This window comes from Cannabis sativa, chromosome 6 (genome assembly GCF_029168945.1).
Source record: "Cannabis sativa cultivar Pink pepper isolate KNU-18-1 chromosome 6, ASM2916894v1, whole genome shotgun sequence".
Taxonomy (NCBI): Eukaryota; Viridiplantae; Streptophyta; class Magnoliopsida; order Rosales; family Cannabaceae; genus Cannabis; species Cannabis sativa.
Genome location: NC_083606.1, coordinates 71293409 through 71365497, shown reverse-complemented (window position 1 = coordinate 71365497; position 72089 = coordinate 71293409). Strand labels below are relative to the sequence as shown.

The window sequence follows — 72089 nt, the reverse complement described above, 5'->3', positions numbered from 1 at the left end:
TAAAGTATATACTTAAGTATTTAAAAAGAAATAATAATGCAATATGTTTAAAAATAAAATCAAAGTAATATAAATAATTATTAAATGGCATAAAATAATACCTATGAACGTTGAAAATTACAATTGATATGATTGAAGCTAGATTCTACATATCATTACTAGAACATAACATAACACACTTGACAATGTGATGAATGAAAATGGGGATTATTATTTAGTGCAAGTCTTTATTGAAAGCATTACATTATTGTCATATATTATTATAATAATTATAAGTATTATCACTACTAGCTAGTATTATTACCTAAATATTGTTATTATCCATGCAATAATTTCTAGAAAAATTCTTACGAGTATAACGATAACACTAATTATTTGTGTTATATATTATTATTAATATAGTTATACTACAAAATAATATTGAATAGATAAAGAGTAGGAAAAGAAAGAAAATAAAGAGAAGAATAAAATAAGAGACTCCATAGATTTTTTTTTCAGTAGTTTATTTCAATATAGGCTGGACCCTTATTTATACAAAAATATGATTAAAAGAATAGAAAAAAAAAATCAATATAATAAATAGGAGTGTTCATTGGACCACATCCAATATTTTTAGGCCTAATATTTTAGGTCCAGTATATATTGGATTGGATTGGATCCATTCATTCCAGGAAAAAAAGAGTAAAATTTTAATGTTAACTTTTATATATACATAAATATTTTACGTATAATAATATAAAATTTAATTACTCATCCAAACTAAATGAAAATGCTAATTAGTTTGATTGGATGTTGGATGTATTGAATTTTTGGACATCCCATCCAACATCTGATCCGATCCAATTGGATATTCAAAAATAACATCCAATCTGATCCGATCACAATTGGATAGGGGCTGTTCATCCGATCCAATCTGCACTTTTTTGGTCAAACAACATCCAATCCGCACTAAGTGCGGATTTTATTTTTTGGATCTAATCCAATCCGTACAATAGCTCAAATCCAATCAAATCTAATCCGCAAAAGTGCAGATTGGATCGGTTACTTTGGATTTGTTACTTTTTAATATTTATGAAAAAAAATATTTTTTTTCACATAACTAGCAACAAAATAAAACAAATTATAGTTATTTTATGTCTCCAACAACACATTTAAAAAATAAAATAACAAATTCAAAGGAAGAAAAAAAATTATATATATAAATAAAAATATTTAATTTTATTTTAAATTGTATGTAGAAAAAAATATATAAGAATAGAATATACATTTTATCTATTAAGTTTTGCAATATAATTGTATTATATGTATTAGACTTTTAAATTACTATTTTCTTTACATTAAAATATTATTTGTATGTATAATTTTTTAATTTTTTTATAAATATGTGTGGATTGGATTGGATCGGTTACTTTTACATGTCAATCAACATCCAATCCGCACAAGTGCGGATTTTGAATTTTCCAATCCAATCCAATCTGCACAAGTGCGGATATCCGCACTTTGCGGATTGGATTGGATTGGATCGTGCGGATTGGATTGGATCGGCTATTTTATGAACACCCTTACAATTGGATATCCAATGTTTGGCGGTCAGTTGTAATTTAATCGGCCGGTTGTCATTGGATTAGATGATTTATGCACGCCCCTATTAATAAAAGAAAATACAATCAAATATTAATGGTGATATATAATTAATTTGATAATTTAGACATATTCATATATAATATTTCATAATGTACTCCTCCTTGGATGTCTATAAAAACTTACTCATTAAAAATCCTGCTAAAAAAACTTGGTCAAAAACAAAGAGTGTAGTATGAATTAACTTCTCCTTGTTTAGGCATTCGTGGAGATCTTTAAATCAATAAATTCCAATCTTGTATGTCGTCTTCTCAATTATTGATGTTAGTAATAACTTTGTGAATAAATCTGCAAAATTGACACTTGATTGAATATGTTAGACACCAATATGTATTCACTTGAAATATATATATAAATATCTTATAGCAACAATAGTTTGAAATCATTGATTTTAAGAAATAATGAAATAACTTCTGGCATTACTAATATATGTAAAATCTATATTCTTTGAAATTAAATTTTATATCTATTCATTATCTTCAGGGGAAATGATATTTAAATATTCCAAATATACAATAAATTTACAATTAAAATATGTGTACAATTCATATTCTATTCAATAGTTAAATATAATTTTACCTTGATATAAGCGTGTTCGTTCTACAGGCCTACGTTACCACTATTATTCAATTCCATACATGATATATAGATTTCTTATATTTTGATTGTGTATCATATTTCATCTTCTTGTTGTTTTTAATTTCTTCTAGAAATATTTGAGTAGTAAATAATATATTTAATTATTTAAAATTATTGTATTTACTTCGAGAAATAAGGTTGAACAAGTAAAAATATACTTATCAACAACGTTTAATTCTCTTCCCACTTGTGCCAATTTCAGCATAAACATATACTTATTAGTAGAGCATGTCCAAGGTGCAATTTTTTTTTTTTTTTGATGAAACGACTTTTCATGCATTGATAGTTGCTAGAATCGCTCATCAGTTAGTATGAGTCACATTTTTATGATTGAGTTTGGAAACTGCCAAATGCCCCAATAGAGAAAACTCAACTCAAAAGGAGGCTAAGAAAGAACAATTCATTATATAATGAAGGATTACAATACAGAACAAAAGTAGGGAACAGATGACACAATGCCTACTAGATGGGACTGCAATACAACCAATTCAAGCAAAAAGGCTATAACATAATTTTCTTACATTCAGTAGTGTGTGCACCAGCACACTACCTTTAACAAAAAGAATTAGCAGCCTAATTACATTGTTTAATCAATTTTTAACACCACTTCTCAAGCGAAAGGGTGAAGAGATCACACCGAGCTTGTCAACTAAGAATTGAAACTGAGAGTGGGAAAGACCTTTTGTATCTAAGATTAATTTGCTTATGAATTACTTTATCTTGAACAAAATGAATATCCAGATCTATATGCTTAGTCCTTGCATGATAGACTGAATTTATAGCAAGTGAGCTTGCACTCATGTTATCACACCACACTATAGGAGTATTTATTAATTTCATTAAGCAGTGACTAAATCCAAGTGATTTCAGTAGTAACATGAGCATCGACCTTGTATTTTGACTCTGTGCTAGACTTGGAGACAACAGATTGCTTTTTGGAGGACCGTGAGATGAATGCTTCTCCAAAATACATACAATATCTGCCTATGGATTTTCTATCATCAGTGCAGCAGGCCCAATCCGCGTCTGAGTAACCTACAATCCCAAGTCGATCACTTTAATGAATGTGAATTCCATAATGTATTGTGCCTTTAAGAATCAAAATATTCTCTTGGCTGCACTCAAGTGAGTTGTAGTAGCGTCTTTGAGAAACTGGCTCAACTTTTTTACTGCAAAGGTTATATCTGGCCTCGTATGAGTAAGGTACTACATAGCTCCTATGATCCTCCTATAATTGGAGGGATTTTCAAGTACAGTCCCATCATGGAGAGATAGAGGTTTTCCTCCAACCATAGGTGTTGGACAGGGTTTGATGTTCTTCATGTTAAGCTTGTGGAGAAGGTCTATTATGTATTTCCTTAAGATAGGTACATTCCAGTTGAGTCTCTATAAACTTCTATTCCCAAGAAGTAGTTTAGTGCCCCCAAATCTTTAAGAGAAAAGGCCATATTCGACCTTTGAATGGAGTTGTTAAACTTTATAGAGTTATTTCCTCTAATGACAATGTCATTCACATAAATTAGAGCCATGATTATAAATTGTGCACTACTACAAATATCAAAATTCGTGACGGTCCTAAAAACGATTTTTTTCAGAGACCATCGCTAAAAAAATTAAGTAACTATTTAAAACTGTCGGGAAAAATTTAGTATTCCCGACGGTTTAAAATCGTAGTAAACAAAATAGGCAATGTATTTTAATAAAATACGAATTGTTAGGAAACCCTTATACCCTGATTATAGTATCGTAATTAATGATATTATAAGCAACTAAAAAATTACTTTTTCATTTAGAAAAATTAAAAAAAAAAAAAATCGTGAATCTTGAACTTGAACTTGCAGCAGGACATGAGTTATATGGCACGCCCTGTGCGCGTGATAGAAGAAGGAATAAAGGTCTTACGAAATAAGACTATACCCTTAGTCAAAATCCTGTGGAGTGATAGTTCTGATAGAGAGGCGACATGGGAGTTGGAAAAGGACATGCAGAATCAGTACCCCGAGTTATTCTCAAGTAAGTAAATTTCGAGGACGAAATTCCTTTAAGGAGGGTAGATTGTAATAACCAAAATATTTGATTATTTTTTTCTATTACGATAGTCTAGTTATCTCGATGTGGAAATAGTTATTGCATAGAATATAGTATTTTTTTTATTATTGTTATTAGAAAGTGGTATGTTTCTTTACTTCATAAATAAAATGGTATCAGAGCCTTGACCCAGCCGGAAGTGTGGTCGACGAGGACGTCGGACCCCGTAAGGGGGGGTGATTGTGACAGTCAACAGTCCCGTGATCTGTAAGGGGAAACACCAGGTAAGTTGTGCAATCCCACACCGCCTGGGGAAGGTCAAGTGGGATGATTTTGAGACTGTGTAGGTATGGGACTACACAGTTGAAGATGGCTTAAATGGATTGATTGGTACTACCTATAACAACAAGGTGCATCTTGTTTTTCAGTAGCCTATCTCGAAAGAACTCCACAGTTAAGCGTGCTTGACCTGGAGAAATTTCAGGATGGGTGACCTCCTGGGAAGTTTTCCCAAGAAGCGTGTGAGTGAGGACAAAGCACGCTGGAAACACTCGTGTTGGTCTGTAGGGTCAGTCATTAATCCAGGAAGTAGCCAGAGTGGCGTACTCGTGTATAAGAGCCATTTATTCTGTGGGTGTAAGGACCCAATGGAGGCTTGAAGCGGGGACGTTACAATCTGGTATTTCATGCTAACGTTACACTAATATTATTGTAAATAACACTACAAAAAGTAGCTACTTTTAGTGACAATTTTTTAGTTACAATATAAATTTTTTGTGGCTAAATGTAATTTTTAGTCATAACAAAAAGTTACTTGTGACTAAAACATTGTATTTAGCTACACGTTGTCATTAATTTAGTTTTAGTCACAACTAAAAACACATTTAGCCACAATAAATTGTAATTTTTGTGACTAATACTTTTAATCATAGACTTTTTAGTCACAACATAGGAATGATAATTTATTTGTGACTAAAAGTAAGATTTTTTGTAGTGTAAGTTGGTTGTAGGTATTTTTATAATTATTTTACATTATATCTATATAATTGTAAGATTCTTTATATTTTATAATTGAATATATATATATATATATATTTTGAATGGATAACTGAAAATATTTCATTTTAATTACTTTATGATTATTTGTTTATGAGAAATTATACTTTGACAATGTGAAAGAAAATTAAAATAAACAAAGTTGAGAAAGAAATAATAAAAAATGTGAAAATATGGCCCAAACCAAGGAAACTGATAGAGCTTTTTACATTATATATTGAAATTTCTAAATTTTTACTTTTTTTATTGTGGGCGGAATTTTTTTTAAAAATAGTGTGTAAGTTTATACTGTGTACTTTATTAAGTTTTCACGATTATTTTTTAGTTGTTTCAATGTGTTTAAATTATTCTCTGTTGTCGTTTTACGGTTGTTTTATAAAAAGACAGTATTTTGTAAAAAATTCCGTGTGACAGTAAAATTATAAATTTATACCTAAATTCTAATATTTTTGTAAAAACACCAAACTGATAATGTTGCAAGAGTAAAGAAGCCCAAAAAGTCCAAGCTCAGTTGGCCCACAAACCCAACAGATCTCGGTTATAATTTGCATAATGACATCTTTTAAATGCACAATGCCCTTCAAAGGAAATGGGTTAAGCAATGTTTATGGGCCATGGTGTTTTAAAAATACCATCATGCTTTCCCTTTTATTCAAGTCCCACCTCTTTGTAATTTATCAACTTCCTCATATTAATATAGGAAAATTGTATTCCAATATATTTTTCTTTTTAGGATTGTATTGCAATATTTAAAAAAAAACATTGTTATAGGGCGCCAAAATACCTAGCACCATATTATGAGGTTGTGTTCTATAACTGATTAGTAATTCTCTATAATCTTTATTAAATTAAAATAAATGAGATCTGATGTTGAATTGCACTAACAGCAATATTAAATTTTACAAGAATCCTAAGCACCAGTGACCTTTAGCATTTCTCTATTTAAAATTGTGAGATTTCACCTTTTCTTTTCTCATGTAAAAGTCTCAAGACTGAACCCAATCCACGAGAAATGTTAAAGGGTATAGATGGTGTCTAGTAGTCTTGTGATGTATAATATCATTATTGGTACAATTTAATATCAGGTCCTACATATTTTACTTTAAATAAAATTATAAAAAAAAACCTGTAATCAATTATAAAACGTCAATTTATAGTGATGCTACGTACCTTTATGGCCCATAACAATGCTCCCCAATCCATTGCAAATATTGGGGTAAGTTGAAAAATATCCTTTTTATTAATCAATTAATCAAATTTACCTCTAATTTTATATTTATTTGAAACATACCTCTTTTTATATGTATTGTACCCAAAATATCCTGACATAAGAGAGTCACATGGAGAGTATTTTGAACTGACAGAGGCAAAATTGATACAATGTTTAAAAAAAGAAGTAAAAATGATAGACCTTAAAAAAGAAGGTAAAAATAAAAGAGGACAATATAAAAAGGATATAGACTGTAATTTCCTCCAAATATTAACCAAAATGGACCTAAGACAATACAGAAATTTGCGCCAAAATGGTAGTGCGTCAAGTGTGAATCGTGATTTATCAAAATATAAACTTGACACTCTTTTTCTATAATAATATTCATTTAGTACCTTATATTTTATCAAAATACAAATTAATTTTGTACCATATTATACTAAAATTCAACAGATAAAATTTTATAAACATGATCAAATTGCACTCAATTAAATTTCAATTTCAAATTTAATTACTTAATTACATATAAATATAAATATATGAATGCATATTGGTCATGGTATTCATAAAAATTTGCTTACTAAATTTAGGACTCATACTTGTATCATATATATATATATATATAATTTTAAATTACATAAACAAATGGGTATTAGAAAATTTTACAATACACCCCCTTAAAATAAGTGTATTGATACACTTTTATTTATTTCGGTATATAAAAAAATACTTAGTTTCAATTTTTCTATGATCGTATATATTTTATTTAAGATATTTGGCAAAATTTTAAGAAATCCAAAAAAATTTAACACGTCAAAAATAGTGTTAAAAGAGTTTGTTGCACGCGTGACTTTTTTATTTTATACGTGTGTGAAATAGACGGTTTAAACAATGATTTCTATATTGTAAATTATTCCGAATTTCTTAAAATTTTACAAGATATGTTTTGAATAACTATAACGTATACGAAAAGAAATTAGACTTAAATTTTTTTATAGATACTAAAACATTTAGGGATTGTATCATTATACTCATTTAAATGAAGTGTATTATAGAAGCACCCAAAGGTATTTTAGGGTCAGTTTTGAAATGATATATAAGCCAATTAATTAATGTGACGGGAGACGCAAATGCTTGTTTGGGTAGGTTATGAAATGTCGCAATTGAGGCAATATTACATCTTAATTTCTATAATATTTGATTCAAATGCTACGTTAAGTGATATTCCCCATTTATGCATGTATACCAAATTGGTGTATGTACGTACATGAGTTTTGGACATATGGACAGTACTACGAACTACATACATATAGAGATCAGAAATGATTATATTGCTAAACTACTTGTTCCCACTTAATAATAATTTCATTTCGTTATACACAACTAATTAATTTAGCTAAATAAATATGAAGTAGGGTTTTTGTGCTGTGTGTGTAACACGCAAGCAAAGAACAAGAAAGTAGATCGTCATATAATAATAACAATATGTTGAATTAATAAGTAAGCAAGGCAAGAATTTAACAATAATATTGTAAGTGTTTTATTTGGAAAAAAAAAAGCTATAAATGAAGAAAAAGATTATTCTCATTGGAAACATTATTAAGTCGGTCATCTACCAATTAAAATTTAAAACATTTCTCTTCTAGAAAGAATAACGTAGAATTGTTTGAAAAACGCTTCTGACCTAGGTTCTCTCGTTCCTCATGGCGAGGAAGAAGAAGCCTGGTCGTCGGTCGGGATTGAAGGTGGTGAGTGATGCCATTTCGCCGGAGCTTCGTCGGGAACAGGAGGAGAGTGTAGCTGGTTCTCTCGATAGCCAGGAGCTTCAAGATTTGCAGCTAGAACAGATCTCAGTTCGGGAAGAAGAGGAATCCCTGCAATCAGCTAGGAAAAGCTGGGCTGATGAGGTTGATCACTTCCAATCAGCTTCACAGAGCCATTGGCAACAATTTTCAGGAGGTAAAGTTCTAAACTCAGATGCTAAATTGTCTTTTACTGAGCCATTGATTAAGGAGGGTAGGAAAATAGCTCACATAGACTTAGAAGAGTTGAAATTAGAAGAGGAAAGTTGGAAATCAGCAGTAATTTGTATGGTTTTAGGAGCTAATATCCCGGCTGTGGTCTTTGAAGGCTTTGTGCGTAGAATTTGGGGGCACTTAGGCATTGTTCAAGTTGCTAGAATGACTAAGGGGCTCACTATGGTTAAGTTCAATGATGAAGCAACAAGAGATGAGGTTCTTGAGAATGGAATGATTCAATTTGATAAGAAACCTGTTATTATTCGACCTTGGTCCGCGAATTTGAATTTGATTAGGTTGGTGAAATCGGTTCCGCTTTGGATTAGGTTGCCTAACCTTGGTCTCCAATATTGGGGGAAAAAATCTTTGAGTGCTATTGTTAGTACTTTGGGGAAGCCGATAATGGTGGACAAACATACCAAGGATCGAACACAAGTCCAATTTGCTCGCGTTCTTGTTGAAATAGACATATCCGATAACCCGGACCGTATTTGCTGGTTTGTTAATGAATATGGGCAGTTAGTTGAGCAAGAAATTGAATATGAATGGTTGTCGGTTAAGTGTAATCATTGCAAGGGGTATGGTCATTTAATAACTGATTGCAGGAAAAAAGATAAGCCATTGGATAAGGAAACAGGACAGAAGGCTGCAGTTATAACAACTGGGAATAAAAAGACTGAGGGCCAGGAAGAAGGGAACCAAGAACATGCTGCTGGTGTGGAGATTTCTGCTACTATTGCAGAAGAAATCGCAGCTACTGGTGTAGATAAAGCTGCTGCTATAGCAGCAGGAAATGGTGAAAAATCTGCTGCACTTGCAGCCGAGACTGTTGTGGCTGGAACTGCTGTTTTAGCAGCGAGTAATGCTGAAGAGGGAAGGAAAAAAAGAGCTATAAAGGCTCCTAATGTTGCTTGGCAGGCCCCTAAACACAAGGGATCGGGTTCTATTAAAAGAGCAGAAGTTGAAAAGCAACGAGTTCTAAGGAATTCTTTTGAATTGCTTGGGGAAAATCAGAGAGAGGAAATAGGTGAAGAGGGGCCCTTTTTTAGTTGTTGATGGATAGTTGCAATATTGGAAGTTGGAATGTCAGGGGTTTAAATAAAAAAGAAAAGCAAGAAGCAGTGTTGGATATTCTGAGAGTAAATAATGTTGGAGTTGGTGGTTTGGTAGAGACTAAAATAAAAGGTGATAGGTTGGTTGAGATGATGCAAAAGAGGTTTGTCAATTGGAATTATTATACTAGTAATGAGATTGAAGGGAGAATTTTACTAGTTTGGAGGAAAGGCTTTGTTCAAGTGGAGGTAGAAGAGGAGTCTAATCAACATGTCCATTGTCGTATCAAGATGATTGGGCAACAGAAAGAATTTTTTGCTACTTTCATTTATGGAGCCAATTCTATTGATGAAAGATTGGAGCTTTGGAGATGTCTCTCTGGGATAAATATTTCTAAAGCTTGGATCATTCTTGGTGATTTCAATGCGGTTTTCAATCATGAAGATAGAGTGGGAGGTAACCCGATTTCAGCTGCTGAGCTTGTGGATTCTAATAATTGGCTTTTGCAGGCTAAAGTTAGTCCCCTAAAGAGAATGGGCTCTAATTTTACCTGGTCGAATAAGCAGGAGTCTCGAATTTTTTCTCGCATAGATCATGTCTTCCATAATGAGGCTTGGGTGGATGATTTCCCTAATACTATAGCCAATTTCACTTGGGAAACTTGTTCTGACCATTGCTTATGTTTAATTCGTTTGATCACTACAGAGATTATAGGAAGTAAACCTTTCAAGTTCTATAATTTCTGGATTGATCATAAGGATTACAAGCAGTTGGTTATGGATAGTTGGAATAGGCCTATCAGGAGCCATGGATTGAAAGGAGTCTTCTATAAAACTATGAGACTCAAACACAAATTGAAGGCTTTCAACAAGTCTTCTATTGCTGATATTGGAAGCTCCTATGATAAAGCAAAGGTCGATTATAAGGATGCTCAATCTGATCTCCAAGCAGCCCCCTTAGACAGTTCTAAGATTGAAAGAGAGAAATTAGCAGCTAGTCAGTTTCGGTACCAGGAAAAGTTGTATCTGAGTTTTTTAAGCCAGAGGAGCAAGATTAAATGGATACAGCAAGGTGATTCTAACACTGCTTATTTCCACTCAATGCTCAAGAAAAGAAGAGAGGATAACAGGATTGTCTCTTTTACAGAGCAAGGGAGTTTGAATGATCACTTTCCTGAAGTGGTTCAGCACTTCCTTAATCACTTTCAAAACATTATGGGCAAAGAGAATCCAACATCAAGGCCGATTCAACAGGATTGCATTGACATGGGCTCAATTCTCACTTTGGACCAACAGGTACATCTATTGAAACCTTTTTCTCTTAAAGAAGTTAGATCTGCGATGTTTCGTATTCCAAGTACTAAATCTCCTGGGCCTGATGGATTTGGTTCAGGGTTCTTTAAATCTGTGTGGCCAGAAGTGGGGAAGGAGATACACAGGGCTATTATTCATTTCTTTGAAACAAATCAATTCGCTACTGACCTTCATAATACAGCCCTCTCTTTAGTTCCAAAAGTGGAAAACCCTTCAAGAGTTGTTGATTATAGACCTATAGCTTGTTGCACGACCCTTTACAAATGCATCTCCAAATTATTGTGTTCTCGATTAGCTAAAGTGCTTCCTAATTTAGTTAATCAGAACCAAGGTGCTTTTGTAAAAGGTCGTTCAATAGCTTACAACATCCTCATTCTCCAGGATCTTTTGAAGAACTATAAGAGGAAGAATTGCTCCCCTAGGTGCACGGTTAAGATTGATATAAGTAAGGCCTATGATACGGTTAACTGGGACTTTCTTGAGAAATTGCTGAATCTTTATTGTTTTCCTTCTAAATTCATAACTTGGATCATGCTTTGTGTGAGAAACACTTCCTATACTTTAGTTATGATTGGAAGGTTACAGAGTGCTTTTAAAGGAGAACAGGGTTTGGGACAAGGAGATCCAATATCTCCTTTACTCTTTGTTCTGATTATGGAGTACTTATCTCAAAGATTCCAACTTGCTGCTAAAGATAAGAGATTTAGGTATCATCCGTTGTGTAAAAAGCTGAAACTGACCAACTTATGTTTTGCTGATGATCTAGTTGTCTTTTGTAAGGGGAAAGAAGACTCTATCCAGGTGATTAGGGAAGTGTTGGAAGATTTTGGTAAAACTTCAGGTCTCTCTATTAATCTTGGGAAGTCTCACATATATTTTGGAGGAGTCTCTCAACCAGGTAAATTGGCTCAACTCATCAATTTACAGGTAGGGAGTTTTCCTTTCAAATATCTTGGTATTCCCCTTAGACCAACTAAATGGAAGCTTGAAGACTGTGGTACAATCTTGAAAAAAATGAAGGTCAACTTAATTTCTTGGGCAACAAAGCACCTTTCTTTTGCGGGGAAGGTTCAATTAATTCATTCAACCTTATTGAGCCTGAGGAATTATTGGATGAGAATATTTCTTCTCCCAAAAAGTTTGATAAAGGAGGTTGAGCGATTATGCCGTGGCTTTCTTTGGGGTTTAAAAGATAATCGGCCAAAGATTCATTTAGCTAGTTGGGAGAAAGTGTGTCTTCCAAAAGCGTTTGGGGGTTTGGGTTTCAAGGATGGAGTTCAATGGAATAAATCATCTCTTGCTAGGTTTGTTTGGGATCTTATGAACAAAGAGGACTTGCTTTGGGTGAAATGGGTTAATGGTATTTATCTCAAGGGGGCTGATTTTTGGAATTATGATCTAAAAGGAGACACAAGTTGGTATTGGAAGAAGTTGTGCCATTTGAGGAGATGTTTTTCGATTACATATATTACTTCTGCTGGAGCTAAGGTAAAATTTAGAGCTTCTAAGCTCTATAATTCTCTAATCTTGCAGCAGCCGGATCCTGCAGCTCGGGCCATTTGGTGTGGGTTGAATGTTCCAAAACAGAGCTTTATCTTGTGGCAGACAACTCATTCTGACCTGCTCACAAGAGATAAGCTTGCTTTATTCCACATAACAGCAGCTGATTTATTGTGGTTCTGACATTGAAAACCATCAGCATCTTTTCTTCACTTGCTGGTTCTCAAAGATGGTTCTTGAAGCAGTCTTTGCTTGGGTGGGATTTAGTTGTTGGGCTGCTGATTTTGGGAGCTGGAACAATTGGCTTCGGCTGGGCCATTCTAGCTTGATTGGGAGATTGTTGATTGTTATATTGGCAGCCACCATTTATCATATTTAGAGGAATAGGAACAATTGTCATTTTTCGAATTACTCAAATACTGTCAATTGTATAGTAAGCAAAATTAAAAAAAGATGTCAAATATAGATTGCTTCTTATCAAGGATGGGAATAGATTTACTTAAGCGGTTGATTATAATTAAGTGAGGGTGAGGTCTCCTTGTGAGAGACTTGAGGGTATTCCTTTATGTTGGTATGATTAATGAAGCTATCTTCTTCTTGATTAAAAAAAAAAAAAAAGAATAATGTAGAATATTAATTACACTAGTTCAATTTGCATATGAATTGTAATTATTAATTCACACAAAATAAACCTACAATTAATAATATCGAACTATATATATAATAATAAAAACTTGAATTTGTAGAGGATCTTTAATATTGTATTATTTTTGTTTAAACCACATCCAATGTGAAATTTTTGAAACGTACGTTCATATATCATATTTGGATATGAACTATATATTTCTTAAGCTTAATTGGTAATTAACCATTCTTCTCTCAATTAATTAGTCTCTTTAATTAGAAAGTTGTATTTATAAAAATCCTATATATATATAGGACAATTCTTTTATAGGAGTGTGAAAAAAAGATTCTATAGATTAAAAAATAAGATTTTTTTTTAATAATTCAGATCTATGAACTTATAATGATGCAGTTGACTTTATTAAAAAAATGACAATAAAAAATGATCCTCTGCATTGCACATACGTTGTTTAGTAGCTAATCATATTGTGATGAAGTCATTAAGTAAATATTATTGGCAGGAGATTATTATAGTTTTTGTTTTTTTTTTTAAAAAAAAATGATAATAATTCTCTATTTTGTAGATGAAATTTTTAAGATTTCTTCCACGCATTTCACCAATGATTTCTCTTCAGATATCCCTTCCAAATGGACTCAGAATTGGTGTGAACACACTATAAATACAAACACTATAGAAGATCTTACTTTTAGTCACAACAAAATTTGTGACTAATTATTAATTATCATTCCTATGTAGTGATTAAAAGATCCGTGACTAAAGATATTAGTCACAAAATTTGTTGTGAATAAATGTAGTTTTTAGTAAATTAGTGACAACTTGTATCTAAATACTATGTTTTAGTCACAAGTAACTTTTGTTATGACTAAGAGTCACATTTAGCCACAAAAAATTTATATTGTGATTAAAAACTTATCACTAAAATGTAACTGTTTTTTGTAATGAAAAATTTTCCTTTGCAATAAATCGAAAATGGCATAATCACCATTTGTTGAAGATTGTTGGAGAAGTACTGCAGTCGCGAACTAAAGAGCCCTAAAAATTTTGACGAAAATCAATTAGTTCCAACGATTTGAAAAATAAGATTTTTTTTTTTTTAATAATTCAAATCTATGAACTTATGATGATGCAGTTGACTTTACTAAAAAAATAACAATAAAAAATGATCCTCTGCATTGCACATAGGGGTGTGCATAAATCGATCCAATTTAATAAGAATTGACGGTCAAATATTGAATGTTCAATTGTGATCGCATTGGATTGGATGTTATTTTTTAATATCTAATTGTATCGGATCGGGTGTTGGATGGGGTGTCAAAAAATTCAATACATCCAACATCCAATCGAATTAACTAGTATTTTCATTTAGTTTGGATGAGTAATTAGATTTCATATTGTTATAAGTAAAAATATATATGGATATATAAAAATTAACATTAAAGTTTTACTCTTTTTTTTATTGAATTGGATGGATCCAATCTAATTCAATGCATATTGGACCTAAAATATTAGATAGATCCGATCTGATCAAAAAAATATTAGGTCTAAAATATTGAATAAACCCAAATTAAACTAATAATATATATGAAATGCATCCAACGGATAGAACCGATCCAATCCAACATCCAATAAATGTAAGATCGATTGGATGACTGAAATTAATTGGATCGGATCAGATGGTGAAATCTACCATCCAATATATAATTGGATCGGATCTAGATAGGCCTAAAAATATTAGATGTGGTTCAATGAACACCCATATTTTACACATAATCCTAAACAATAAAAAATCTTACTTAATTTGATCACTAACGTATAAAATAGTTTATAGTAAAATGGATTAAAATCACATCGTAATTAGTTTGCAGGCTTAGAAAAATAAAAACAGAGTATCATACAATTAAACTAATTAATTGATGATAATACATATTTCTTTAAAGTTCACTAAGTTTAAGTTATATTGAGTTTGGGTCCCTAGATAAATGGTTACATAATTCAACATTATATTTTTGTGAAATTATTATTGCATGTCATTTCCCATGCTTCAACATTTTCTTTTTATACAAATATAAAAGTTCTATGAATATATCTTCTCTCTAATTAATGAACAATTATTATAACACATTAATTTTGATGAGCTTTTTGTGGAAAACTACTACACTACAAACAATTACTATTTTTAGTGATAGTTTTTTACTCACAACATAAATTTTTTGTTACTAAATGTAATTTTTAGTCACAACAAAAATTACTTGTGACTAAAACATAGCATTTAAACACAAGTTGTCACTAATTTAGTTTTAGTCACAACAAATATTGTGACTAAAAATACATTTACTCATAGCAAATTGTAATTTTTGTGACTAATACCTTTAGCCACGGACCTTTTAGTCACAACATAGGAATAATAATTTATAATTAGTCATAATTTTTTTATTTTTAATCACAAATTTTGTTGTGACTAAAAGTAAAAAATTTTGTAGTGATAATTTTACATCTTTTTTAATGTAAAAACAAATAAAATGGAAACAATTGTTAAAATGTATTATTGGTGCCTAGTATTTTCACAGTATTATATTATTATTAGTGTAATTAATTATTGAATCTCATATAACTTAAAAAAGTAACTTTTTACTAACTAATCGTATAGCACCACATGTAAAAGCACAAACACGTATGCCCAATAATAATCCTCTAAGATATATGCTCTTAAGTTGACAAGTGAAAGCTATTTGTAATAAAGGGTCCTACCAAAATGAGAAAATTATAATAAATTAAGTTGGAAGACTGACTCCACACATAGAAAAAGGTAAAGATCCACTTCTTATGCCACTTAATTAATAATGTTGTCTGTTTACTATGTTATATTAGTACAAAAGTCTGACTCCCAATATTGATATGTCATACATATATTTCTTAGTGAAAACTTAGAAAGTTAGGTCCAACAAATCAATTGAAGGCTTTTATTACATATAAATGAGGAGGGTGTCTAGTATTTTTTTTTTTTTTGCATGTAGTATTAACAATAATTAAGTATTAAGTTTTATATAATTTAATATAATAATTTTTAGAACATATCGCTAACTAATCGAAAGAAAATACGTTTATATATAAAGTGTTATACACTATAAAAATAACTATTTTTAGTGATAATTTTTTAGTCACTACGTACATAAATTTTTTATGACTAAATGTGACTTTTAGTGATGACAATAAAAAGTTAATAATATGTGACTAAAATATAATATTTAAATAGAAATTATCACTAATTTAGTTTTAGTCACAATAAGTATTGTGATTAAATGCACATTTAGTCACAATAAAATATAATTTTTGTAACTAATTAATACATATATTTAGCCACAAACTTTTTAGTCATAACATAAGAATAATGATTAAAAATTAATTATAACTTTTTTTATTTTTAATTACAAATTTTATCGTGACTAACAGTACAAAAAAATTAATGAGAAATACTGATGGCTAATAACAATGCTATATATATATATTTATATATATGGTTTCAAACCTAATTTTACCAAACCCCCTCATGCCTCCACTCCCAAGACATGCCATACATAATAAAAGAAAAGGGTAGTTTAGTCATTTTAAAGAATAAAAATACAAATCTTCTCATAATATATACACATGTCATTGTTGTCATTGGAGACTATTACTTCAAAGACTAGGTGAAAATGCAACTTTAAATTAATGAGGAAAATCACACCTACTCCTTTTATTTATTGCATCAAGACATTAATGTATAAATACACTACATAAGGACGAGCTTCTCATTAATACTCTCTCTCTCTCTCTCTCTCTCTCTCCAAATTCACTAACAATGGCAGCTTCAATATTCTCAAAAACCCAATTCACAATTCTCTCCATCCTTCTAACCCTAACCCTATTTTTCGCCCTTGGAGCAGCCGAAGATGGTTTCGTCAGAGCCATGGATAGAAAGCTTCTAGGGCTAAAAAAGCAAAAATTTAGCCACTTTCGATTCTACTGGCACGACATATACAGCGGGAAAAACCCTAGCGCCCTCCCAATAATCCAACCACCGAAAAACTCATCGAAAAATGGATTCGGGGTTGTTAGCATGATTGACGATCCTTTAACCGAAGGGCCAGAACTAAGCTCAAAGTTGCTAGGAAAAGCTCAAGGGTTTTATGGGTTAGCTTCACAAACTGAGGCTGCCCTAATTATGGCTATGAATTTTCATATAATGCAAGGAAAATACAATGGGAGCACTCTCACCATTCTTGGGAGAAACAATGTGTTTAATAAGGTTAGAGAAATGCCTGTGATTGGAGGAAGTGGTCTTTTTAGGTTTGCAAGTGGGTATGCTCATGCTAGTACTCATAAGTTTAATCCTTCTAATGGAGATGCTGTCGTTGAGTATAATGTTTATGTTCTCCATTATTAGACTTCTTTTTTTTAAAAGAAAAAAAGTTAATGACATACTTTAATTTGTTCAATTATTATAGGTTGTCTTTGGTTTTTGTCATACGTTTTTGTTATTTATATGATTAATGAGGATGAGTTGCTTTAATAATATTTATATATAAAAAATTATATACCTTTATAGAAAGTTTTCATGAGTGGGGCTAATTAAAGCCATTAAAGAAATATATGTAATTATATAATTTTATATAGCCATGGTAACCGACCGTTGAGGATGGTATATATATAAATATATATATATATATATATATATATATATATATATATAAAATTTAGGTCAACAATTAAGATGCCATTTATCACTTTCGTGTGATATACTTGAAATTTGGCACAAGAAAAGATATATAAAATTAAAGCTGAGGGACCCCTATTATATGCATGGTATATGCATAGTATATGCATGTGAAGTTATTTTGGACCACTTTTGTCATTATTATGTATGTTTAGAAATTAGATTTTAGTGATTAAATAAAAAATGTAAGAAAAATATCTATTATATAAAATATATAATAGAATTGTCATTATTATGTATGTTTAGAAATTAGATTTTAGTGATTAAATAAAAAATGTAAGAAAAATATCTATTCTATATAAAATGTATAATAGAATTTTTGGTTTATGAAAAATTATTAGGTGATTTTTTTTTAAATAAAAAAAATAACAAATTATTAGATGTTGCCACGTAATTAGGGTCAGTATCTATGTAGTTAGTGAAACCTAAATATAATTAATCCTCCTAAAGTGTTGCAATTAATAATAAATTTGTTCATATTGTTTATTTTTTTATTAAAATTTATTTTCAAATTTTGATATTTAGAATTAGTTAAATTTTAAATATTATTTTAAATTAAATTTAAATATTTTGATAGTTTAACCAGATGAGCATTTTCATTAATTCCGAAGATAAATTTAGGACAAATAATAGTTTTTTTTATTACTATTACAAAGTATAATAATAATTCTTGTTTTTATTTAAATCACTATTATGCTTTCAAATTTCAATGATTATCACTACATTGAAATGCTTTGCGGTTCCCCAAGAGTTCAGAACATGGGTTTCTCAGTGCATTGCCACCACCTCCCTTAATGTTTGCCTGAATGGAGGATCGGTTGGCAAGATCATTCCCTCATGCGGTCTCAGGCAAGGCGACCCCTTGTCCCCTTATCTATTCATCTGGGGCGCGGAAATTCTATCTAGACTTCTGGAGGATGCCCAGAACTCGAAAACCATTAGTGGAATCAGGTTAAGTAGGGGAGGCCCGACGCTATCCCATATCTTCTTCGCAGATGACCTAATCCTAGTGGGTAAAGCCAATTTAGAGGAGGCCAAAGGCTATTGGGATTGCCTTGAAAAGTTTTGCGCTTGGTCAGGCCAAAAGGTAAATAAAATGAAGACCTCTATTTTCTTCAGTAAGAACACCCCCAGTGCTATGAAACAGAGGATCAAGGAAACGCTGGGAATTGGATCACCAGAAGGTAACGTTAAGTATCTAGGGCTCCCTTTATTCAGATCAAGACAAAAATATGCTGATTTCAACTTTATTCTGGATAACCTGACTGAGAAATTACATGGTTGGAAGGCCAAGACGCTCTCGAAAGCGGGGCGAGCTACTCTTATAAAGTCGGTGGGGTTATCTTTGCCTCTTTACGCTATGCAAACCACTAAGTTGTCTAACCGACTTGCATCTAAGGTTGATGGTCTGGTACGAGATTTCTGGTGGGGCTCGGAAAAGGGGAACCATGGTTTGTACCTAAAAGCCTGGGATAAACTTTGCCTTCCTAAGTCGTTAGGAGGCTTAGGATTCCGCAAATCCAAAGAAATGAATCAGGCTTTCCTTGCTAAATGGGGATGGAACCTCCTTTCAGGTAACCAATCTTTATGCTGTCGTATCCTCGAAGCCAAATACCTGAAGGGTAAGTCCTTCCTAGAGTGTGAACCGAAGCCTTCTGATTCGTAGTTTTGGAAAAATGTGACTAAGTCCAGATCTATTATTCGAAAAGGTGCTTGTAAGCGTGTGGCTAATGGTCAGGAGACGAACATCTGGTCTGATCCTTGGATCGCTCACCTAAAAGGTTTTACTCCCACGCCGGCTGGGCCGGTTCTGAATAGGGAGTCAAAGGTTGTTGAGTTATTTCAGCCTAATGGCGGATGGAGCATCCAAAAGCTTAATAGTTTCTTCGATCGTAATACTGTCTCTGCCATCCTCAAAGGAGGAAATCCTACCGGCACGGGCAAAGACAGCTAGCTCTGGACCTTGGAAAATAATGGTCGTTTCTCCTGTAAATCAGCCTATCGAGCCCTGGCTGAGGATAGAGTGAATCCAAGTGAGGTGGCCCCTTCCATGTGGAACAAACTGTGGAATTGTAAAATCCCTGAGAGGCTCATGGTTCTTTGGTGGTGTATTCTATCCAAAGCCCTTCCGATCCGCTCGGTTCTAGGTAGGAGATTCCCTATCGAAGATGAGAGGTGCCCCCTGTGTGGTACGGAAGCAGAAACTATGGAGCACCTTTTCCTATCTTGTAACTTCGCTTTTCACCTTTGGCGATCCTCTCCTTGGGGTATTTACCCTATTTGTGACACTGGTATTTGTGTGTGGGATTGGGTAAAATTCTTATGGGATCTAAACAAAAAAGGCTTAAATGATCAGGAAGTTTTCCTCTATGCATCGCTGATAGTTGACACAATATGGCGGACTCGGAACGACAAGGTACATAATAATTGTCCTGCTGATATTGTTAAATGTATTGACTATGTTCAGTTTTCTTTTGCAGATCATCATGCTCACTTGCTCCCTTGCCCCATACCGTGTCCGACGGAGGTGTGGCGCCCCCCCCCCCCCCACAGGATTGGTTGAAGCTGAACTGCGACATCAGAGTGGGGTTGGATAGCATGTGTGCGGCTGTGGTTGCAAGGGATCACGTTGGCAAGGTCATCTGGGTGGTTACTTCTAAGATGGATTTTTCCAATGCTCTCTGTGGGGAAGCAATGGCGTGCTGTCTGGCCCTTCAGGAAGCTAAAGTTCGGGGTGTCAAGTTTCTTATTCTGGAGAGTGATTCGAGAGTGGTGATCAATGCTCTTAATGGGAAGGAGTCCAGGTGGGAGCTTGATAACTTCGTCTCCTTTTGTAAAATCACCTCCCCTTTCTTTATTGGTTGTATGTTTGAATATGTTAGTAGACGATGTAATTTTATGGCCCATAACGTGGCTAAGTGGGCGTTTTCTCATCAGAGGTTCGGCCTTGTGCCTCTATCCTCTTTGCCCGAAACTATACTTTGTAATGACCGCGAGGTCTGACAGTTTTTTATCAATCTATTGCTTGTACGCTTTTCATCAAAAAAAAAAAAAAGAATATTATTAATTTCAAAATTATGATATTAAAAAAAACTAAAAACTAAAATAAAATTAACATACGTATGACTTAGCACGTAACATCTATCTAGTACTAAAAAAAAGTATGCATAAAGGATAAGGTGCTCATTTCAAAATTAATTAATTATGAATGAAGTAATTTATAGATCTTAAATATATATATTTACATATATATTTTATTTTCTTTTCATATATTAATAATTCGTTAACATCTTACTAAAGATGATGGTAGTTATTTTTTTTTTATTATCTTAGACAACTCGATTATAAGTGCTTCGAACTTTGACCCCACTGAAACACAGGTGATTATTGCTACTTTAGTGGGAAGTTGGTAATAATTTTTTCATCTCCCACGTGAACAAATATCATCATCGTACTCTTAATAATTTAGAACAGTTTAGGGACAAAAAAAAATATTTTTTATTTCAAATTATATATATTAGTAATTTTTCAAAATATCACTTAATTTTTAAATAAAAGGTCTAATAAATTGTTTTTTAAGACCCATCTAATCTTAGAACCCGAACTTAACTCTTAATTGCATTCCTTTTTTCACGAAATTATTAGTAAAATTGCAGCATAAATATTTTTTTGTTTTTTTGAAAAGATGATAACTCTATGGTATAGAGTTATTTTTTATGCTTTAAAGCTGAAAATATTGTGAAGAGAGTAGTGAAAAATGTGTTTGGTACGTTGCTTAATTTTAAGTAGTTTTAGTTTATTTTTTAGTTAGGAAGCTAACGTTTGAGTCTTATAAAATTTATTGTGTTAAGTGTATTTTTTTTTTATTAAATGTTGCTTGTTCGTTGTGAGAAAGAAGAATTAACTTGCTAGGAAAAAGGGAGTGAAGCAAAGGAAAAGTTTGAACAAAAGCTAAAAACTGGGCAGAAATGTTGAAGCAATATTATAGCATTCTGGGCAGTTTGGGAAAAAACGTGGAAAAAGTCTAAAAAACGACTTTCACTTATCCACATCAGAGCAAATTCCATCCAAGTCACTTAAAATGCACTAGCTGGCTGCTGTAGAAGGAAAGAGACTAAACCTAGTGAGCCAAAGTGGAAAAAGATTGAGCTTCTATTTTTAGGGTTAAATTTTGTACCCTAGAAACCCAACAACAAAAAGAGGAGAAAAGAAAGTACAACTCCATCACCATAACTTGCAGCTGCCATTTTTTTTTTTTTTTGAAGAAGAAGAGCTTTAATTGCAGAAAAATACAAAGAGAAGAAAAGAGAAGGAGGATCCAAGTGGAAAAGAAGAGAAGGACACAAGCTTTTTTTTTGTTTGCATTTCTCTTCCCTTTCCTTTTATATTTTGTTTTTGTCTTTCTTATCTTTAAATATCAAAAACTTGATAAGTTGTAAAAAGGGCAGCAACCATGGATGAACAATTTCGAATTTGGATTGTAATTTTTGTGTTGAACATGAGCTAATTTTCTTAAGGCTTGAGAGGCTATGAACTCATATGTTGAGTATGGTTAATTTTAAAGCTTACTTTAGTATTTTTGCCTTTATTCATTCAAGTGAGCGCTAATTTTTAATTGATCATTGTTGTTTCTTAAGGCTTAATTAATAATGTTGTCGGTTTACTATGTTATATTAGTACAAAAGTCTAACTCACAATATTGATATGTCATACATATATTTCTTAGGGAAAACTTAGAAAGTTAGGTCCAACAAATCAATTGAAGACTTTTATTACATATAAATGAGGAGGGTGTATATAGTATTTTTTTTTTTTTTTAATGTGATATCACTATTATTTAATTAAGTATTGAGTTTTTAATTAAATATAATAATTTTTAGAACGTATCGCTAACTAATCAAAAGAAAACACGTTTATATATAAAGTGTTATACACTATAAAAATAGCTATTTTTAGTGATAATTTTTTAATCACTACGTACATAAATTTTTTTATGACTAAATGTGACTTTTAGTGATGACAATAAAAAGTTAATTAAATGTGACTCAAATATAATATTTAAATAGAAATTGTCACTAATTTAGTTTTAGTCACAATAAGTATTCTGATTAAATGCATATTTAGTCACAATAAAATATAATTTTTGTAACTAATTAATTAATACATATATTTAGCCACAAATTTTTTAGTCATAACATAAGAATAATGATTAAAAATTAATTATAACTTTTTTTATTTTTAATTACAAATTTTATCGTAACTAACAGTAAAAAAAAGAAAAAAAAGTTAATGAGAAATACTGATGGCTAATAACAATACTATATATATATATATGCTTTCAAACCAAATTTTACCAAACCCCCTCATGCCTCCACTCCCAAGACATGCCATACATAATAAAAGAAAAAGGTAGTTTAGTCATTTTAAAGAATAAAAATACAAATCTTCTCATAATATATACACATGTCATTGTACACATGTTCTCATTGCAGACTATTACTTCAAAGACTAGGTGAAAATTCAACTTTAAATTAATGAGGAAAATCACACCTACTCTTTTTATTTATTGCATCAAGACATTAATGTAGAAATACACTACATAAGGACGAGCTTCTCATTACTACTCTCTCTCTCTCTCCAAATAATTCCCTAACAATGGCAGCTTCAATATTCTCAAAAACCCAATTCACAATTCTCTCCATCCTTCTAACCCTAACCCTAGTTTTCGCCCTTGGAGCAGCCGAAGATGGTTTCGTCAGAGCCATGGATAGAAAGCTTCTAGGGCTAAAAAAGCAAAAATTTAGCCACTTTCGATTCTACTGGCACGACATATACAGCGGGAAAAACCCTAGCGCCCTCCCAATAATCCAACCACCGAAAAACTCATCGAAAAATGGATTCGGGGTTGTTAGCATGATTGACGATCCTTTAACCGAAGGGCCAGAACTAAGCTCAAAGTTGCTAGGAAAAGCTCAAGGGTTTTATGGGTTAGCTTCACAAACTGAGGCTGCCCTAATTATGGCTATGAATTTTCATATAATGCAAGGAAAATACAATGGGAGCACTCTCACCATTCTTGGGAGAAACAATGTGTTTAATAAGGTTAGAGAAATGCCTGTGATTGGAGGAAGTGGTCTTTTTAGGTTTGCAAGTGGGTATGCTCATGCTAGTACTCATAAGTTTAATCCTTCTAATGGAGATGCTGTCGTTGAGTATAATGTTTATGTTCTCCATTATTAGACTTCTTTTTTTTAAAAGAAAAAAAGTTAATGATATACTTTAATTTGTTCAATTATTACAGGTTGTCTTTGGTTTTTGTCATACGTTTTCGTTATTTATATGATTAATGAGGATGAGTTGCTTTAATAATATTTATATATAAAAAATTATATACCTTTATAGAAAGTTTTCATCAGTGGGGCTAATTAAAGCCATTAAAGAAATATATGTAATTATATAATTTTATATAGCCATGGTAACCGACCGTTGAAGATGGTATATATATATATATATATATATAAAATTTAGGTCAACAATTAAGATGCCATTTATCACTTTCGTGTGATATACTTGAAATTTGGCACAAGAAAAGATATATAAAATTAAAGCTGAGGGACCACTATTATATGCATGGTATATGCATAGTATATGCATGTGAAGTTATTTTGGACCACTTTTGTCATTATTATGTATGTTTAGAAATTAGATTTTAGTGATTAAATAAAAAATGTAAGAAAAATATCTATTATATAAAATGTATAATAGAATTGTCATTATTATGTATGTTTAGAAATTAGATTTTAGTGATTAAATAAAAAATGTAAGAATATAAAATGTATAATAGAATTTTTGGTTTATGAAAAATTATTAGGTGATTTTTTTTTAAATAAAAAAAAATAACAAATTATTAGATGTTGCCACGTAAAGGGTCAGCATCTATGTAGTTAGTGAAACCTAAATATAATTAATCCACCTAAAGTGTTGCAATTAATAATAAATTTGTTCATATTGTTTATTTTTTTATTAAAATTTATTTTCAAATTTTGATATTTAGAATTAGTTAAATTTTAAATATTATTTTAAATTAAATTTAAATGTTTTGATAGTTTAAACAGATGAGCATTTTCATTAATTTTGAAGATAAATTTAGGACAAATAATAATTTTTTTTATTACTATTACAAAGTATAATAGTAATTCTTGTTTTTATTTAAATCACTATTATGCTTTCAAATTTCAATGATTATCACTACATTGAATATTATTAATTTTAAAATTATGATATTAAAAAAAACTAAAAACTAAAATAAAATTAACATACGTATGACTTAGCACGTAACATCTATCTAGTACTAAAAAAAAGTATGCATAAAGGATAAGGTGCTCATTTCAAAATTAATTAATTATGAATGAAGTAATTTATAGATCTTAAATATATATATATATATATACTTACATATATATTTTATTTTCTTTTCATATATTAATAATTCGTTAACATCTTACTAAAGATGATGGTAGTTATTTTTTTTTATTATCTTAGACAACTCGATTATAAGTGCTTCGAACTTTGACCCCACTGAAACACATGTGATTATTGCTACTTTAGTGGGAAGTTGGTAATAATTTTGTCATCTCCCACATGAACAAATATCATCATCATACTCTTAATAATTTAGAACAGTTTAGGGACAAAAAAAAATATTTTTTATTTCAAATTATATATATTAGTAATTTTTCAAAATATCACTTAATTTTCAAATAAAAGGTCTAATAAATTGTTTTTTAAGACCCATCTAATCTTAGAACCCGAACTTAACTCTTAATTGCATTCCTTTTTTCACGAAATTATTAGTAAAATTGCAGCATAAATATTTTTTTGTTTTTTGAAAAGATGATAACTCTATGGTATAGAGTTATTTTTTATGCTTTAAAGCTGAAAATATTGTGAAGAGAGTAGTGAAAAATGTGTTTGGTACGTTGCTTAATTTTAAGTAGTTTTAGTTTAATTTTTAGTTAGGAAGCTAACGTTTGAGTCTTATAAAATTTATTGTGTTAAGTGTGTTTTTTTTTTTTGATTAAATGTTGCTTGTTTGTTGTGGGAAAGAAGAATTAACTTGCTAGGAAAAAGGGAGTGAAGCAAAGGAAAAGTTTGAACAAAAGCTAAAAACTGGACAGAAATGTTGAAGCAATATTATAGCATTCTGGGCAGTTTGGGAAGAAACGTGGAAAAAGTTTAAAAAACGACTTTCACTTATCCACATCAGAGCAAATTCGTCCAAGTCACTTAAAATGCACTAGCTGGCTGCTGTAGAAGGAAAGAGACTAAACCTAGTGAGCCAAAGTGGAAAAAGATTGAGCTTCTATTTTTAGGGTTAAATTTTGTACCTTAGAAACCCAACAACAAAAAGAGGAGAAAAGAAAGTACAACTCCATCACCATAACGTGCAGCTGGCATTTTTTTTTTTCTTTTGAAGAAGAGCTTTAATTGCAGAAAAGTACAAAGAGAAGAAAAGAGAAGGGGGATCCAAGTGGAAAAGAAGAGAAGGACACAAGCTCTTTTTTTTGTTTGCATTTCTCTTTCCTTTCCTTTTATATTTTGTTTTTGTCTTTCTTATCTTTAAATATCAAAAACTTGATAAGTTGTAAAAAGGGCAGCAACCATGGATGAACAATTTCGAATTTAGATTGTAATTTTTGTGTTGAACATGAGCTAATTTTCTTAAGGCTTGAGTGGCTATGAACTCCTATGTTGGGTATGGTTAATTTTAAAGCTTACTTTAGTATTTTTGCCTTTATTCATTCAAGTGAGCTCTAATTTTTAATTGATTGTTGTTTCTTAAGGCTTAATTAATAATGTTGTCGGTTTACTATGTTATATTAGTACAAAAGTCTAACTCCCAAATTGATATGTCATACATATATTTCTTAGTGAAAACTTAGAAAGTTAGGTCCAACAAATCAATTGAAGACTTTTACTACATATAAATGAGGAGGGTGTATAGTATCACTACTATTATAATTAAGTATTGAGTTTTATATAATTTAATATAATAATTTTTAGAACGTATCGCTAACTAATCAAAAGAAAACACGTTTATATATAAAGTATTATACACTATAAAAATAGCTATTTTTAGTGATAATTTTTAGTCACTACGTACATAAATTTTTTATGACTAAATGTGACTTTTAGTGATGACAATAAAAAGTTAATTAAATGTGACTAAAATATAATATTTAAATAGAAATTATCACTAATTTAGTTTTAGTCACAATAAGTATTCTGATTAAATGCACATTTAGTCACAATAAAATATATAATTTTTGTAACTAATTAATATATATATTTAGCCACAAATTTTTTAGTCATAACATAAGAATAATGATTAAAAATTAATTATAACTTTTTTTATTTTTAATTACAAATTTTATCGTAACTAACAGTAAAAAAAATTAATGAGAAATACTGATAGCTAATAACAATGCTATATATATTTATATATATGCTTTCAAACCTAATTTTACCAAACCCCCTCATGCCTCCACTCCAAAGACATGCCATACATAATAAAAGAAAAGGGTAGTTTAGTCATTTTAAAGAATAAAAATACAAATCTTCTCATAATATATACACATGTCATTGTTGTCATTGGAGACTATTACTTCAAAGACTAGGTGAAAATTCAACTTTAAATTAATGAGGAAAATCACACCAACTATTTTTATTTATTGCATCAAGACATTAATGTATAAATACACTACATAAGGACGAGCTTCTCATTAATACTCTCTTTCTCTCTCTCTCTCCAAATAATTCCCTAACAATGGCAGCTTCAATATTCTCGAAAACCCAATTTACAATTCTCTCCATCCTTCTAACCCTAACCCTAGTTTTCGCCCTTGGAGCAGCCGAAGATGGTTTCGTCAGAGCCATAGATAGAAAGCTTCTAGGGCTAAAAAAGCAAAAATTTAGCCACTTTCGATTCTTCTTTCACGACATATACAGCGGGAAAAACCCTAGCGCCCTCTCAATAATCCAACCACCGAAAAACTCATCAAAAATTGGATTCGGGGTTGTTAGCATGATCGACGATCCTTTAACCGAAGGGCCAGAACTAAGCTCAAAGTTGCTAGGAAAAGCTCAAGGGTTTTATGGGTTAGCTTCACAAACTGAGGCTGCCCTAATTGTGGCTATGAATTTCCATATAATGCAAGGAAAATACAATGGGAGCACTCTCACCATTCTTGGGAGAAACAATGTGTTTAATAAGGTTAGAGAAATGCCTGTGATTGGAGGAAGTGGTCTTTTTAGGTTTGCAAGTGGGTATGCTCATGCTAGTACTCATAAGTTTAATCCTTCTAATGGAGATGCTGTGGTTGAGTATAATGTTTATGTTCTCCATTATTAGACTTCTTTTTTTTAAAAGAAAAAAAGTTAATGATATACTTTAATTTGTTCAATTATTATAGGTTGTCTTTGGTTTTTGTCATACGTTTTTGTTATTTATATGATTTGATAATGAGGATGAGTTGCTTTGATACTTAATTTGGATTACTTTGTAATAATAAATTGTAACATTAATAATATTTGATGAGAAATATCTTTATCTTTATATATTAAAAGTGTCTATCTAACGACATTTCTTGATTTAACAGAATATACCTTAAAAATAAAAGAATATTCTGTTAAATTTAACTATGTTAACAAATAAACCCAATAATTAAACCAAAAAATTAAACAATCTTTTTTTAAATTATAAAAAATCATCTTAGCCACATATCTCTCTAACAAAACCGTATAAAATAATATTTTTTTTTCTAGAAACATAAAACTACAGACTAATTTCATTAACAATCATCAATATAAAATTTAAACTCTATATTAAAAAACACTTTTTTTTTCTAGAAATATAAAGCTACAGACTAATTTCATTAACAATCATCAATATAAATATTCAAGTATGAATAAATTAGAACAATTTAAAATCAGAACCAATAAATATTCAAGTATTTCAATAAATTCATAAACAAATAAATCAGAACAATTCAAATCTCAAATCAAGAAAATTAAAAGTTTAGATTTATAATCTTTACAAATATGAAAAACTTAAATAGATCTATCTACCATTATTGTTGTCGTTGCTTAGTTACTGAATTCTTAAACAAAAATCACTAAAACTTATATAAAACTAATATTTACGTGGCTCGCCACGTAACTGTCATCTAGTATATAAATATATGTAATAAATTATATACCTTTATAGAAAGTTTTCATGAGTGGGGCTAAAGCCATTAAAGAAATATATATAATTCTATAATTTTATATAGCCATGGCTTTGGTAACCGACCGTTGAAGATGGTCTTATGGGCTTATATATATATAGGTATAGTCAACATTTAGGTAGTCAACAATTAATTAGATGCCATTAATTATCACTTTTAGGGTCCGTTTGGTACGTAGGATTGGACTGGATTGGACTGAAAAGGATTGGACTGGACTGGACAAGATTGGATAATGCTGAAAGTAATCCTGTGTTTGGTTTAAGAATGGACTGGACTATTTTATTTATTTTCTTTTAGAAAAAAAACTTAAATTAAATAAAAATATATAATAATAAATTAAAATTAAAATATATAATAATAAATAAATATAAATAATTCGTAGAAAAAAAAATAATATATCATATATAATTAAGAATATATCATAAATATATAATAAAATATTTTGTCATATTTTTTATTTAATAAATAATTAAAATAGTAAAATAAAAATACTTGAATAATATAAAATTGTTTATCTTAAACATTAATTTAATATAAATATTAATTTTTTAAAATATTTATATAAATTTTTTAGTAATTTAAAAATAATATATAATTTTATTGTCATATTTTTTTCTTAGAATCAATTTAAGTGACTATTATTTAATTAATAATATTCTAAATTTTAAAAACTTATGTATAATAATTCAAAATTATACATTTTCACTAATTTTAATGAATAAGTTTTTGATAAAAAAATGTATAAATAAATGTATGATAATTATTTCCTTTAAATTCTTATTAAATTTAAAATATATTAATAAAATTTAAATTAAAAAAACGATAAAAAAAAATCTTACCTGCATGGGATTATTTATCCCACCCTGCTGGATGGGATAAATAATCCTAGACAGATGAGGTTAACTGGATTAGTTATCCAGACTTGTAACATGCCCAAACACTGGATTGGACAAATTAGCCTGTCTAATCCAATCCAGGCCTGCGTACCAAACGGGCCCTTATGAGATATACACTCCATTTGAAATTTGGCATAAGAAAAGCTATATATATTTATGTATATAATTAAAGTTGAGGTCGGGCCCACTATTATATGCATGGTATGCATAGTATATGAGAAATGCTAATGGGCTCCAGTGGTAATTAGTCTAACTAAGTATCGAATTCTATATAATATAATATAATAGCTTTTAAAGAGTTTCACTAGCTAATTGCAACGCGACATATCGAGATGCTAAGCACTACTAGTGCTTAATAGTAATGCTCTGTATATACATGTGAAGTTAATTTGGACCACTTTTGCCATTATTTAAGTTTAGAAGTTAGATTTTAATGATTAAATAAAAAAAATAAGAAAAATATATATTAAAAAAAAAGTGTGCATAAAGGATTAGGTGCTCATTTCAAAATTAATTAATTACAAGTAATTTAGAGATCTTAAATAATATATATACTTCATTTTCTTTCTATATATTTATAACTCTTTATCATCTATTCAAAATGATAGTTTATTTTTTTGAGTCTTTTCTTTATTACTTTTGGTGGTTTTTTTTTTCCATATTATTTCTGATTCAAATGACTCTTTTGACTTTAATTTTATTTTTTGGATCGGTTTATTGAATTTATTTTAATTTTTTATTATGTTTGGTATAAAAATATGTTCCATTTCACAATCTTTCATCCATTGAACAATTCATTATTAATTCTTAAATATATGAGAATTTGCATATACACAAGAAGAAGAAAAAAATCATATATAAAAATCGAGCAAGATGAACGAAATAAAATAAACTTTCTTAAAATGGTTTATCACGATCAAATTTGATATTAATTATAAAGAAAATACACTAAGACAGTATATAATTAATGTAGTACTATTTTATATTCCTTCTTCTTCTTCTTTTAAAAATTAAAAATAAATAAATATTTTGTTTTTAATAAACAAATAATTAATAACAGCTAGCTTTGAACTTTGACCCACTGAAACACACGTAGTGGGAAGTTGGTCATAATTTAGTCATCTCCCACATGAACAAATATCATCATCATACTCTTAATAAGCTAGAGCCTACTCACTTTAGGGAAAAAAATATTTTTCATTTCAAATAATATATATAATAGTAATTTTTTAAGAGATAATTAGACTACATATTGAAATTTCTAATTTTTTTTTACTTTTATACGTAGTAGAATTTTTTTAAAAAATATTGTGTAAGTTTTATACTGTGTAGTGTGTTAAGTTTTTACTGATGTTCTACTATTATTTTTTAGTTGTTCTACTGTTGTTTTTAGTTGTTCTATTTTGTGTTCCACTATTGTTTTATAAAAATACAGTATTTTTGAAAAAATTTCCATGTGATAGTATTTTTGTAAAAATTAATTCAAATTCTAGTATTTTTATAAGTTTTCCTTTTTCAAAAATATCACTTAATTTTTAAATAAAGGGTCCAATAAATTTTCATTTTTTAGACCCCCACCCAATCGTAGAACACGAACTTAACTCTTAATTGCATTGCTTTCTTCACGAAATCATTTGTAAATTAATGGGTAAATTATGTATCAGATTTTATACACTTAAATATTTAATTTTTATTTTTGGAGGCAAAAATAGTCAATGTTACTATTCTTTTACATCCATTACTATCACTTCCGTTAACATATAGAGGGTACAGATACATTACATTTTTTTTTTTATTTTAAAACTTAATATTCTTAATATCGTAAACTAATATATATATATTACTTGTTTAAAAAAAAAAAAAAAACTAATACTCATAATAATTTTCACATATACTGCACTAATTCACTCAGTTATAGTAATTTAGAGCATGTTTGATATTGTTTTCTGTTTTTTGTTTTAAAAAATTGTTTTTAGAAATGAGAACAAAAAATAGTTTTTGAAGTTTTTAAAACACAAGTCACGTTTGGCTAGTGATTTTTAAAAACAATATTGACCTAAAGTGAATTGGTTTTTAAAACAGAAAACAACATTTTGTTGTTTTCAAAATTCTTGTTTTTTGTAACTTTGTTTTCTGAAAACTGTTTTTAAAAAATAAGGCCAAACAAGCCAAATTGTTTTTAAAAACAATTTTCTGTTTTTAAAAACAAAAAACTATTTTTTTAGTTATGATGCCAAACATGCACTTAGTTTTGTATCTCTCTTAATTTTTTTTTGAAATAAGTAACATTTAGTTTCTAGAATATTAAGTTTGAAAGCAATATCAGTGGTATCATCTCAAAAAACTTGCATGTACTCATAATTTGATCGAATTTTTAAAATTGTGAATATGTAAAAAGAACAAAGATAATCAACCTTCATCTTAGTCCCACCAACTAATTAGGAATTTATACACATATATTCTACACTAACAATTGGAAAAAATAGGGTTAGGTTGAAATCAGATCAATACGAAAATAAATAAAAAAGATATAATTTTTTTGTTAATTTCAAATTCAGTTTGTTAAAATAAAGTTTATTTATCAAAAATAAAATAAATTAAATTAGAAATACGGTTTTAAAAAAAAAATCAAATTTCAAATTTAATCAACCTACGTGTATATAATTAGTTAATATATATAGAGTAATAATAGGATTAGAATAAGGATTCAAATAAATATCTTAACAGATTAATTTGAATATAAATAGAATTAGGATTAATTTGATGAAAAGTGGTAGCTATATTTATAAGATAGATTGATCTATATAGCTTAATTCATTAGGAAGTACGTAATTAATTATAATACAATGGGTGAAAATGAACATTTGTATGAATTTTTGGATTTATTGAGAGGTAAACACCACCATCTCCACGACCACGACCACCACCAACAACCACAACACGAACATGAACAACGTGAACCACCACAACAACACGAACATGAACAACGTGAACCACAACAACACGAACATGAACAACAACAACACGAACATGAACAACGTGAACCACAACAGCATGAACAACAACAACAACACGAACATGAACAACGTGAACCACAACAACATGAACAACAACAACAACACGAACATGAACAACCAAAACAACAACATGAGCAACAACAACAACATGAACAACAACAACATGAACAACGACAACAACAACATGAACAACACGATCATGATTATGATCATCGTCTAATGATCAACAGGATGATATTCAATGAATATCTTGATGATGATGCTGAAGCTCGTCAGATCATGTTGGATGATCTATTTTTTAACTACCTTCAAGAATCTCGAAATCGAAGACGCTAGAGAGAATTATGATATGCATTATTTGTACGTATTTATGTTTTTTTGCTTAGTTTTAAACATTAACTTAGCTTTTCTAAGGTGATGAAGTATTAAAATCACTTTGAATCTTCTTTAGTTGAACCCATTATTATTTTCGGTTTAATTAGTTTATTCTAGTTTAATGCTAATAATATATGAGGAAATTTCAATCATTTAAATTAAATCTTTGTTTTTTGTTTGTGAAATATGTTTGCACATACCTTTTTATTGTAGATTAATTAACGTAACGGAGAAGACTACTCTTCATATCTGTGATGATATTTATCTAAACTAAAAATTTCAAACAAATAAAAAGCTTTTCTTTTTTAATTTTGAATAACACATTATTAAAAAGTTTTTTTTAATCTATTTATTTAATTTTGAATAAACAAATTAAAAAGTTTATAAAAAAAAAAGTCACATATTATATTTTTAGCTACTACAAATTAAAATCTTACTTTTTAGTCGCAATAAAATTTGTGACTAAAAATAAAAAAATTATGACTGATTATAAATCTTATTTTTAGTCACAATAGAATTACAATTTGTTGAAATTAAATGTGTTTTTAGTATTTTAGTAATTTTTTGTTGTGATTAGTCTAACTTTTTATTGGGACTAAAAGTCACATTTAATATTTCCATTTTATTTTATACATATATATTTTAGTAATTTTTTATTTCTTTCATATAAATTTAAGTTAATTTTTATTGGCTCTTTTTTTATATAAAAAAAAAATTTGTTGGTTCCTTTAACAATGCATTGGGGACATTTTTTAAATGTGATGATCATTTTTTTTAAATGTAAAATAACAGGGTAGGCCCACCAAAATATCTAACACTTTTACGTATAATATGATATTAGATAATGTTTCAATAGTAGAAGTATTAAAAAAAAAAATTATAGTCATTTTTTTTTTAATGTGTGTCATTATTATTATATTTTATGTTCATTAAATATTATTTTCTTGTTTTTTTTTTTTACATATATAAATTAATTATTTGTTAAAAATACTATTATTTTCTTAAAAGAAAAAAAAAAAATATCATTTACTTCTCGGTTTTTCTCCTCCCTCTCTCTTTAAAAATTCTTAAGTTGTTTATCAAAGAACATAAACTATAACTAAAACTAAGAGTTTTGATTCTTTTTTTAAACGAAAAATAGAGGGTGCATTCAAAAAATTTCAAATGGCAAAGTCAAAAAACAATATAAATTTTTTTTGTGTGCATATCGCTCTTCTCAGATCATATTCACAAAAAAAAAAATAGTAAATATGAATGTTTTTGACAAATAATTATTATAAAATAAGAAAATAAAATAAAAATATAGATATAAAATAAAGTAATGAGACATTTATTAAAAAAAAAAAATCTCTACATAAAGTCATTTTTAATACCTCTATTAAAGTATTATCCTATAATAGTTTATATAATTGAATAATATATAATTTTTTATAATTTTTATTAAATTAAAATAAATAAAACTTAATATTAATTATAGGAACAATAATATACACTTTAAAAATACTAAATACTATAAAGTACACTTTAGCATTCCTCATATAAATAAGATACTCCCAAATTTTTGACAATTGAAAGTTGATTAATGGTCCTACTATAATGAAAAAGAGAAATAATACCACTTCTCCCATAATTCATGTCGGTTGGTATTTATTAAATTATTTAGTAAAGAATTTCCTATTAATTCAAGTGCTCCCCACATTGATAAAAGTAGGAGTATATAATTTTGTATCACAAAATCAATAATATAATATATAAATATATATATATATATAATTTTACATATGCTCCACCTAATTATATTTGCCAAGCCATCTCATCAAACACTAAAAAACATTAATTTTAGTAACAATTTTTTAGTTATAATATAAATTTTTTATAATTAAATATAACTTTTAGTGACAATAAAAAATTACTTATGATTAAAATGTAATATTTAAATATAATATAACTAATTTAATTTTAATCACAATAATTATTATAACTAAAATTATATTTAGTCACAACAAATTATGATTTTTAAAATAAATACTTTCATTTTAGTTAAAATATAAAAATAATAATTTATAATTAATTATAATTTTTTTTTTTATTTTCAGTAATTTTTGTTGTGATTAAAAATAAATTCTTTTTTATCAAAAATAATGATAGTGTTTTTATCATATATTCTAAATAAATAAATGACAATAATTAAGTTAAATGGCTAAAGTCAACTATCTTTTGATCACCAAAACACATGTCATGCTCTCATTGGTAACTCTACTTCAAAACTTGAAAAATTCAAACTTAAGAAAGAAAAAAGAGAAAAGGGAAAAAAGATCACACTAACTCATCTACAGAATGTTATCCACAAAAAATATAAATAAACTATGACTATTCCCATATTTCAAACCAACCAAATTAAGAAACTCTCAACTAAACCATGGAAGAAGCTCTCATCTCCAAAACCCAGCTCACAATTCTCTCCTTCCTCCTAACCCTAACCCTAGTTTTCGCCCTTACAAAACCCGAAGATGGTTTCGTCAGAGCCATGGATAGAAAGCTTCTAGGGCTAAAAAAGGAAAAGTTCAGCCACTTTCGGTTCTTCTGGCACGACATATACAGCGGCCGAAACCCTAGCGCAGTGTCCATAATCCAACCACCGAAAAACACATCGAAAAATGGGTTCGGGTCGATTAGCATGATTGATGATCCACTAACAGAAGGGCCAGAACTAAGCTCAAAATTGCTAGGAAAAGCTCAAGGGTTTTATGCTTTGGCTTCACAAAATGAGGCTGCCATACTTATGTCTATGAATTTTCATATAATTCAAGGAAAATACAATGGGAGCACTCTCACCATTCTTGGGAGAAACAATGTGTTCAATAAGGTTAGAGAAATGTCTGTAATTGGTGGAAGTGGTCTTTTTAGGTTCGCACGTGGGTATGTTCTTGCAAGTACTCACAAATTAGATGATCCTTCTAAGGGTGATGTTGTAGTTGAGTATAATGTTTATGTGCTTCATTACTAGCTACCTAGTTGTATAATTCTTCTTTTAGATCATATATTATAATTAATGTTTTAGTTTTGTTGATTTTTTGAATTAGTTTATAACAAAATGATAATTATACACTACAAAAAGTGAAATAAAATTGGTGACTAAAAGAGAAAAAATTGTAATTATTTATAAATCGTTGTTTTTATATGTCACTACAAAAATTTGTTACTTTTAGTGACAATTTTTTAGTCACAACGTAAATTTTTTGTCATTAAATGTGATTTTTAGTCACAACAAAAAGTTACTTGTGACTAAAACATATTATTTAATTATATGGTTGTCACTAATTTAGTTTTAGTCACAACAAATATTGTGACTAAAAACACATTTAGGCACAACAAATTGTAATTTTTGTGACTAATACTTTTAGCCACGAATCTTTTAGTCACAACACAATAATGATAATTTATAATTAGCCACAATTTTTTTATTTTTAGTCACAAATATTTTTGTTGTGACTAAAAATAAGAGTTTTTGCAGTGGTTGTAACTAAAAAATTTGAACCTAACTAAAAGTATTAATCATAAAAATTATAATTTAGTGATTAAATATGGTTTATGTCACAATACATACATGTGACAAACTTGACAACATGTATCTAAAAGTTATATAGTCACAAAAATTTATATTATTACTAAAATGTTGTCATTAAATATAGCTTTTTTATAGTGATATGTGACATGTTTAGTGAGTGTCTTATATCATGTTTATATGGCTCCTTTAAAGTTTCCTCCATGAGGGGTGATTTCAAAAAAGTAAAATAAAAAAGTTTCCATGAGTGGGCTAAAGCTATACATATTAAAGATATAATAAATATAGGTAATGGCGGCAAAACTTTACTTTCGTTTTGGTTTCACTAAACTCCCACAACTTAAATTTATGCGGGTAAACCCCAAAAACCACGAAACTGTTAGCAATTTACCATTTTCGTCCAAATTTAGCTATTAAGTGCCAAGTTGGCTTGTCCACGTGGACACAATATACACGTGGCACAATTTTATTGGTCCACGTAAAAAAATATTTAAAAAAATTAAAAAATTAAAATAAAATTAATTTAAAATTAAAAAATATATATAAATGGTAAATTGCTGACACTTAACAGAAAAATAAAATAGAAAGAAAACGAAAAAAAAAAAGAAAAATTATTTTAGTTTATTTATATATATATTTTTTTTAATTTTAAATTAATTTTATTTTAATTTTTTTTTAAATATTTTTTTACGTGGCACAATTTCTGACACTTAACAGCTAAATTTGGACGGAAAGGGTAAATTGCTAACAGTTTCGTGGTTTTGGGGGTTTACATGAAGAAATTTGGGTTGTGGGAGTTTAGTGAAACCAAAACGAAAGTATTGGAGATTTTGCCGCCATTTATCCAAATATATAGCCGTACAGGCGTGGTGACTGTTGAAATTAATTTGCCCATGGTTTTTTTAAGAAAAATTAAAATTTGAGCATGGTTTAATTAGATGAGTATTAAGGGCCAATCTTATAAGTTAATTTGGGTCCAAAGAAAATCAATGTCATTTGGGGCCTTTATTATAAAATAAATAAAATTTTTAAAAATGATTAAAAAAAATATATGTATTTATTATAAGTTTTTTATTTGTTTGGGTTTTGATTGAGAGTGGGTCTTAGGTGCGGGTCTAACCTATCTTAATTTAGGACTAATCCTGTGAGTATTATTGCTATTTGAATTAGTTTATAGAAAAAATACGTGTGGTGTTTTAATTGGTTAGTGAATTTTATATTATTTATTAATTTAAAATATGTAAGATTCGATATTAAAATACACGCATAACATAACAGTTTGACATATATTTTGGTTTTTCTCATCTTAAAGTGTCTCTTAATACTTCTCTTAATTAGCTACTCGTGATATAGAGAGTATTAGCTAAAATAAAAACAATTCCTACTTATATGAAAGTTGAATTTTGGTGAAGAAATACGAAAAAATGTAAGAAGTAAATAAAATTAAAAAACAATAATAATAATAATAAAAAAAAACTTTGATTTTAACCAAAATTTTCATACCAAATATATAAAAAAAAAAATCTTATTCTCCACACTTTTTCTTGTTCCCTACATTTCCAAACTTTTCACATTTTTCTCACAATGTATCATTTTCAATATAATTATTGTCGTTTATCATATGTAATGTCGTTTTCTCAATTTATAGTTTTTTTTGACTAATATCGTTTTTCATGTTTATGTCGTTTCATTCAGTTTATGTCGTTGTTTCAAGTTTCATGTCATTTTTTCTCCAAAATATATATGTAGTTTTTGCTTTGCAAACAACAGCCAAAAGCTAAATTGCACAGTAGAAGCCACCAACAACCCACAAAAAAAGCTAAATTGATTTGTAATTATTTGTTCTTTTAGAAGTAAGAATCATATATTTCATTGCATCAAACCACAATTACAAATTCATATACAAACGAAAAAGCTATCCAACCTTTAAGAAGTATACCCTTTGAACCCCACCCAATTCCTAAACGCTATTACAAATGAAATCAAACCAATCTTTATGTTCAATTTTTATTTTCTTAGGCATGACACCAAAAATTCCCTGTTAAACCTATTTAACATCACTAATAATAACGTATGTTAGAATTTAAGATAAGATGAATGAGATTTTATCTCAAAACTAATTAATAATGAGAGGAGTAGACCGCTTCTCTTATATATTCTATTATCTTTCCACACATTTCCACTTATATATTCTATTATCTTTCCACACATTAGCAATGTAAGACTAATTAACATTCCCCCTCAAGATAGTAAGCTATTTTATTTGCTGACCATCTTGGACAACTCGATCATAAGCGGTTCTATTTTGACTCACTATCTCTGATCACAAGTGATTTTTTTGCTCTATTTTTTGGATCGGTATTTTTTGGTGGCTCTTTTTTGGCTCACTATCCTTGAGCACAAGTGGTTCTTTTTGCTCTTCTTTTTGGATCGGTATTTTTTTTGTGGCTCTTTTTATTTTTTGGCTCTTTTGTTTTACTTTTTGGATCGGTATTATTTTGTAGCTTAATTTTTTTGGATTTTCAGTGGCTCTTTTTTGTTTTTTGCTCTACTTCTATCGATTTATTTTTTGTTAGGGTTGGATAGTAATTAGAAGGTTTTTTGTTTGTTTTTGCTCTGATACCATATTAGAATTTAGGGATAAGATGAATGAATTTCTATCTCAAAACCAATTGATGATGGAAGAGTAGCTCATTCATCTTATATATTCTATTATCTTCTACACATTAACAATGTAGGACTCTCTAACAATATATGAGTAATCTACACACTTTTTGAGACCCAAAAATATTTCTTACACTCCACAAATGATAAATCAATGAAAACTTACTTCTTAAAACGACTTTTTCTTTTGGCTTTATGAACCCATTGAAGAAAACCATTAAGTCTATGAGAATGAGTATTTCATCCAAGCTATGTTTTCATTCTGTTGAGACAGTTTGCACTATATGCACAATTAAAAAATAAATAATGCACACACTCATCTCTATCACCATAAAGCAAACACTACATCTTTTTAATACTGTAATTAAATTTGGATTACAAAGTTTTAGTGCAAAATTTCTCATGGGCTGTCAACTAAAAACTAAATCTATGTTTTAACATACCCAATCTGCTCCATGCTTCATTGCTTTCAGAAACTTTATTAGGTAGAGAATAGAGAATATAATAACCTCCATTGATATTATAATTTGGATTACAAAGTTTTAGTGCAAAATTTCTCTTTTTTTTTTTTTTTTTGCAACTATTGACCAAACATATTTACCCACATCTATCAAGTTCCAATTCAAAAAATTCAAAAAACTCAAGCCACCAGATGATTTGAAACTACATACTTGAGTCCAAGCCACTTGCCCAAGTTCAGGGCCTGCAACTATTCATTTCCAAAGAAAGGATATATGCAAATCTATTCCACTTCTTTCAACACTTTCTTTAGAAAGTTAAAATTTGAGCCTAATAAGAGTAAATGACAATCAATACAGAATTAATGAGAGTTATCCTGCCTGCAAAAGACAAATTACGAGTACTCTAAGTTTTGATGCGCTTAACCATTTTTCTCACAATACTTTGACATTCCATTATAGTGATTATTTTTGAATAAATTAGAGTCCCTAAATACTTAAATGGTAAGTTACTTCTAAAGAAACTAGAGGCATCTACCACTTATTGCACCTCATCTTATTTTATCTCACTACAAGAAGTGTTTGAGAAAAACTTGAGTCGCTGTAACATTAATATTATAGAGAGATAATATCCATGATAGAATAGTAAAAGATCATCTGCAAAGTATAAATGATTCAATCACAGAAGCTTGCATCTTTTTTGGTATTTAAACCTAGATAAACTCTCCACTTTTATCGAAATTTGAGATATATATTCAATTCTAAGTACAAACAATAAGGGAGACATGGGATCTTCTTGGCGCAATCATCTTTTCGATTCAAAAAACCTATGCGTAGAGCCATGAATCATCAAAGAGAACATTAGTGTTCGAACACAAATCATAACAAGTTGTATAAAATCTTGTGGAAAATTAAAGGCAATTAACATCTCTATAAAGTCTCACTCAATAGTATCATGATTTTTCCACAAATCAAGTTTAACTAGTTGTACAATTCTTCTTTCCGTAATGGTGTATCAAATCTTGACAAATCATAATATTATGTGTAGTATTTCATCTACTTATATATTAAATTATACTAATAACAATATTACAATTGCTGAGAATGCTATGTATATACTCTTAGCATTTCTCTTTTTAATTTAGTACATTGCTTGTGATTTAAAGTTGTCTCTTCAAACTTCAACATTGTTTTTACCGTTTTAAGTTATCATGATGACCCCCTAACAAAAAAAAAGGTTTTCATGATGATCTTACAATGTAATGAACATTATATAACACTCTTCTGCAGCTTTTGTCCAAACATGACATTAATATAATTTTCTTAGAATTAATTAATTTAATAAAATTAAAGTTTCTATATAGGGTCACTAATGGAATATTAATACTAAGGAAAAAAGTATGAACAAAGAAGCTATATATTTCACAATTTTTTACAATTATTAAAGCAAATAATGGACCTACCAAAGGAAAAAAAGTATTTTGAACTTTTCTCTAGAAATTAATTTCAATAAATTCCAACACATTGCATCAATGAAAACAGTTTGAATCATAGAAAAAGAAAGCCTACTTATTTTGTCCATTATAGCTTTGCTATTATTATTTTGAAGAAAATTCTAAGTCTCCCCACCATTCATATTATTTTTACTCTTGACAATTTTAATTAAATCCAAAAAATAAATTGAAAAACTTTTAGTCTTACATATATGGCTCAACTAAAACCTAATTTTACCAAACTGATATCATCACAATGAAATACGCGTGTCATATTTTCATTGGTAGATACTTCAAAACTGAGAAAATTTAACTTAAAGTGTATACCACACAATATATAAAAATCTATAATATAGGAAGACTCTCATTACTATAATATTGTCTCTCCAAATATTCTCAAACCATGGCATCATCAGCTCCCATCTCCAAAACCCAACTCACAATTCTCTCCATCTTTCTAACCCTAACCCTAGTTTTTGCCCTTGGAAAAGCCGAAGATGGTTTCGTCAGAGCCATGGATAGGAAGCTTCTAGGGCTAAAAAAGCAAAAGTTCAGCCACTTTCGGTTCTATTGGCACGACATATACAGCGGCAAAAATCCTAGCGCGATGGCAATAATCCAACCACCGGCCAATGCATCGAAAAGCGGGTTCGGGGCGGTTAGCATGATCGACAATCCATTGACAGAAGGGCCAGAAGTAAGCTCAAAGTTGCTAGGAAAAGCTCAAGGGTTTTATGGATTAGCTTCACAAGAAGAGATTGCCCTAATTATGGCTATGAATTTTCATATAACTCAAGGGAAATACAATGGGAGCACTCTCACCATTCTTGGTAGAAACCAAGTGTTTGATAAGGTTAGAGAAATGCCTGTGATTGGTGGAAGTGGTCTTTTTAGGTTTGCAAGTGGGTATGCTCATGCTAGTACTCATAAGTTTAATCCTTCTAATGGAGATGCTGTCGTTGAGTATAATGTTTATGTTCAACATTACTAGCTATTATAATAGTGATTTATTGCATTTCATATAAACTTAATAATAAAGAAGAAAAGATTCCTCTAGCTTCTACCTTTTAAAAATTTCCATCATGTGTGTGGGGTACTTGGACCACCGTTCATGATGGTCTATATAGAAAAGAGAGTGTGGAAGCACAATTAATTATGGGTCTCTCACATTTTCTCCATGAAATTGGCCCCACAACGATCCGTCTCTAATGGACAAAATTTCCTGTCTAAATGGAAAATGGGTGGGAATAAATATTATCTTTTGTATATGAATGTTAAAAGTTGGTTAGTGGGATACTGGGCCGGTCTTAAGGTATATGGAGTTTATCAAAATGATATTTCTAATGCTTTAGTACTGTAATGGTAAAGTTTTAAAAAATTCTTGAGAGTTCCAAAATTCAATCCTTCATTGCTATACATTAAAAATTGAAATTGGGATTATATCATGTGTATCCTTGACCCTCAAAAATTCTTTAACCATCCATTTAAGTGACTTGGGGATTAGTGCCATGATCTCTAGTGTGAATTATAGATCTGCTTGATCTCTACCGCCTTTTTGACAAGGCATTGAACCTTTTTCGTTCGACATATCATGTCTTGAAGGTGGTTGAGCTAGTGGACCCTATACAAAATACCATATAATATATCAAATTTAATTCTAATTCTATCAAACTTTTGGCAGCATAACAGTAGTAATTGAACGCCTCCAAAAATTTTAAACATGCCTAATAATAAACAAAACAGATAAAATAATTGATTATTCATCTATTCGATCGCAGCACACATTTAATATTTAAAATATTCAAACTCCACTAATGATTGATAATTAATTTGTAACAAAAATTCAAGGCCACCCTTATTGAGACAGGTAGTCTGAAATATAATAATGAGATCACTACACTGATCCTATCTTATATAATACACTATAAAAAATTTTACTTTTAATCACAACAAAACTTGTAACTAAATATAGATTATTAATATTTTTATGTTGTGACTAAAAGATCCGTGGCTAAATATATCAGCGACAAATAATTTGTTGTGATTAAATGTATTTTTAGTTATATGACTAAAACTAAATTAGTGATAATTTGTGTCTAAATGCTATATTTTAGTCACAAATAATTTTTTGTTGTGACTAAAACTAAAAGAAATGTCACTTTTGTCAGTACATTTTTGTGCTGGCAAAAGATGGTATTACACTGGAAAAATAGAATTTACTTGTGATGTGTTGGCAAAAAGGGATTGGCAAATTAATGTTGGTATTAGAACGTTTGCCAGCATAAAATGAAAAGCGCTGGCAAAAATAACTTTTTTCAGCGCGTAAATGCGCTGATAAAAGTTAGATTTTAGCCACTGCAAATGTACGCTGGTAAAATTTTGACCTATTTGCCAGCGCAGTTTGCGAAATGCGCAGCGCAGTAACAAACTGGGCTGGTAAAAGTGACATTTATTGTAAAAGTCATATTTAGTCACAAAAAATGTATGTTATGACTAAAAAGTTGTCACTAAAAATAACACACTAATGTAGTGTGTATATATAATATATAATCATGACACTCACGCATGCACAAATTTGAATCTTCATGAAATCATTTGTGATTCTTTTATTGTCAATTAAATTAGAACATTGCGTGTGATGTAGAGTTGTCTTCAGTAAGTTTTCATGATGAACATTATTATATACATATATATAATATTTTTTAATAAAATGAACCTAAAATATAATATACGTACTTACACATAACACTCTTCTGCAGCTTTGTCAAAAACATGATTAAGACCAAAGCTAAATATATATGGTCACTAATAGAATGTATAGTATAATAATCTTCAAAACTAAGAAAACTCAACTTATACGGCCATGTATAAATATACGTAATGTAAAGCCCGCTTAGTTAATTTGGAAATTAGCAGCTGTTTATGTTTAATCAGGAAATTATTTATAGCTATTTAAATAATTTATTATTGATTTATGGAATTCAGATATGCATGAGTATGTTATCAGTAGCTTTTATATTTCGCATTTCCGGTGTCCGGTATTTTGGAACGCGGCGTTTGGCTCAGTAGAAATCACAACTTAGTATGTTAGTATTTTGGGGACGGGTATTAGACATTGGGAATGTCGGGAATGGCCGGGAATTTAGAATGTCCCAAAAATACCCCTTTAGTATGATTTTCATGATTTTATGGTGGAGGGGCAAAATGGTCTTTTTGCCCCATTAGTGTTTTGTCTTATGTGATTTATTAAATGGAAAAGTAAGGATTATTTTATTATTGCATGGCTGAAAAGGATTTAATGAAATGGTATTATATGACATTTGTTTCACTCATTTTCCAACACTTAGTCAATTTTGAAAGAAAATTCCAAAAACTCACACACACAAGCTCTCTCTTTTCCTCTCTTGTTCGGCCAAGCTTGGGGAGCAGCTAGGGCTGGATTTCCTTGTTGATTTCAAGTCATTTTAGCAAGATCATAGTGATTGTTAGTTGAGGTAATTCTTGGCTTAAGTTCTTACTTGTTTTTATTGAAAAAAATGATGAAAAGTGATGAATGCATGCATGATTTTAGTTGATTTTGGCTGCTGTGTTTTGAGGTTAATTTGTGTGATTCAAAGCATGTTTATGTGATAAATAATTGGATTGTTTGAAGCATGCTAGATAGGGTGTTCAAAGCTTCTAGTTTCTTTGTTAAAAAGTTATGAATTTTGAAAGAAAATGTGATGTTTTGTTTCTGTGAATTGCTGGATGTTGTTGTTTGTTTTCAGAGGTTATATTATGCTAGTTTAAGAGGTTTTAAGCTAGTTTGATTCTTTTTAGGTGGTTTTGCTCAAGCTTGAGTTTGGAACTCAAAGCTTGAGCTCCAATGGCATATTTTGTGTATGTGGTTTCTGGGTAGGTTTGATGCCTTGGAATTGTTATTTGGGGCATATAGAACAGGTCTGGAAAGTTTGGGACCAATTGGGGTTGAATTGGTCAAGTTATGAGATTTTATGGTTGCTGCCTGCGAGGAACCGGAATTCCGGTTGTGCATCCGAATTCGGATGGGGGTTCGGATTTCCCGAACCGAATTCGGTTGGGCAACCGGTCTGTAGGTTGGGGGATTTTTCGAACCCTAGTTTTCCTCGTTTTTGGGTTTTTAGGGGTATTGCCATGCTTTTTATCGATAGGGAAACTTTTAGTTTCAAGTTTTAGTCCGGGAAGTGATTTAGCGTGTCACTTATAGCGTTGTGATTTTTATGGTTTAGGAGCCGATGTCCGCCGTTCGGCCTTCGGTTCCGGTCGGGTTGGCCTAAGGCACACCCGAAATCGAATCCGGGTAAGATTAGTATAACGGTATGCATATGTAGATTACATGTTTAGCGTGCATGTAGGAAGCCCGCTAGATTACATTAGATATGTATTTAGGCTTCGAACCATCCAACCCCGTCACGTCGGTACAGTGGAGTATGACCAACGGCGGAGTATGACCGGTTCGACCGATCAGCCGACACTTGGTTGGTGGTTCGGTGCTATTGACCTATCCCGTCGGTACAGTGGAGTATGACCGACGGCGGAGTATGACCGGTTCGACCGATCAGGAGGATACTTGTCAATAGTACCGTCCCCTGAACGTTCAAAACTCAGTACCATGTTGGACATGGCAGTAGTGCTCAGTACCATGTTGGACATGGCAGTAGCGGGACTCAGTATCGTGTTGGACACGGCGGTCAGTTTTATGTATGATATTATTATGCTTTTCTTACTGAGTCTGTCGACTCACAGTTTACGTTCATGTGTAGGTAAAGGCAAGGTCATGGGCGATGGACCGTGAGCCGAGCATATGAGATTGTACATGTCGGGGCGGTTAGGCCTGGAGCGTACGATCCTCGGGACGACAGTGGCCGAGATTTTTGTAACTGTCGTTAGACGACTTTCATTTTGATGTAAAAGTTAATCAGTTAAAACGTTTGTAAATGATTTTATAAATCGGGATCCCGAGACTTTTATAATATGTTTTACAAGTTTAATGAAAAAGGAAAAATTTTAATTAATCACGTTTTTCCATAAACCTCGTTGATTAGCAACGAGCTGCACAGTACGTTTAAAAATCACGTAATACGCCTAAGATAGTTAGGGTGTTACAATTTGGTATCAGAGCCGCCAGGTTGTCTTCCGAAGATCGTCACGACATGTACAATCATCATCAGCAGTTAGCTCGGTTCACGGTTCAGTAAGCCTTTATTGCTTTAGTAGTTTATTTTATTCAGTTATGAAAAAGAAAAGCCTGTTAGGAAGCATGTTAGTAGCCTGATAGTAGAATAGGCGCATGTTTCATTTCTAGTTTCCAAATTAAGCGGCATTAGTAAGCTCGCCTTGAATACGACCTGATATGCCAACTCTTGGTTTCGCAGGCGGTTCTAACTAGATGGACGCCAGGCGGACTACCAGGAGTCAGGGCAACTCCGTAGGGTCGAATCAGGGACAGGGAGCTCAGTTTCCCCCACCTGCTAGGGGCCGAGGCAGAGGTCCCCGAGGCAGGGCTCGTGGCCGGGGTGATGAAAACCCGCCACAGGCTGCCCAGGCTCCCCCAGCCGATCAGGGAGCCCCGAATTGGGAGTTGCGATTTGCGGAGATGCAAGCCCGGATCGAAGAACAAGACCTCGAGATTCAGAGGTTGAGACAGCAGGGTGCTCCTGCAGTTCCCGTGCCCGTAGTTCCAGTGGCACCTGCCCCTGCTGCCCAGGCCGAGATAGTGGTGGCGGCCCACAGATTGGAACCATTGTATGAGCGGTTCTGGAAGCAAGCACCTCCGGTATTCCTGGGAGGTCCAGATGTATCGAAAGCCGAGCAGTGGCTGACGGTGATCACCAGAATTCTGAATTTCATGGGTGTCACCGGTAATGACAGAGTGGTGTGCGCCACATTTCGGGCCTGTGAGGATGCCCTGGTATGGTGGGACATGGTGTCTCAGATTCACGATGTCACCACCATGACCTGGGAAAGGTTTCAGGAACTCTTCAACGCGAAATACTACAATGAGGCGGTCAGAAGCGCCAAGAGGAAAGAGTTTGTTCACCTGACCCAGCGGGAGAACATGAGCGTCACTGAGTATACTACTCAGTTTGACCGGTTGGCGAGGTTAGCCTCGGGAATTGTGCCGACCGACTTCAGCAGGAAGGAGAAGTATCTGGACGGGTTGAATCCCAAGATCAGGCATGACCTGATGATTACTACGGACGACAGCACCACCTATGCTCAGATGGTGGAGAAGGCACTGCGAGTTGAGGGCGCAGTGGGGTGCATGTCAGATTCAGTCAGTACTCCGGTTGGTGGCGGGGCTCCTACCTCTCCTGCATCAGGCTTTAGCAGGGGGAGTAGTGGTTCGGCCATTGATCAGAGGAAGAGGGCACCCACTGCTTCCGGCGGCCCGAGTCAAAACAAGAGGTTCCGGGGGAACCGCAACGAGAGGAGTCGTCTGGTGGTAATGAGACCCGATTCTCCTATCCCGAGTGCCCTAGCGCAAGAGGCATCATCGGGGTGAGTGCAAGGGGCGGGGATGCTTTCATTGTGGCATGCCCGGACACTTCAAGAGGGAATGTCCCCGGGCCCGCCGAGGCACCGAGAGCTCCGGCGATACCCACTCCGGCCTGTGGTGTTCGCTATCACGCAGCCGACGCAGATGCCAGCCCATCAGTTGTTACAGGTCAGCTTTTCATTAACAACTCGCTTTATTCAGTGCTGTTTGATTCTGGGGCTACACGCTCTTATGTGGCGGCCAGAGTCTTTAGTAAGTTGGGTAGACCCTATGATAGATATGAATCAGGGTTTGGAACCCTGTTACCTGGCGGAGAATTGGTTATCTCCAATAGGTGGATTAGGTCTATGCCGATCAGGATAGATGGTAGAGAGTTAAGCGCTGATCTGATAGAGATGAGCTTAGTCGAATTCGATATTATTTTAGGAATGGATTTCCTATCTAAATATTCGGCGAGCATTGACTGTAAGAGGAAGATGGTGGTCTTCCAACCGGAAAGTGAAGAACCGTTCGTGTTTGTGGGTTCGGTTCAGGGATCTCGGATCCCGGTGATCTCGGCTATGTCAGCGAGAGAATTATTGCACGGCGGGTGCTTAGGGTTTTTGGCCGTGGTGGTGGACACCACTCGGCCAGACACTATTCGGCCAGAGGACATCAGAGTGGTTCGGGAATTTTTGGACGTTTTTCCCGAAGAACTTCCAGGGTTACCACCTCAGCGGGAGATTGACTTCGTGATTGACTTGGCACCAGGGGTGGATCCGGTTTCCAAAGCCCCGTATAGGATGGCTCCAGCTGAACTTAAGGAATTAAAGATTCAGCTCCAAGGGTTGCTTGACATAGGGTTCATTCGGCCCAGTGTGTCACCTTGGGGAGCCCCGGTTTTGTTCGTGAAGAAGAAGGATGGATCTATGAGGATGTGCATCGACTACAGAGAGTTGAACAAGCTGACGGTGAAGAATAAATATCCATTACCTAGGATCGATGACTTGTTCGATCAGCTTCAGGGGAAGACGGTCTTTTCTAAGATTGATCTCCGTTCGGGTTATCATCAGTTGAGAATTCGAGAGGAGGACATTCCAAAGACGGCTTTCCGCACTAGGTATGGACACTACGAGTTTCTGGTTATGTCATTCGGACTAACCAATGCTCCTGCAGCATTCATGGACCTGATGAATAGAGTATTCAAGGATTTCCTCGATATCTGTGTGATTGTGTTTATCGACGACATCCTCGTGTACTCTCAGTCAGAAGAGGAGCATGAGTTACATCTTCAGATGGTGCTACAACGACTTCGAGAACACAAGCTCTACGCCAAGTTCAAGAAATGTGAGTTCTGGTTGTCTCAGGTGTCCTTCCTAGGGCACATTGTGAGTAAGGATGGGATCAAGGTGGATCCCGGGAAGATTGAATCCGTCAGGGATTGGCCGAGACCGAACACAGTGACAGAGATCAGAAGCTTCTTGGGATTAGCTGGGTACTACCGTAGGTTCATGGAGGGGTTCTCCAAAATTTCAATGCCCCTAACCGAGCTTACAAAGAAGAATCAGCGATTTATCTGGTCAGATAAATGTGAAGCTAGCTTCCAGGAGCTGAAGCAGAGATTGATTACTGCTCCAGTACTAGCTTTGCCTTCGGACGAGGAGAAGTTCGTAGTCTACTGTGATGCATCCAAACAGGGTTTGGGGTGCGTATTGATGCAAGCCGATCGGGTTATCGCTTATGCCTCCCGTCAGTTAAAGGATTATGAACAGCGATACCCGACTCATGATTTAGAATTGGCCGCAGTGGTTTTTGCACTGAAGATTTGGCGGCATTACCTTTATGGGGAGAAGTGCGAGATCTATACCGACCATAAAAGTCTCAAGTATTTCTTTACTCAGAAAGATTTGAACATGAGACAAAGGCGTTGGTTGGAGTTAGTGAAGGATTATGATTGCGAGATCCTCTATCATCCCGGAAAAGCCAATGTAGTGGCTGATGCCCTGAGTAGAAAGGGTCCCGGGCAAGTAGCTAGCATGGTTCAGATCTCACCTCAGCTAGCAGAGGATATGGTTAGATCCAGCATTGAGTTTGTGGTAGGTCAGCTTCACAACTTAACGCTGCAATCTGATCTGTTGGAAAGAATAAAGGTTGCTCAGATGACAGATCCGGAGTTAGTGAAAATCCGAGATGAGGTATTGGCTGGTCAAGCCAAAGACTTTTCAGTGTCAGATAGTGGGATGCTTTTGTATAAAGCCAGGGTTTGTGTCCCGAGCAGTGTGGACTTGAGAAACGAGATCTTTGAGGAGGCTCATTCTACCCCGTATTCTCTGCATCCCGGCACCACCAAGATGTACCAAGACTTGAAACCGTACTTTTGGTGGAGCGGTATGAAGAAGAATTTGGTAGAATTCGTATCGAGATGCCTCACGTGTCAGCAGATCAAGGCTGAACATCAGAGACCAGCAGGGTTGTTACAGCCTCTAACCCTACCAGAATGGAAATGGGAGGATATTACGATGGATTTTGTGGTCGGGTTACCTAGGACCACGGGTTTGCATGATTCCATCTGGGTAGTGGTGGACCGATTTACGAAATTCGCTCATTTTCGCCGGTCGAACAACATTTTCGGTGGATCGGTTGGCAGAACTGTACGTCAGGGAAATAGTGAGACTTCACGGGGTACCGAAGTCTATAGTTTCGGACAGGGATCCGAAATTCACCTCAAAATTTTGGCAAAGTTTGCAACGGGCAATGGGTACGAAGCTAAAATTCAGTACAGCATTTCATCCTCAGACAGATGGTCAGTCCGAAAGGACAATTCAGATATTGGAGGATATGTTGAGAGCCTGTGTTATGGACTTTGAGGGTTCATGGAGCAAATATCTACCGTTAATAGAGTTTTCGTACAACAACAGTTACCAGAGTACGATAGGGATGGCACCCTACGAACTGTTGTACGGTAGGAAATGTAGATCCCCTATCCACTGGGATGAGACAGGGGAGAGGAAATACCTAGGTCCGGAGTCAGTTCAGCGGACCAATGAGGCAATAGAAAAGATAAAAGCTAGAATGCTTGCCTCACAGAGCAGACAGAAGAGTTACGCAGATCCGAAACGTAGGGACGTTGAGTTCCGAGTAGGGGACCATGTGTTTTTGCGAGTATCTCCGATGAAGGGGATTAAACGTTTCGGGAAAAGAGGCAAGTTATGCCCTAGATTTACAGGACCTTTCGAGATTCTCGAGAAGATAGGTCAAGTGGCATATCGGTTAGCATTGCCTCCAGCTTTATCAGCAGTGCACAACGTATTTCATGTCTCAATGTTGAGAAAATACGTTTCAGACCCCTCTCATATACTCAGTTATGAGAGCCTTCAGCTTCAGTCAGATATGTCTTATGAGGAACAGCCAGTGCAGATCCTGGATAGAAAGGATAAAGTCCTTCGGAATAAGACCATAGCGTTGGTTAAGGTTCTCTGGAAAAACAGTAAGGTGGAAGAAGCCACCTGGGAGCTTGAGTCAGATATGCGAGCTCAATATCCAGAGTTATTCAGGTTAGATTTCGGGGACGAAATCCTTTTAAGGGGGGGATAGTTGTAAAGCCCGCTTAGTTAATTTGGAAATTAGCAGCTGTTTATGTTTAATCAGGAAATTATTTATAGCTATTTAAATAATTTATTATTGATTTATGGAATTCAGATATGCATGAGTATGTTATCAGTAGCTTTTATATTTCGCATTTCCGGTGTCCGGTATTTTGGAACGCGGCGTTTGGCTCAGTAGAAATCACAACTTAGTATGTTAGTATTTTGGGGACGGGTATTAGACATTGGGAATGTCGGGAATGGCCGGGAATTTAGAATGTCCCAAAAATACCCCTTTAGTATGATTTTCATGATTTTATGGTGGAGGGGCAAAATGGTCTTTTTGCCCCATTAGTGTTTTGTCTTATGTGATTTATTAAATGGAAAAGTAAGGATTATTTTATTATTGCATGGCTGAAAAGGATTTAATGAAATGGTATTATATGACATTTGTTTCACTCATTTTCCAACACTTAGTCAATTTTGAAAGAAAATTCCAAAAACTCACACACACAAGCTCTCTCTTTTCCTCTCTTGTTCGGCCAAGCTTGGGGAGCAGCTAGGGCTGGATTTCCTTGTTGATTTCAAGTCATTTTAGCAAGATCATAGTGATTGTTAGTTGAGGTAATTCTTGGCTTAAGTTCTTACTTGTTTTTATTGAAAAAAATGATGAAAAGTGATGAATGCATGCATGATTTTAGTTGATTTTGGCTGTTGTGTTTTGAGGTTAATTTGTGTGATTCAAAGCATGTTTATGTGATAAATAATTGGATTGTTTGAAGCATGCTAGATAGGGTGTTCAAAGCTTCTAGTTTCTTTGTTAAAAAGTTATGAATTTTGAAAGAAAATGTGATGTTTTGTTTCTGTGAATTGCTGGATGTTGTTGTTTGTTTTCAGAGGTTATATTATGCTAGTTTAAGAGGTTTTAAGCTAGTTTGATTGCTGTTTAGGTGGTTTTGCTCAAGCTTGAGTTTGGAACTCAAAGCTTGAGCTCCAATGGCATATTTTGTGTATGTGGTTTCTGGGTAGGTTTGATGCCTTGGAATTGTTATTTGGGGCATATAGAACAGGTCTGGAAAGTTTGGGACCAATTGGGGTTGAATTGGTCAAGTTATGAGATTTTATGGTTCTTGCTCGCGAGGAACCGGAATTCGGTTGTGCATCGGGAATTCGGATGGGGTTGATTTCCCGAACGGAATTCGGTTAGAGGGCAATCTGTGGGTTGGGGGATTTTTCGAACCACTAGTTTTCCTCGTTTTTGGGTTTTTAGGGGTATTGCCATGCTTTTTATCGATAGGGAAACTTTTAGTTTCAAGTTTTAGTCCCCGGGAAGTGATTTAGCGTGTCACTTATAGCGTTGTGATTTTTCTGGTTTAGGAGCCGATGTCCGCCGTTCGGCTTCATTCCGGTCGGGTTGACGGCACACACCGAAATCGGAATCCGTGTAAGATTAGTATAACGGTATGCATATGTAGATTACATGTTTAGCGTGCATGTAGGAAGCCTGCTAGATTACAGTAGATAGGGATTTAGGCTTCGAACCATCCAACCCTGTCACGTCGGTGCATGTGGCCGGAGTATGACCGAAGGCGGAGTATGACCGGGTTCGACCGATCAGCCGACACTTGGTTGGTGGTTCGATCTTATTGACCTATCCCGTCGGTACGGCCGGAGTATGACCAACGGCGGAGTATGACCGGTTCGACCGATCAGGAGGATACTTGTCAATAGTACCGTCCCCTGAACGTTCAAAACTCAGTACCATGTTGGACATGGCAGTAGTGCTCAGTACCATGTTGGACATGGCAGTAGCGGGACTCAGTATCGTGTTGGACACGGCGGTCAGTTTTATGTATGATATTATTATGCTTTTCTTACTGAGTCTGTCGACTCACAGTTTACGTTCATGTGTAGGTAAAGGCAAGGTCATGGGCGATGGACCGTGAGCGAGCATATGAGATTGTACATGTCGGGGCGGTTAGGCCTGGAGCGTACGATCCTCGGGACAGCAGGGCTGAGATTTTTGTAACTGTCGTTAGACGACTTTCATTTTGATGTAAAAGTTAATCAGTTAAAACGTTTGTAAATGATTTTATAAATCGGGATCCCGAGACTTTTATAATATGTTTTACAAGTTTAATGAAAAAGGAAAAATTTTAATTAATCACGTTTTTCCATAAACCTCGTTGATTAGCAACGAGCTGCACAGTACGTTTAAAAATCACGTAATACGCCTAAGATAGTTAGGGTGTTACACGTAAACTATAGTAGGATAAATCTCATAATTAATCTCATTAATTACTACTTTTTCTCTAAATCTCAAAACCATGGCATCACCAGCTCTCACAATCATCTCTTTCCTTCTAACCCTAACCCTAGCTTTCGCCCTTGGAAAAGCCGAAGATGGTTTCGTCAAAGCCATGGATAGGAAGCTTCTAGGGCTAAAAAACCAAAAGTTAAGCCACTTCCGATTCTACTGGCACGACATATACAGCGGAAAAAACCCTAGCGCGATGGCAATAGTCAGACCACCGAAAAACACATCGAAAAATGGGTTCGGGTTTATTAGCATGATAGACAATGCATTGACAGAAGGGCCAGAACTAAGCTCAAAGTTGCTTGGAAAAGCTCAAGGGTTTTATGGGTTAGCTTCACAAACTGATGGTGCCCTAGTTATGGCTATGAATTTTCATATAATTCAAGGGAAATACAATGGGAGCACTCTCACCATTCTTGGTAGAAACCAAGTGTCTGATAAGGTTAGAGAAATGCCTGTGATTGGAGGAAGTGGTCTTTTTAGGTTTGCAAATGGCTATGCTCATGCTAGTACTTACTCATTTGACACTTCTACTGGAGATGCTGTAGTTCAATATAATGTTTATGCTCTTCATTACTAGCTATATATTTACTTAATGAAGACATATATATATATATGTAATACTATATATATGTATATGATCACTCCATGCTTTGGTACTTTGATGAATTTATTATAATGTGTTTTTGTTTTTAATTATGGATAATATTTACTTGTGTTTCTGTCATGATTATAATGTATTTAGTTTACATATAGTGGCAATATTGTCATATTTTAATTAATTAATAAGATTGATTTATATATTATTATTTATTTCATACAAACTTAATAAAGAAAAAGAAAAAGCTCTTCATCCACACCTTTGATGATGATCTTATTCCTATTAGGCACCATGCCTAGCATTACCACAGGTATTGCCTGCTGGCCACTATTATAAAATGGCCTTTTTCTGTCGTTCAACATGACAATCAAAGCTCGAGACCGATCAAACAAATTAGTGCTAAAATTTTTGATTAAAAATAAAAAAAAATTGTGACTATTATTAATTATCATTCTTATGTTGTGACTAAAAAGTTCGCCGCTAAATGTATTATACTACAAAAAATATTACTTTTAATCACAATAAAATTTGTGACTAAAAGTAAAAATATTGTGACTATCTTACTTCTGGTCATGCTTTGAGTTAATTCGGTTCTTTTTTGCTTGTTCTGTGTTGGTTCTTCTAGCTTCTATGTTTGTTGTTTTTGCTGGTTGTTGTTGTTCATCTCCTGTAGTTTGTTGGTGCCTCTGTTAGTTTATGGCTAGGCGGTTTGTTTGGCCTTTGGCCTTGTTTTGTTCTCTTTGTTGGTTCTGTTGTAACCGTTCACCCAAAAAAAAAAATATTCTTATGTTGTGACTAAAAAGTCTATGGCTAAAGGTATTAGTCACAAAAATTACAATTTGTCATGACTAAATGTGGTTTTAGTCACAATACTTGTTGTAACTAAAAGTAAATTAGTGACAACTTATGTCTAAATACTATGTTTTATTAGTCACAAGTATTTTTTTGTTGTGATTAACAAAAAATTGATATTGTACCTAAAAAGTTGTCACTAAAAGTAGTTATTTTCTGTAGTGCGACGCAAAGCAAAACTTTTTTGTGTCGATTGTAAACGGACACTAACTTATTGCGTTAGTTGTGAGTGAACCGACGGTAAAAATTAAGTTGATTTAAAAGAAGAAAAAAAAAAGAAATATATCTCACCTATAGGCCAAGCCCATTTAACTAAACCTAACCCTAATTGTATATAAACCGAAATATACCTCTTTAACACGCAACATAAAAAATGAGAAAATTACACTATAATTCTTTTAATTTGATGTTTTTAATATTTACCATTTTTTTAAAAAATTTATTATGTTTACCAATTTTCCATTCATTCTACCAATTTTAGCCTATATCACTTCACAATAATTTTCATTCTTAATCAAAATTGTGTCCCAACTTTCTCACAAACCTACACATCCATCTATAAAGAACAGGCTGTTCATCCGATCCAATCCGCACTTTTTTAGTCAAACAACATCCAATCCGCACTAAGTGCGGATTTTATTTTTTGGATCCAATCCAATCCGCACAATAGCTCAAATCTAATCCAATCTAATCCGCAAAAGTGCGGATTGGATCGGTTACTTTAGATTGGTTACTTTTTAATATTAAATTATTTAATATTTATGAAAAAATATTTTTTTTTTCACATAACTAGCAACAAAATAAAACAAATTATAGTTATTTTATGTCTCCAACAATATATTAAATAAAATAAAATAACAAATAAAAAATTTAGAGGAAGAAAAAAAATTGTATATATAAAAAAAATATTTAATTTTATTTTAAATTGTATGTAGAAAAAAATAAATAAGAATAGAATATACATTTTATCTATTAAATTTTGCAATATAATTGTATTATATGTATTCGACTTTTAAATTACTATTTTCTTTATATTAAAATGTTATTTGTATGTATAATTTTTTTAATTTTGTTATAAATATGTGTGGATTGGATTGGATCGGTTACTTTTACATGTCAATCAACATCCAATCCGCACAAGTGCGGATTTTAAATTTTCCAATCCAATCCAATCCGCACAAGTGCGGATATCCGCACTTTGCGGCTTGGATTGGATTGGATCGGTTATTTTATGAACACCCCTAAAAGAACACAAATCTATTGTGTTTGAAATTATGTTTTAGTTATGTAAGTGTGTGAGAATAATTTGGGTACAATATAAATCTGAATTAAATTTCATTTAGAGATAAATTTAATTAATATATAAAAAAATGGATATTTTTCAACTTCTCCTAATTTTTTGGAGATGCACGTATGGGCCGGAGACCCAAATATGATGTGGATTAATGAAAATCAGTTGTCATATATCCTAAAAAAAAAGGTCACCTCATATATCACTTATAAGCCACCAACCATCCAACTCAAAGAAATGATGTGAAGTCCATTATGGAGTCTTTCTACTTAACCAAAGTGAGCATTTTGAATTCTTACATCCACAAGATCATTTTCATGTATATATATGGACCATATTTAATCTATTTCCAACAAAAATAAACACCAAAGTTGATAAAATTACTACTCACAAATAAGATAAAAATAAATACAAAATAGACATAAATAACACAAATCATCCAACTACACATCATGTATATATTAGTCTAAATTAAGTGCCTTTGATAACTCTATGCTCAATGTGTGAATCGGATTTGAAGCATATTTGTCAGTTGTATGTAAGGTGCTCATTCAATTCAATTTATATATAATATAATGAAACTCCTCATTTAATCCAATTAATAAATTTGCTATAAGTTTTATTAAATAAATATAAATTTTATGTGAATTATATTTGTTTATCGAAATTTTTAAAAACTAATAAATATTTTAAGAGATTTTTTTTTTTTTTTTTTTGAATGAAATTTTAAGAGATTTAAGCTAAAGAAAAGAAAAGAAATTAGAAAGAAAAATAACACACGGGTTTAATGTGGTTCATACATTAATGAGTCTTAGTCCATGAGATAATTTTATAAGTTTTTAGTAATGGAGTTTTTACAGCTCTAGCTAGTACTTTTTTGTGATTTCTCAAGGTTGTGAACCCTTTGTATGGAGGAGATAATGACTTATTTATAGATAATCATGATAGATGGGTCGAACGAATTTGGGCCTAACTAGGGTTTTGGGGTGTAGAAAATAGCCCACTAGCTAATAGGGTGGTATACATATTTGAGCATTATTTGACTTATTGGGCCGAGTAGGTGAGGCTCGATTCTTGAAAGCATTCAGTCGTATAGATAAGAGTACTGTTGACAGTAACAAGCAAGGTCGTGAGTCGTTGTTTGGAAAGGGAATATCAGAAGTGAGGTGCGATGCTCAAAAAGGTAATCTCATTTTTGTCGTATGCCTTTCCAAAGGTTGGTAAAGGGGGCAAGTCCCCAGAATTTTCAAGATTGTGTCAGAGATGTGACACATAAGCAGTTCCCGGGACCATAGACAGTCTCAAGTACCTTTCCAGCTTCCATTTCCAAATGACCCCTGAGGGCACTTCCGTCTAATTTGAGATTCTAGTTAGTCTGATTGATCTTTTGAAAAGTGTACATTTGTCGTATCTGGTGCCATAGATTCAGAGTGTTGGACTTAATCTGAACAACCCCTATCCAGATTCGCCCTTATAATCAAGAAAAACTACCATCTTAATTTTCTTAGGCCCGTTGAGGACATGATGCCTATTAGGCCTTTGTGAGAGGTCACACATTGCCTATCTGAAAACATAGATAACAATACTTTTAAGAAATTTGAGTACTCGCATAATTTAGGGGTGTTCATTGGATCACATCCAATATTTTTAGGCCTATCTAGATTCGATCCAATTATATATTCGATGTTAGATTTTATTATCTGAACCGATTAATTTCAATCATCCTCAATCCAACATCTAATTGATATGTTAGATTGGATCAGTTCTATTCATTGAATGTATTTCATATATATTTATTAGTTTAATTTGTGTTTATCCAATATTTTAGATCTAGTATTTTTAGATAGGATCGAATTCATCTAATATTTTAGGTCTAGTATGTATTGAATTAGATTGGATCTGTCCAATCTAAGACAAAAAAAAAGTAAAATGTTAATGTTAATTTTTATATATACATATATATTTTACGTATAACAATATAAAATCTAATTACTCATCTAAATTAAATGAAAATACTTACTACAAGAAATATCACTTTTGCCAGTGCAGTTCTCTACTATGCTAGTAAAAGTAACTTTTACCAGCATCTCGCAAACTGTGCTGGAAAAAATGTCAAAGTTTTACTATCGTATTTACATGCTGAAAAAAGTCATTTTTGTCAGTGCATTTCATTTTATGCTAGCAAATGTTCTAATACCAACATCAATTTGCCAATCCTTTTTACCAACACCAAAAGTAGATTCTGTTTTTCCAGCACAATACTAAACTTTTGCCAACGCAAAATGTGCTGGAAAAAGTAACATCTTGACTAATCAGTTCGATTGGATGTTAGATGTGTTGAATTTTTGGACACTCTATCCAACATTCGATCCGATTCGATCCAATTGGATATTCAAAAATAATATTCAATCTGATTTGATCATAATTGGATATCTAATATGTTTGGCAGTCAGTTCTAATTGGAGCGATCAATTGTTATTAGATTGAATCAATTTATGCACACCCCTATCGCATCTTTAGGAATATTGCAATATTGCTCCATTTATGACAAAATAAATAAAGAAAAATGATGATGAAAAGAAAAAAAAAATAAAGAGAACAAGAAGATGATTATTTGGTTCTTATACCATGATAAAACATAGAGAAACAAAATATGAGTGAGATGAAATTAATAAATTACATAGAGAATATGTATTAATGATTTATAAGTAGTTACATAAAATTGTAACCATAAGCACATGGCCTAATAGAAATAACAATAAACTAATAAAACAATCGTTAATTAGCATGTAAGTAATAAGTAGTATGGGATTAATTTAATCTTAAAACTAATTGATAATTATTTTCTCTTAATAAGTATTACATGATATGGGGTCATGCACCAAAACTAACTTCCCCTAAAAATAGTGCATTTTAGAAATTCATTATAGTAATGCTAAAATGGAATAGTGTTACCTATTATATGTGTCAATATTATTATTAGTCTAGTTAAGTATCGGGTCTCATATAGTTTAATATAATAAGTTTTAAAGAGTGTCCCTAGTTAATCAATCTTAAAATAACATCTAGAGACTATTAGTATCCAATAACAATCGTTATGTATATACTACTCATCTTGATTATCTTGATTTACTAATTAATTGATTGATTACAATTGTCTAGGTGACAAATTAAATTAGGTGAGAATTGATCACTACTTCCCACCTGTCCAACTCTTTATTCTTTTGGTTGGTTACTACAATGATGGTTGACAATCTCATAAAAAAAGAAATAAATAAATAAAAGCACATTGTTAATTTTTCCCACTATATATATAGACCATTGCAAAGGCAAAGAAAAATTATTTATAAGTGTAACATATATTTATATGATATCATCATCAACATTTGTGCATTGATATAATATTCTCCTACATATATATCCCATGGCAGATAATAATTGTCAATTCTACACATTAACTCTCTTATTCATATCTTCATTATGCATATTAAGCATAGCCCTAATCATCAAAGAAGATCAAAACAACAAAAGTTTTGCCAAAACCCTAGACCCTAACACACTAAACCTCAATAAGCAACAAAAGCTCACACAATTCCACTTCTATTGGCATGACATAGTGAGTGGTAAGAAGCCAAGCTCAGTGATGGTAATCCCACCTCAAGCCAACTACTCCTCGACGAGTTTCGGGATGGTGGCGATGATCGACGATCCTCTAACCGAAGGGCCCGAGCTAAGCTCCAAGATTGTGGGAAAGGCACAAGGGTTTTATGGGTCAGCATCACAAGAAGAGGTTGGCCTTATTATGGCCATGAATTTTGCTTTTAGTGAAGGAAAATATAATGGAAGTACCATAACTATTCTTGGTAGGAACACTGTTTTTTCTAAGGTAAGAGAGATGCCTGTGATTGGAGGAAGTGGCATGTTTAGGTTTGCTAGAGGTTATGTTCAGGCTAGGACTCATCAATTCACTCCATCTAGTGGAGATGCCATTGTTGAGTACAATGTTTTTGTTTTGCACTATTGATTATCATTGTTAATATTATCAAATCATAAGATCTTGATTTTGATCAATATAGATAATATCATGCATATTATGATGATCATCCATGTTGTTGTTGTATGTGACTTGTGTTTGTGTGGTGGTTAGCTTTTTTTTTTATTTATTTATTTATTTTAGGTGAGATTTGACACCCCACTAAATAAAAATAATGTATGATTTCTAATTAGAGTGGTTTTATATTATTTCTTGTAATTATTACACGTTTTAACTTCAAATGTTGTTGATTAATTTAGTCCTATAGATTAGACAATGTACCAAATATAGTTGTTTAATTACACATATATAATATGTTTGGTGTGGGAGTTATCTCTCTAGTAGTCTAACTAATTTTTATTATATATTACTTCTTAAATTTTGGGACACCTTTTAATTTTTTGGACACCTTTTATTGATGCATTAAATTATAAATGAATGCTTATGCTTGTATTGTCGTCTTTATTTTTATTGTGTATGAAAGACATTTATATTTGTAACACTGCCTTTTAGTGACACATGATATTACAATTAAGAGTAAATACTATTTTATTTTGTTGAATGGACCATCGATTTTGTTAAATGACAATTTAAATCGTGTGTTTACTAAAATAGTAGAATCTGAACTTAATTTTTGTCTTTTTTTAGTATAATCATGCATAATTCTATCACGAACAAATGCAATAAAATATAATGATCATAACACCTTCATATTAAGTTATTATTAAGTTTTAATTTGACAAAAATTAAATTCAAAATCTATTTTGTACACTTTTAGTATACACAATGTGAGAATTGTTATTGACAAAATAAATGATTCAATCGATAAATTTTGCAAAATACTAAATTAGGAGACATATCGTATTAATGATTCCAAAATATATTTACATAACTACCACCAATATGAGAGGAACATTAACAACACCTGAAATTAGAACAAATCTCTCTCTATATATATTCCACATTAATTGTAATTAATATGTAAGAGGGATTTCTTCAATTATGTAATCAGTCTTATTTAGTCTCTGAAGATTATTGTTTTACAAAATTTCCCACCATTCTTATCTAATACAATATCAAAAACAATACAATTTCAAGCTTGTTTATTAATATATGATTAGTCAAGTGTGTCTTTCTAATTTACAGCAACAAAAACAGCATATTATATAGCAATTCATTGAAGAAAAACTCACACAAGATTAGTGTGCCTACGCTATAGCAAGAAATCGATATCGACCAAACTAGATCAATCTGATGTGCTCAGAATCTACTGATGTCTACCAAGATCAATCTGATCTCTCCCTGGTACTATGTCGATACCGAGAGGGGAATGCTCTAAGGAAGCTTCTGGCCTCCTCAAATCTAATTCCAGTTCCTTCTGCTTCAGTTGCAGTACTTTCCGCTCGTTCTCTAATCTCATTCTCTCATTTTCCAACCTCAGTCTTTCCAACTCTCTGTCTTTCTTGCTGCAGTATCTCAGCCACCTAAACCGCTGCTTCTCGAGTTCAAGGGCTTGAGCCTGGAAATTGATTCTCTGCTCTTGGAGATGCAATTTTTGTTTCTCAACCCACTCCTTCCGCTCCCATAATGATTTTGTGGGATCTTGGAAAAACCCCATCATTTCACCTTCAAAAGTTTCCTGAGGTGATGTCCAGAAATGGGCATCATCGTCATTCATCCTCTTCCTGTCACCGAAATGTCTCATCCTCTCCTCATCATTGTCGTTGTGATGATCATCTTCATTGTCCAAATCATCTTCCTCACTATCGTGATTTTCCTCAGCATCTTCCTCAGATGGATTACTGTCTTTCGAGCACCTAAGAGGTAAAGAACAACCTTGTAAATCAATATCGTGACAATCGGGTATCATTTGCCCATTATGATAAGCACACATTTCCTTGTAAAATAAGTGTTTTGAGCTCAATATCTTTTTAACATCATCTTTTGCCTTAGCTGAAAGCTGAGGCATTGAGTCCATAAGAGCAGGGTTCTCCACGACTCTACAACTCGTTCCCCTCCCGAGAATGTCATTCAACCTTTTGTACCTTTTGTTCAAGTCATTAAACTTGTCTTCACACTGTTGAGGAGACACATGACAACCTTTTTTGATCATTATCTTAGAAACCGTTTTCCACTTACCTTTCTTCTGTAAAATACCAGATTTTCTCTTTGGCCCGTCCCCACCAGCAATCATTCCATCATCACCCACACAAGCAACCACAGCAATAAGAAGCTTAACTACATGATCAGTCCACTTCATTCGCTGCCACGGAGATCCCTTTTTCCCCTTTGCTCCATCATAATTCTCACCACTCCCATCTTCCATATAACTCGGTTCATCTTCTTCACTCATGTTATAACTATGACTACTGGTCATCGGGGCAACTGCTTTCCCTTTTCCAAACACAGAAATGCCTTTCGATGTTGATCCTTTCACTTCCATAAGGGTAATGGGATGGTGTTCACTCTCAATGCCACCTATTATATTCATATGATGTGGGTGTGCTAATGTGGAATGACCCAACTGGCTTGTTTGGTGTCTATGAATTGATGACTCTAAGTCTAGTAACCCCCCATTTGGACCTGACAAAAACCCGCCTCCCAAACCTGAATTATCCATCATAGGACACTCAATACCAAAACCAAACACAGTTCTTAGACCATGTAATCATTCAGACAACAGAGAACCCAAATCTATCTGCCAACCAAACAAAAAGTAATTGGAAAAATGAAATTTCCATACCAAACAACCACTCATGACCTGCAGACCCTAATTTCAGTGATGGGAAAAGAGGATGTTTCAACAAAAATCAAGGTATCACTCCAAGGTTTAACAAGTTCTGGGACTGTAACAGGCGTTGTCCTAGAAAGTTAAAAAGAAAAGTTCAATACAACAACAGATAATAACTAACATTCTAAAAATAGAAATATAAACCTAAACAGGAAGTTATTCGAGCTTACCTTTAATAATTCACACCACAACGAAGATTTAAGACTAAATCTAAGCAGAGAAAAATATTTGATACTTTGAACTCAATTTGGGATGGAAGAAAGTCGATGCTTTTCAAGGTCAGTACTTTTTACTCCTTTTTGAGCAGGATCAAAGATCTCCTTCAGCTGAGTCATGGAATTGTAAACCCTTAAATCCTCCTTCGCCATTCTTGGTCAAGAAATTCAGAAAAACCGTAACACTAATTCCACAAAATTATTCAGTACAAAAACAAAACTCATAAAACCAATTAATATCAGTACATAAACATTACAAAAACAATATCAGCAATAATCACTTTCAGAGAAGATAGAATACCAAATGGAAATGGAGAGGGGATAGGTGTTGGACGTGACTGGGAGTGGTTTGGTGCTGTGCCGTGGCTAGGTGGCTTTGGTGGAGTTGTCCGTGACTGGATGGAGTGTTTTTTGTGGCTGGCATAACAAATACAACCTTTTAAATGTTATGTCTCAAATTTACTTAATGGCATTTTGGTCACCTAAGATTATAAATGTATGGTAATTACAAATATAATCTTTTAGATACTATATTTCACACTCACAGCTTTAATCATTCTATCATATGCAATATTGTTCAAAGCTTTAATAATTATATTTCTTTACTCCAACCCAAATTTCCTATTCTTTGCATCTCTACCTCCCAATTCTGTGTTCTCATTTTCCTTCTCTATTGAAACAATAAAAGCAGTAACTGTTGAGGGGTAAAATATAGCGAAGGCCCAAAGAAATACCCCCAATCCATAAAATGAAATGATTATCCAAACTATAGAACGAGAGAAAGGCAATTCCATCCGAACAAGAGAAAATACCAGTATAGAACCATAAAATCCTTCTGAGCAAGAAAGGTAAGAAAGTGAATATGATTAAGATAAGAAGAGATTACCAAAACAGAAAAGGGACCCCGCGAAAATTAGCTCAATCGGGTATTAGTATAATAGCGTGGGCTACCTGAGCTACAACGAACATGTGACACCTAGTCCGAGGGACAAAGAGAGGGTCTAAATATGGAAAAGGGGGTATAATATGCTACAAAAATACTTTTATCTTTAAATTCTATATTAAGCTGCTGAAGTTTGAAAATATTCAGATTTAACAACATACTCCACATCCTTCTTTACTAGTAAGATATAAGAAATAAGAACACATCCTTCCTAGAAAGGAGCTAAGAACATTCAATGTTGAGATACTTAAATAAGGGGAAGAAAAAAAAGACCAAATGACCAAAATTGGCTCTAGTTAAAGCATGCATTTGCATTATTAGGTTCAAAGGTTGGAAACAACACATACATCCATATCAACCCAGCTTGCTTGCTGAACAAATCAATAAGCAACAATTCAATCCATTTGACAATAATAAGGTTCTAGGATATATTGATCAATATTCTTGGGTAGGTGAATCAATATTTACTCACTAGAAAATACACACCAATACAAATTAAATTATTATTTAGAAAGCCTTAAACTACATTCAACAACAGTATAAACATCTTCAACAAATTTTTCTTCACTTTTATTCTTTTAAGGATAAATTATTTGTAAAAAAGGAACTGAATTTAAATTCCAAAATCATTAATCAAGAAATTACTCCTATAAACTCTGACTTAACATTCATTTCCTCTTGTTTTTTTTTTTTCCATTCCTTCTGTTTTTTCCAAACACTTGTATTTGGTGATTGTTCAATCAAGACCACTCCATTTTCAGGCAAATTTTTATGAATATAGATTCAAAAACAACGAGAAACAACATTTACAGAGTTCAAAATATCAGATTTTAAACAAAACCAAAAAAAGGTGAGCATAGATGAACTGACCTCGGATCGGAGTGGAGGTGGATCAGGCGTCGTCGGAGTTTGGAGGTGAAGGGACTGATGAGTCCACCTGCGTTGCCGCCGTCAGCGTCGTCGCCGTCGTCGTCGGGAGAGGCCGGTAGCGTGATGCGTTGTCGGGAAGAGAGAAGAGGGTTGAGACTTGAGAGAGTTCTAATAATAATAATAATAATAATAATGATTAATTGTTTAGGGGTTTTATTATTATTTGAGTAATTTTTGGTATATACTTAAGTTTAATTTTGAGTTGCATGTGTTAAGTAAATTGTTATGGTATGCCATATCCAAAAAAAAAAAGTAAATTGTTATGTGGCGATCTGTGATTAGTTCAAGTTATTAAATTTTTTTAAAAAAAAAAAATAGTTTAAATATACTAATTAAAAGTGACACCTCGATAATGACTTAATATTTGATGTTCAGTACTTACAGAATTCTAGAAATATAACTTAAATATTATTACTGCTAAAAATGAAACTTAAATATTTATTCGTAACCGAAAGTTAAACATTAATATTTATGCTGTAAATTACCATTATTATTATAATCTTCTATTTTAAGTTTTATATTTAAGGGCAATTTTTACTATTCTATAATAAGTAATCTTCTTTTAGAATAGTTTTCTCAACTTTTTTTTAATAATATTGTTCGTTATAATTTTATTATTATCACTGTAATTTTTTAAAAAAATTTGAATATTTTATAATATCGAAAATAGAGTTCTTATAATTTAGTTTATCGTGCTTGTTCACAAAATTACAAATTTATTTTTAACATTGTATACTATTTCGAAACATTTTAAGAAAATTTACAAAAATGATGTTATAACTATAACAACTATCGTGAAAAAAAAAATAATAAGTGCCTTTAGATGTAGAAATTAAGAAAAGAATTGTTATTAGCATTTCGGGTGCACATAGGTTAGGTTGGCTGGGTTAGAGGTATTTTAATAGATCTGATGTAGCTTTTAATAGCAACAAACTAAGTCAATTTCTGCATGCTCCTACTTTCAAACACTGGAAAGCTTGTAAAAGGTTACTCAGGTATCTCAAAGGCATATTAACATAAGGTTTATGGCTTAAACCGACCATTGATCTAAGTTTTCAGGGGATGCTGACTGGGCAAGCTGCATAGATGAAAGAAGATCACCATGAGAGTATCTAATGTTTTTAGGACAGAACTGGGTATCTCGATCAGTAAAGAAGCAATAAGTTGTTGCTCGATCAAATACTGAAAGTGAATTCAGGGTACTTGCTAATGCAGCTGCAGAAATAAGGTGGCTTATCTATCTGTTGTCTGAATTACAAGTCCCTGTCACACACACTCCTGTGCTTTGGGTTGACAATCAAAGTTCCACTGCACTTGATGCTAATCCTGTGTTCCATACGAGGTACAAGCACATTGAAATTGATCTTCATTTCGTTTGAGACCAAATCTTAGCACAATTGCTCTCAGTTCGATTTGTTCCTTCTTTGGACCAAGCTGCTGATATTCTAACCAAACAACTCACTATAGACAGATTCAATTATCCGAAAAGCAAACTTTACATGGCTTCTTCGTCATTTCATTTGAGGGGGGATGTAAACCAATAATATATTGGTTATATAGTTAGTTAGTTGTTAATTGTTTTGTTAGATATCAATTGGTTACTTTTTTGTATTGTATCTATTTGTACAAAACTTTGAGCTATAAATAAAGGTCTCGATCTAATCTATTGGGTTAAGCTTTTCTTTGGCATTTTATCGCACTTGCTCTGTTCTTATGCTCTGCATTTCTATCTTCTTCTTGTTATATTATTTTATAATATAATAAGTGTAGATTAAAATGTGGTAATATATATTATTATGTGAATAATATATATTAAGTGTTTGGTAAATGAATTGTGTAACATATGATGTATTTAACCTAATATTGTAACCTACACTTTGTAATATGGAGAGGAGTTACAATATTAATTATTTTTGTAACTTCTTTTTGTTGATCATATTTTTGTGTAATAAAAGAGATGTTACACAAAATTGATGATAGGATTCAAATCTTATAAAATATAGTTGTTATAATTATATTAATGCTCATTATATGAGAGAAATGAGATGGTGTGTTTGAATCCTAAGAGTGATCACCTAAACACTATATAAAGGAGTCTAATGTGCTCATTGAGAGATGAAGTTTTCTATCAAAAAAAGCATTTTGCTAGAAAACCCTAAGGCTTGATAATTCCCAAAGCTATTTCCTAGAGAATTCCCTTAGTGCTTAGAGATAGGGGGAAATAAGCTTTTGGACAAAGGTGTAATACCTTGTTCAAGTCATGGTAATCCCCACTAATCTATACTCAAGGTTGTGAGTGGGTATATACATATATATTATTCTGTAGTTTTATATATATACATATATTATATTCAGAGACAGACACAGTTATTTGAGTGTGGGGGCTATAGCCCCCATTAAAAAAAAAAATTAGTGTGAAAAAAAAATTAAATATCTTCTATTTAGTTAAATAATTATACAACAAAATAGTAAAAAACCCCCACAAAATAGTTATAATTTTAATATAAAGTAAATAATAAATATTTTTATAACAGTTAAGCCCCCATAGATCAAAAATTCTGGGTCCGTCACTGATTATATTACATGTTTTGTATCTTTTTCTTTTACCTTTCATATATCTATGTGTGGGAGATATATATAGTGCATATATATGTGTATTATAACATATATTTAATCAATCTCTTTTATTGTCCTTGTATTATGTTTACAATTAAGTTGTATATATCTTAATTTATCTTTCATTGTAATAATATCTCTAACACTTCTTTATCAAACTTTCTACCATGGTTAAGCTCTTATAGGGTGGAAATGACACGATGAAAGTATTTTTGTTAAAAACAAAGGGATTCTCACTTGCAACTATTCCTCTCTCCCTCATAAAACCCTGATCTAAGGTTGCTTTTTCATGTTAAAGGCATTGTCGATGCCCCCTCATGTGTTGAATGGTGTCTCTCGATCAAATCTTTCATGGCTATTTCATGATGGAGCTACAATGAAGTAGTAGTAGAGAGTTTAGTAGCATAAAGAGATATCAAATGTCTTCAAAACATTCAGTGCCTAGGAGAGGTCTTATTCTATCAGTCATATTAAGTACAAATAAGTGGTTTTAACAAATAACAAACAAATGCACTTAATAGGTCTAAATTTGACCCAATGAGATTTAATCTCCCGTTAAGTGCAAACAAATAGAACCTTATTGATAATTCGGTAGTAAGTATTATTATTGCTTGATTGAAATATCTTTAAAAAAAAAAAAATAGATGGTAAAATTTAACAAACTTGTATACAAATTCTATGTTTATTAATTAATTTTTTAAATATTACTTCGAATTCTGTATTTTATAAAAATTATTGAATAACTCATTTGTGCTTTTATTAAATAATAATATAGACCTTGTAGAATTACTAATTTGGTCGAACTATTTTTTGTCCAAACGTTAAAGTTTGCATTCCTAACCTTTAAAACTTCCTCTTCTCTTACTCTAACAGTTGTGGTTCAACTTTTATTATATTCTTAATCCGAAAATAGTTTGACCGAAATCGGGCAAGCTATCATTTTATTCATTTTTTCCGTATACAAATTTTAAATTATTATTTAATAAAATAGAGGAGACATTAATTAATAATTTTTGCAAAATATATAATTCATAATAATATTTGGAGTAATTTGCGGTATAAATACATAAGTTTAACTCCCGGTTACAAATAAATACCTAAGTTTAATTTTTGACAATACCTAAGTTATATTTCTGGAACTCTGTATAGGTACATAACCATTAAATGTTAAGTCATTATTCACGAGTCATTTTTTTATTGGTATATTTAAACTATTTTTTCAAAAATTGCACCAATCAGAGATCGCCACGTGGCAATTTACTTAATAATTAACATCCAGGTATCTATAAAAGTTCCAGAATTATAATTTAAGTATTATTACTACCAAAAGTTAAATTTAGATATTTATTTATAACTAGAAATTAAATTTGAGTATTTATGCCGAAATTGCATTAATATTTAGAGCATTTTGGACCCTGTGTTTTGTAAAAGTTACCGATTGGATCCTCTATTTTGTTAAATGACAAAATGGATCCTGTATTTTTCAAAACGATAAAAATAAAACTCTGAGTTTAATTTTTGACAACTTTTTTTAATATAACCAATTTGAAGACAATTCCTAGTACAAACAGATACAGAAAATGTAAACAATTTTGTTATAGCACTTTTAGATCAGATTATAATTAAATTTTATTATGACCAGAAATCAATTTAGGGTCATATTTGTACCATTTTAAAAAAAAATACAGAATCTATTTTTTCATTTAACAAAACAAATGGTCCAATTAATAATTTTTATAAAATACAGATTCTAAAATAGTATTTATCCTAATATTTATAATATATTTTAGTACAATTTTTGTCAACTTGTTTTATTATTGTCTATGGTCGGTCGTACGTGAAGGAGGGCAAATTAGTAATTTTCAAAATATAACACATAAAGCTATGAGATTGAGAAGAGAGAAAGAAAAGAAAACAAACACATGGACCACCTATTTCAATGTCCAACTTTTCCCAATGATATATATATTATATATTCTGTATTTGCCTTCCCTAAAAATGAAAAACCAATTAAAAGTCTTTTGTTTTTTTTCTTTCTTCATTATTCTTCTCAATTCTCATCTTCCCATGTTAATGTCTATGGTCGGTCGTACGTGGCAGCCTCCCATTGGCTTTAAAATATAGAAGAAAAGAATCTTGACCATTAAGTATCATTTTTTGATTACTACTCTTAAGTCCTCACCATCACTTTTGGATTGGAATTTGGAATTATCCCAATAGATCTGTGTTTGTGAATTAAAAATACCACTAAAGGAGAATCACTATAATGCAAGTAAAGCTATACACATAACAAAGTACCCAATCCCTTTTCTATCTCTATATCTCATTTCTTTTTCTTTCTTTCTTAAAAGTTTTCTTTGATATATTTTCTTAGTGCATAGGGAATAAATTGTTTAATTGATTAGTAAAGAATTTTTTACACCCTATTGTAGGAATTTTTAAGATAGGAATTTACTATCTTGCCCCCTACACCAACAAACAAACGAATCAAATACCAAGGTCAATTTCGACCTTTAACTGTTCACTTTGACTTTTCAAAGTTAACCCCAAAACGACCCCGTTTTGTCTTTGAACAAAACCTAGGAATGGATCGAGAACCTTCTCATTTCATTCCTTTCTCTCTGAAATGCTAGAAACCCTAGCAGAGAGTTTCTCAAAGAGAAACTCGAATCCAAACCCTAGAAACCCAGAAATCCCAAACACAAACCCAGCAGAAAGATCAGATCTATAATGATCTGATCTTTATACCCATACACACACAAAAACAGAAAGATCTAAGTTTAGAAAACACCAGATTTTCCCGAAGTTCACCAATAAATTGGCTACGTCTCCGTTTGAGCTGCTCCTCAAATATGAGAGCTCGATTCCACTATATCAAGTCGATCTGAAGTACAATCATGAAGATTCCAAGTCACAGGTAAATTTTGACTGGTAATCTTAAGTTTAATACAAGTGTTTATGTGTTTATGCTGTGTTTAATCCCTCTCTCTCTGCATCTAACCCCTCTGTTGTTTTCTTTGCATGTACGAGCTTCGATCTCTGGTTCTTCAAGCTTCAAAGTTCTGGATCTTGAAGAACACCCTCAACCAACCTGATCTGGTTATTTTGCTTGAGGTATATTTATAGATCTAGGGTTTGTCTTTTAATTTCAGCATGTGTTTAATTCTGTTAGTTACTGATATTAGTTAGGTATGGATTTTCCTAATCCATTCTAACTAATTTCGCTAGTGAATTAGAGGCCGAAGGCCAACTTAGGGATTTCCTTTTCTCGTCCTTTTGTATCTCGGTTGTATCCGGTCTTAATATCAGTGTAAGTGGAGGAGTAATTTTTTAACAATTTCCACCTAATCCTTCACTGAGCTGATATTATAAAGTGGTCGAGTCAAATTTAAGGGTCATAGCTCGTGATCCAAAGGATCACATTATCTCGATCCAACCCTATTAAGTTTAAACAATGTTTAAACTTAGATAGGGTGATCACTTTAGTCCCCATGTCTCGGGTTCTCTTCCGTAGGTACTTTGTCAATATTTATGTGTCCCCGTGTCACTTTATCTCCGATGAAGTGGTACTTTATTTCTATGTGCTTGGTTACTGTCATGGAACATAGGGTTTCGCATAGGTGTACACAACTGCGGCTATCGAGTAGATTACGGAGTTTTGTGTCTAGTAATCTTAGCTCTTACAGGACTCCTTTAACCCATATGCTTTCTTTAATGGCCTCGGTAGTTGCAATATACTCTGATTCAGTTGTGGATAATGCCACAACAGGTTGTAATTGGACTTTCCAACTTACACAATTCCCCCCTAGT

General features: G+C 32.1%; 9 protein-coding genes across 18 annotated transcripts; 8 read left to right on the top strand and 1 right to left on the bottom strand.

Annotated features, from left to right (window-relative positions):
• The first annotated feature begins 8277 nt into the window (after positions 1-8277).
• On the top strand, positions 8278-9648 carry LOC133039399 (uncharacterized). The gene has a single exon (XM_061118290.1). The coding sequence runs from the start codon at positions 8278-8280 to the stop codon at positions 9646-9648; it is 1371 nt and encodes a 456-aa protein (XP_060974273.1).
• Positions 9649-16774: 7126 nt separating this feature from the next.
• LOC115695897 (dirigent protein 19-like) lies at positions 16775-17656 on the top strand. The gene has a single exon (XM_030622998.2). The coding sequence runs from the start codon at positions 16943-16945 to the stop codon at positions 17525-17527; it is 585 nt and encodes a 194-aa protein (XP_030478858.2). The 5' UTR covers positions 16775-16942; the 3' UTR covers positions 17528-17656.
• Positions 17657-23427: 5771 nt separating this feature from the next.
• On the top strand, positions 23428-24149 carry LOC115695896 (dirigent protein 19-like). Its single transcript, XM_030622997.2, has one exon. It carries the CDS (start codon positions 23513-23515, stop codon positions 24095-24097), a length of 585 nt encoding a protein of 194 aa, XP_030478857.1. The 5' UTR covers positions 23428-23512; the 3' UTR covers positions 24098-24149.
• Positions 24150-27442: 3293 nt separating this feature from the next.
• LOC115695898 (dirigent protein 22-like) lies at positions 27443-28349 on the top strand. Its single transcript, XM_030622999.2, has one exon. It carries the CDS (start codon positions 27684-27686, stop codon positions 28266-28268), a length of 585 nt encoding a protein of 194 aa, XP_030478859.2. The 5' UTR covers positions 27443-27683; the 3' UTR covers positions 28269-28349.
• Positions 28350-35677: 7328 nt separating this feature from the next.
• On the top strand, positions 35678-36493 carry LOC115725640 (dirigent protein 22-like). The gene has a single exon (XM_061117790.1). The coding sequence runs from the start codon at positions 35850-35852 to the stop codon at positions 36435-36437; it is 588 nt and encodes a 195-aa protein (XP_060973773.1). The 5' UTR covers positions 35678-35849; the 3' UTR covers positions 36438-36493.
• Positions 36494-41855: 5362 nt separating this feature from the next.
• On the top strand, positions 41856-42662 carry LOC115725335 (dirigent protein 22). The gene has a single exon (XM_030654818.2). The coding sequence runs from the start codon at positions 42014-42016 to the stop codon at positions 42599-42601; it is 588 nt and encodes a 195-aa protein (XP_030510678.2). The 5' UTR covers positions 41856-42013; the 3' UTR covers positions 42602-42662.
• An 11286-nt stretch (positions 42663-53948) lies between these two features.
• LOC115725336 (dirigent protein 19-like) lies at positions 53949-54862 on the top strand. Its single transcript, XM_030654819.2, has one exon. The coding sequence runs from the start codon at positions 54018-54020 to the stop codon at positions 54585-54587; it is 570 nt and encodes a 189-aa protein (XP_030510679.2). The 5' UTR covers positions 53949-54017; the 3' UTR covers positions 54588-54862.
• A 5231-nt stretch (positions 54863-60093) lies between these two features.
• On the top strand, positions 60094-61019 carry LOC115725334 (dirigent protein 22). The gene has a single exon (XM_030654817.2). The coding sequence runs from the start codon at positions 60176-60178 to the stop codon at positions 60773-60775; it is 600 nt and encodes a 199-aa protein (XP_030510677.2). The 5' UTR covers positions 60094-60175; the 3' UTR covers positions 60776-61019.
• A 756-nt stretch (positions 61020-61775) lies between these two features.
• LOC115725215 (uncharacterized) lies at positions 61776-65790 on the bottom strand. 10 transcript variants are annotated; one of them, XM_061117789.1, is made up of 5 exons: positions 65604-65790; positions 64677-64766; positions 64092-64207; positions 63746-63901; positions 61776-63647 (listed from the first exon to the last, which is right to left on the bottom strand). In XM_061117789.1, the coding sequence occupies exon 5, from the start codon at positions 63405-63407 to the stop codon at positions 62052-62054; it is 1356 nt and encodes a 451-aa protein (XP_060973772.1). In that variant the 5' UTR covers positions 63408-63647; positions 63746-63901; positions 64092-64207; positions 64677-64766; positions 65604-65790; the 3' UTR covers positions 61776-62051. The 10 variants fall into 10 exon arrangements, with proteins under 10 accessions (XP_060973772.1, XP_060973768.1, XP_060973770.1 ...); XM_061117785.1 differs by having other exon boundaries at positions 61776-63975; XM_061117787.1 differs by having other exon boundaries at positions 61776-63944.
• Between the last annotated feature and the right edge of the window lie 6299 nt (positions 65791-72089).

Bases quoted from the DNA above. Each gene is read 5' to 3' on its own strand.
- LOC133039399 (XM_061118290.1), top strand. From the start codon at position 8,278: ATGGCGAGGAAGAAGAAGCCTGGTCGTCGGTCGGGATTGAAGGTGGTG.
- LOC115695897 (XM_030622998.2), top strand. From the start codon at position 16,943: ATGGCAGCTTCAATATTCTCAAAAACCCAATTCACAATTCTCTCCATC.
- LOC115695896 (XM_030622997.2), top strand. From the start codon at position 23,513: ATGGCAGCTTCAATATTCTCAAAAACCCAATTCACAATTCTCTCCATC.
- LOC115695898 (XM_030622999.2), top strand. From the start codon at position 27,684: ATGGCAGCTTCAATATTCTCGAAAACCCAATTTACAATTCTCTCCATC.
- LOC115725640 (XM_061117790.1), top strand. From the start codon at position 35,850: ATGGAAGAAGCTCTCATCTCCAAAACCCAGCTCACAATTCTCTCCTTC.
- LOC115725335 (XM_030654818.2), top strand. From the start codon at position 42,014: ATGGCATCATCAGCTCCCATCTCCAAAACCCAACTCACAATTCTCTCC.
- LOC115725336 (XM_030654819.2), top strand. From the start codon at position 54,018: ATGGCATCACCAGCTCTCACAATCATCTCTTTCCTTCTAACCCTAACC.
- LOC115725334 (XM_030654817.2), top strand. From the start codon at position 60,176: ATGGCAGATAATAATTGTCAATTCTACACATTAACTCTCTTATTCATA.
- LOC115725215 (XM_061117785.1), bottom strand. From the start codon at position 63,407: ATGATGGATAATTCAGGTTTGGGAGGCGGGTTTTTGTCAGGTCCAAAT.